The sequence below is a fragment of the Quercus robur genome, chromosome 9 (genome assembly GCF_932294415.1).
Source record: "Quercus robur chromosome 9, dhQueRobu3.1, whole genome shotgun sequence".
Taxonomy (NCBI): Eukaryota; Viridiplantae; Streptophyta; class Magnoliopsida; order Fagales; family Fagaceae; genus Quercus; species Quercus robur.
In genome coordinates this window covers 26,868,716-26,940,016 of record NC_065542.1, presented here as the reverse complement: position 1 = coordinate 26,940,016, position 71,301 = coordinate 26,868,716, and the positions used below count along the sequence as shown (strand labels likewise).

The 71,301-nt window shown below is 33.6% G+C and overlaps 7 protein-coding genes, 1 long non-coding RNA gene and 1 pseudogene across 12 annotated transcripts; 7 read left to right on the top strand and 2 right to left on the bottom strand.

Moving 5' to 3' along the window:
* Positions 1 to 7,863: 7,863 nt before the first annotated feature.
* On the top strand, positions 7,864 to 9,129 carry LOC126700905 (aspartic proteinase CDR1-like). The gene has a single exon (XM_050399069.1). It carries the CDS (start codon positions 7,864 to 7,866, stop codon positions 9,127 to 9,129), a length of 1,266 nt encoding a protein of 421 aa, XP_050255026.1.
* Positions 9,130 to 13,616: 4,487 nt separating this feature from the next.
* Positions 13,617 to 17,695, top strand: LOC126700218 (uncharacterized). Its single transcript, XM_050398251.1, has 6 exons — positions 13,617 to 13,935; positions 14,057 to 14,272; positions 14,819 to 14,985; positions 16,603 to 16,684; positions 16,809 to 16,877; positions 17,310 to 17,695. Exons 1-6 carry the CDS (start codon positions 13,813 to 13,815, stop codon positions 17,478 to 17,480), a joined length of 828 nt encoding a protein of 275 aa, XP_050254208.1. The 5' UTR covers positions 13,617 to 13,812; the 3' UTR covers positions 17,481 to 17,695.
* A 14,357-nt stretch (positions 17,696 to 32,052) lies between these two features.
* LOC126700904 (B3 domain-containing transcription factor VRN1-like) lies at positions 32,053 to 33,365 on the top strand. The gene is made up of 3 exons (XM_050399068.1): positions 32,053 to 32,193; positions 32,418 to 32,960; positions 33,102 to 33,365. The coding sequence occupies exons 1-3, from the start codon at positions 32,053 to 32,055 to the stop codon at positions 33,363 to 33,365; spliced, it is 948 nt and encodes a 315-aa protein (XP_050255025.1).
* A 4,316-nt stretch (positions 33,366 to 37,681) lies between these two features.
* Positions 37,682 to 43,371, top strand: LOC126700903 (B3 domain-containing transcription factor VRN1-like; annotated as a pseudogene).
* A 5,118-nt stretch (positions 43,372 to 48,489) lies between these two features.
* Positions 48,490 to 53,020, top strand: LOC126699392 (B3 domain-containing transcription factor VRN1-like). The gene is made up of 3 exons (XM_050397165.1): positions 48,490 to 48,730; positions 51,830 to 52,381; positions 52,468 to 53,020. The coding sequence occupies exons 1-3, from the start codon at positions 48,581 to 48,583 to the stop codon at positions 52,726 to 52,728; spliced, it is 963 nt and encodes a 320-aa protein (XP_050253122.1). The 5' UTR covers positions 48,490 to 48,580; the 3' UTR covers positions 52,729 to 53,020.
* Positions 53,021 to 54,350: 1,330 nt separating this feature from the next.
* LOC126699255 (caffeic acid 3-O-methyltransferase-like) lies at positions 54,351 to 57,479 on the bottom strand. The gene is made up of 4 exons (XM_050396988.1): positions 57,043 to 57,479; positions 55,540 to 55,850; positions 55,288 to 55,352; positions 54,351 to 54,711 (listed from the first exon to the last, which is right to left on the bottom strand). Exons 1-4 carry the CDS (start codon positions 57,477 to 57,479, stop codon positions 54,415 to 54,417), a joined length of 1,110 nt encoding a protein of 369 aa, XP_050252945.1. The 3' UTR covers positions 54,351 to 54,414.
* A 4,529-nt stretch (positions 57,480 to 62,008) lies between these two features.
* Positions 62,009 to 63,352, top strand: LOC126699254 (uncharacterized). Its single transcript, XR_007646730.1, has 2 exons — positions 62,009 to 62,197; positions 62,683 to 63,352. It is a non-coding gene; the product is annotated as an uncharacterized LOC126699254 (long non-coding RNA).
* A 216-nt stretch (positions 63,353 to 63,568) lies between these two features.
* Positions 63,569 to 66,099, bottom strand: LOC126700215 (binding partner of ACD11 1-like). 5 transcript variants are annotated; one of them, XM_050398242.1, is made up of 3 exons: positions 65,889 to 66,099; positions 65,036 to 65,247; positions 63,569 to 64,918 (listed from the first exon to the last, which is right to left on the bottom strand). In XM_050398242.1, exon 3 carries the CDS (start codon positions 64,183 to 64,185, stop codon positions 63,781 to 63,783), a length of 405 nt encoding a protein of 134 aa, XP_050254199.1. In that variant the 5' UTR covers positions 64,186 to 64,918; positions 65,036 to 65,247; positions 65,889 to 66,099; the 3' UTR covers positions 63,569 to 63,780. The 5 variants fall into 5 exon arrangements, with proteins under 5 accessions (XP_050254199.1, XP_050254200.1, XP_050254202.1 ...); XM_050398243.1 differs by having other exon boundaries at positions 63,569 to 64,257; XM_050398245.1 differs by having other exon boundaries at positions 63,569 to 64,244.
* Positions 66,100 to 66,446: 347 nt separating this feature from the next.
* Positions 66,447 to 69,723, top strand: LOC126700901 (B3 domain-containing transcription factor VRN1-like). The gene is made up of 3 exons (XM_050399067.1): positions 66,447 to 66,575; positions 68,805 to 69,359; positions 69,454 to 69,723. Exons 1-3 carry the CDS (start codon positions 66,447 to 66,449, stop codon positions 69,721 to 69,723), a joined length of 954 nt encoding a protein of 317 aa, XP_050255024.1.
* The last annotated feature ends 1,578 nt before the right edge of the window (positions 69,724 to 71,301 follow it).

Genomic DNA, 71,301 nt, shown 5'->3' with positions numbered 1-71,301 from the left:
TAAAAAGATCTTAAATAAAATTCACAAATGTTATGTCCACAATACTTTAACAATAAATTCTACGGGATAGGTTATTATGGGTTGATATAGATGGGCAAAAAAATAATTTTATTAGTAGCTTCAAATTAAAACTTATAAAAACTTTCAACCTATAATTTGGTATGAAAGTGTTGTGAAAATACTGTAAACATAATACTTTTCCTAATAATAATACCTCTTTTTTTAAGTATAAAATTATAAATAAACATTAATATATATTAATAATATTAGATTCTCAAAATAATAATAATATACATTAATGTTATTATCATATACCATTGTACCTAGATAACACCTAGTTTGAATTCGACCGAAATTGATCAAAACTTGATGGAATGGCTAGAACTTACCAAAATTGGTCGAAATTTGACCCAAGGTGGAACGGGTGATATTACCGTATCGAATTGCATGCCGATACAAGATATTCCAACTAGAATGGCCAAAATGGAACGAAATTAATAACATTGTTTAATACCATCATTGCTAGCAATTTCATTTTTATTGCAATATATATACTTTCCATTATAAATGTTTGGGTAAATTGCAAATTACACCTCTAAAGTTTGGGACTGTTTGGATTTTAGATTCTGAAGTTTTAGAATTTGAATTTTACCCCCTAAAATTTAAGATGTTTGGATTTTCCACTCTAACGTTTCAGAATTTAGATTTTTCTCTCTCAAGTTTGGGGCTGTTTGAATTTTACACCCTAAAGTTTTAGAATTTAGGAGTATAAAATCCAAACACCCCCAAACTTTGAAGGGTAAAATCCAAATTCTCAAATATTAAAGTGTAAAATCCAAACACCCTAAACTTCAAGGGGTAAAATCCAAATTCTGAATCATTAGGATGTAAAATCCAAACATCCTAAACTTTAAGGGGTAAAATTCAAATCTAAAACTTTAAAGTGTAAAATCCAAATACACTCAAACTTTAATGGTGTAATTTGCAATTTACCCTAAATGTTTTACTTTCAAACGTTCTTATTTGAATATTTAATAAGGTAACGTTAATAGATGGAAAGTTTTCAGCAACTTAAGTGTATAGCTATTTTCTGAATTACTTAAATAAATTTCACAAACTTATCCTGAGGTTTGTGATAATACCAACTAGGTCCAAAACATTTTAAAACTCACCAATTTGTTCCTCAAAAGACAACTCTGTCCCTCTCTTTTTATTCTCTCTTCTTTCTCTCTCTTCTCTTCTGTTTCATTCCCTTCTCTCAAAACTCTCTCTAACTGGCAGAACTCATGAGCTTGGTCACTGGCATAAGCATTCAACAACACTTGGATTCTTAGCCACCTAAGATCATTTGCTTCACTATTTTGCACAGACTGAAAACAACATCATCGGATTAGCCAGGGAAATCCTCTGATTCGGTTGATTCAAACTTGGACTCGGCGGTTTTGGATTCGTCAAGAAGAATCTGAAATTCCTCTTCCAAATACGACATTGCTCGCCGTTGAAAAAGACAAAGAAAATGGGTTTTTGAAATGGGTATTTTCTGAGAGAGAGTGTTGTGAGAAATAAACTCAAATCAGAGGAGAGGAGAGGAACAAGACAGATGAGAGAGAAAGAAGAGAAAATAAAATTAGAGACAAAGTTGTCTTTTGAGGACTAAATTGGTGGGTTTTAAAATGTTTTGGACCTAATTGGTATTATCACAAATCTCATGGTAGGTTTGTGAAGTTTATCTAGTAAGTTACCATATATACAAGTATTTACTATTTGGTTTAATGGAAAGTCAAAATAGTTGGCAATATTTCAAATGTATATTCTGAAGCTTTCTAAATGAATTTGTAGTCAAGGGCATGTTTGGTAGACTATAATAGACACTGTAATATAATAGATATTCCTATGATATTCCTATGATATAACTATTCAGTTGTTTGGTTATATTTTTATTACAATGAATAATTATTCTTTATGAATTGTTATTCTTAAGAATAACTATTCATTATCAAAAGTACTGAATATCTATTCCTTCACCTTATGTAATAACTTTTAAAAAAAAATTTCTTAAAAAGCCATTAATTGCCACATCTTCAAAAGGAAAGAAAATAAATTCTCCTTATTGTTAATTATTAGCTCTATTTTGAACACCCTAAAATAAGTGTATTTTAGGAAATTTAACTAAAAAATGATTTAATTACACCTTTTTTTTATACTCTACTAAATTGTGAATGCATATTCAGGATTCTATTCCTAAATAATTACCAAACTAATTAATAGTAATACTTATTACATTCCAATTTAATATATTCCTTATAATACTTATTCCTATTCCCATGTAATAATCATTGCAGTGTACCAAACGTGCCCCAAGATTTGACATGTTATGGGCTATTGTTTGTCTATTGATTTCAATAACTTTATGACCCATTTAAATGTTTTCATAAGTATTGATTATTTGGCTAAAGACAAGATGCTGATGCTTGTCCGGCTATTATATAGATAGAAAGAAATAAAGTTTTGGCTATCACCTTTTTTTGGCTCATCAAGCTATAGACTTTCAAAAATTTTGTTATTGTTCTAAACACTCATTGCCTGCTTCTTCTTACTCTTAACAAAATATTTTATTTTCTAGGAAAAAAAAGTGCTACAGAGAGCTTATATCCTACAAGCAATATGGGCTCACAAGGATAATCACCAAGATGGCTGGGTTGTTGTATCTTGGGAACAACATGTAAAAATTATTTGTTTACTACATCAAATAAGTTTGTAGACAACACAATTTGTCTCAAGATAGTGACTTGATCCACACCTCATCCCCGTCACCTCTTTTGGTAATTATTTGTTTACTACATCAAATAAGTCCATAGACGGCACGATTTTGTCATAAGATAGTGATTTGATCCACACCTCATCCCCATCACCTCTTTTGGTAATATCATTTTTGTGTAAATTTTAAAGAAAGTCAGGTAATATCTCTCCTTTATTTCCAACATTTTACAAATATAAAATTTGATACTCATAATAGTTACTAATGAGTAATGGCTATTATTATATATGGAACTTTTTTTTTTAAGGGGAATATATGAAACTAAATATTTTATCATTATGCATTTATTATAATTGTATTTATATATTAAAATATATATTTTATCATTAAAGAAAAAGGACTTGGTTTAGGTCCAGTGCATCTAGTGCACTAGACCCAGTCAGATGGTGACACGTGTCTAAAAGTCGACACATGTCATCATCTCAATGGGTCCAATATTACTGGACACTAGACCTAAGTTTGACCCAAAGAAAAATATGATATATCAAGATTCTAATGGATGTCCTCTCAAAAAAAAAAAAAAAAAAAAAGGAAAAAGATTCTAATGAATGGTTTAAATATAAAATGAAATTTAAATTCAAATAAAATATACAAGCCTCAGCACACGTGCTCCACATGTGCAATGAGACTCTTTTCTTTATTATTTTGAGTTTAATGTAATTTTTCAATTTGAATTTATCTATTGTTAGTGAGATTACACAAGAATGAATTTTTAAGAAACTAAAATTTAGAATTTGAAATAAGTAAACTGTTAAGTTTAGTGTGTGCTAATTTTTAGAAAAAAAAAATGTATTAAATGTGCTTGAAATACATTCAAATAAAGAGTGTGCTAATTTTTAGGAAAAAAAAGTTTATCGGGTAGTTTTTTTTTTTTTTTTTTTTTGAATTTTTTTGAATTACAATTTTAAACCTATTTTTTTTAGACTAAAGATTATATAATCAGATTAGGAGTATTTTTGACATTTTCTAAAGCCAAAACTAATTTTCTAAAATAATAACACATGAAATTATGAAACCTTAAAAACTTATGTGACAAAATATGATGAGGTCAACCAAAAGTTAAACATTTTTAGAGAACTTTATACAATATCCACCGTTATTTATTTTGGTAAGATACCTCAAATAAATAAATAAATTTCATAGATGCAAATAAATAACTTGGTGTGTATATATAGTTTACCATAGATTATTTTTGTTTTGCTAGAATTATTTATGTAATCACATATTCACATTTGGATAGTAATAACATCATATATGCCATTAATAACATTTGCCGCAAGCAAAAGGGTTACAGTTCTTCCTTGCAAATGCAGTACATAGGGTCATAGAATCACACTCAAGAATTATTTCCTAAACATCAATGTCACAGACAAACAACACTGCAGCCTCCATGGCTTTTGCAAATGATAAGGATAAAAGAGTGGTCAAATAAGAGATATGGGTGACGGTACCTACTGGGCCGTCAGCCTTTGTTTATCGACTAACGGCGAGATGAAGTGAAGAGTTCCACAAGCCGACGGGATAATAAAGCTGAAGGTCATCCTGAAGTTGACGGTATGAAGACCGAAGGCACAATATAGACTGATGGCACTAGTCAAAGAATTCTTGCCAACCACGTTTGCGTGTATAAGTAAATGACTTGCTCTCCACGTTTTGTGAAACCTAAGAGGGATTCCTATATAGAAAGGATCCCGCGAAATACGCCCAAGGAGACTCCTATAAGGAAAAGACTTCTACTCCAAGGAAAAGGGGTCAAGCCCTACTACTATAAAAACCAAGCACCCTCACGAACCAAGGTACGCATAATTTACCCTCTCTAGCACTCTAGAGTAGTGAGAATAGTTCTAACTTGACCTTCGGAGGGTATTTGGCTGGTACCACACCGGTATTCTCTGCTAGGTCCTTTCTTTTCGCTGTGCAGGTGCTATTTGAAGCGTGCGTGGACCGTGTGACTTACTGGTGGTATTTTCGATATCATCAGCAAAGATCCCAGAGGAGAATAGATCTTTTTGCTTTACGCAGCCACCACTCTGTGGTGATCACCTCTAGGCTCTAACCACAACTCCAATCCATGCTGCTCCTTGGTCAGTGAAAATAGTTCCCATACACATTAACTTTGTATCACTTGGGCTTCTTGAAAATCACTTACCAATCTCATAGCTCTTAAAACCAATCCAGTTTTCATCTTCTGGGATCCGCCATGCCTTGATTGTGTTTGTATATTGAAGTCCAATTAAAATATATATATATATATATTAGAATATTGATTAATAAAATTGTAAGGACACAACAAAAGCTTATATAGCAAAACATTATAAATTCAATCAAAATTCAAACTTCTTTGATTGTATACATACTTGCGCCCGCAAAACCACAAATAAAAAAAAAATATTGGAAATTTTATCTGCGTTCATTCAATTTATAAGTTTGGAAATTTACTAACTAATATGAAATTGTTACCAGGAGCACTCACACTCTCCATCAAATCAAACCAAACCCAAAGCAATTATTTTGTTGAGGTTAAGGAAGGAAAACTTTAGGAAAACCTCAGAGATATCATACTTTGAGGTTTGAGCACGCCTTGGTAGCAATTAGGTTCCACCTTGGTACTTGATAGCGAGAGGGTTTTCTTAATGCTTGTTTCCATTTGGTAGAGATCCGAATATTGCAAGCAAGATAAATTTTGGCAATGGCAGTTAAGTTGATTGAATTTGAAGCAAAACAAAAGTTGACTAAGTTATTAAATTCGGTCAAAGTTGTTGACCAAAAACAAGCCACATCATAATAGGAAGAGGTTTGTCAACTCTGTTCCTTTTTTTTTTTCTTTTTTTTAACCCGGATTTGTATTCTCGTAGGTGTTCACAGTGTGATGCTATTTTAGGTTTTTTTTACCACTGCACTACAAAGTGCAGTTTAACTAAAATCATAACCGCACTGCACCTTATTTTTACGGTCACATGTGCAATGCAATGCGGTTTAACCAAAACCATAACCGCACTGCATCTCATTTTTGTAGTCACATGTGCAATGCAATATATAAAATGCAGTTTGAATGGTTTAAAGTCGGTATATTTTTCAAATTTTAGGTTTTTTTTTACCCAACCCAAAAAGTTTTGGGCTAAGTTTTAAACAGTTGAGCTAGATTTTCTTTATTTTGGACTGGTTTTTCTAATCAACACTTACTAGAATTATTATTATTATTATTATTTGAAAACTAGGGTTGTTAAACTATTTATAATATATTTAATATTAAAAAAATAAATATATTAATATATATAAACGGTGCGGTGCGGTGCAATTTGTGTGGTTTTCTTATTATAAAACAGCAAAGTGCACTGCACCATGCGGTGCAGTGTACTGTTACTTGCGATGCGATATGATTATGCCATTTTGCGGGTGGTTTTGGTGCAATTTTTGCGGTTTGTGCAGTTTGGTGAATATCACTAGTCCTACTTGATTGGAGAGAGAAAAAAAAAAATCTATCTTTATATTATAAAAAATAGCAAATCTTGGTGGGTATGAATTTTAGTATTTTAATTTATTTTTAGTAGGTGATTTGATGCCGTTCACACTTCGAGAAATGATTGTCTTATATTTTCAAAAAATGATGGTATCATCAAATTTATTAGGTATAATATTCCGGAACCCACCAAAAACAAAAAAAAAAATCACATCACAATTTGTAACAGAAACTTTTACACCAAGTTTGGAAGAAATTGTTTAGTCAATTGTTCCACTTTGACACGTCAAGTTTGGAAGAAATTCTTGTCTTGGCAATACTACTAATACATGTTTTGGATTAATATTTTGAGTTGATTGGCTGATTTTTTGTCTCGGTTCTTGTTTGCAAGTTCTGTAATTTGGGTTTAAATCTTCAAATGAACTTGATTCGGTCTTGTATAAATTTTGGAAATAGGTAATTTCTATTTAGAATTACACTTCATCTATAGATAATTGATTTTAACTTTAATCTATTTGGCCAACTTTCGAAGAATTTAGATATATAATTCTGTACTCTAATGAAGAAAAATAGCCATGAAACAGTTAAGAATTTACTTCGCAATGAGCTTATAGTAGGCATACGAACGAGAGATACATGAGCTATTGAATTTAGCTTATTTGTAGTTCGATTAGAGCTCGAACTATTAACAATTTTGTCTTATGGGCTAGCCATGTTGTGAGTCATAGTCAACCACCTCTTGATAAGGTTTGGGTTCTTATTAGGAACTCACCGTATTTGTCAATTAAGAATTTAAAGATAATAATATTATATAATATATATTGAAATAATTATAAATTGGAGGATAGAGAAACTGTATATAAAACTTTCCATCGCGTGAGACTCTCTCCCAAAACCTCAAATTCAATGGCAAGCAGTGTCATGTTTTATGGCCATTTGATGGAGAAATTATAAGATCCACATAGTGAACAAATGATGTGGTCTACTATTCTATTAAAAAACTTTCATTTGTTTAAAATTGTTAGTTAGAAAAATTTTTTAAACAGAAAATTTTTTTAAACAGAAATTAATTGCTGACTCAGCAATTTTAAACAAATGAAAGTTTTTTAGTGGAATGATGGACAAATAACCAGAATCCCTACAGACCAGATGATTGTTCTATATTTCTTCCTCACCTGGTGTCCCCTCACATGGGCCTTCACATCATAAAATTAAGAAATCAGTACCAATCCATAATTGATGGCTTACAGGTATATATGGAAGAAGTACACCGAATGGCATAAAAGTATATTCCAAATGCTACTGACCATATGTCTGAATTCACATTTTAACATCTTGTGGTCCACCAAAGGACTCTATAATTTCTCCATTTGATGCCACTCACGCTTGGAGAAATGAATGTCTTATATCTTCCAAATATTATGGTATCATCAAATTTATTAGGTAAAATATACTGTATTTGTCATTTAAGAATTTAAAGATAATAATATATTCTAATATTGATAAATTAAATGGAAATTGGAGGATAGAGAAAGTGTATATAAAACTTTCCATAGTGTGACTCTCTTCCAAAACCTCAAATTCAATGACAAGCAGTGTTATGTTTCATCCATGCTTCCTTGTTGCCTCAATTCTCTCAAATTATTTTATAGGCCTTTTGGCTACAGCTGCTAGCAATGGTGGGTTTACCGTTGAGCTAATCCGCCCGGATTCTCCCAAATCTCCCTTCTACAATGCTAACAAAACTTTTACCGGCCGCCTAAACAAATACTATCCAAATGCCCTTCAATCACGAGTAATAGCATACAAAGGTCAGCATCTCATGAAGGTCTCAATTGGAACTCCACCGGTAGACATCTATGGCATTGCTGATACAGGTAGTGACCTTGTGTGGACACAATGTGTACCATGTGATGGCTGCTACAATCAGATTGGTCCCATATTCGATCCTCTAAAGTCCTCCACATATAGTGACTTTTATTGTGAATCAGAACAATGTCGTCTTATAAACACTGGCACTTGTTCTCAAAATATTTGCACTTACACTTATGCATATGCAGATTCTTCCATAACCAAAGGTGTTTTAGCCCAAGAAAAAGTCACCATGACATCAAACTCAGGGCAAACAGTTTCTCTAGACATTGCTTTCGGGTGTGGACACAACAATAGCGGGATTTTCAATGACCATGAAATGGGAATCGTTGGGTTAGGAGGAGGGTCTGTGTCCTTTGTTTCACAAATAGGATCCACCTTTGGTAGCAAGAGGTTTTCCCATTGCTTGTTGCCATTTGGTACTGATCCTAGTATTGCAAGCAAGATAAGTTTTGGCAATGGCAGTGAAGTTGTGGGTGATGGTGTGGTTTCAACACCTTTAGTATCCAAAGAATATAAGACCCCCTATTTTGTCACACTAGAAGGAATTAGTGTTGGAGACACATATGTGCCATTTAACTCTTTAGGTATGGTTTCTAAGGGCAACATGTTTTTGGATTCAGGAACACCACCAACGATTGTGCCACAAGATTTTTATGATCGATTGGCAGTGGAAGTGCAGAAGCAAATTGCAATGAATCCCATTAGGGATGACCCTGATTTGGGGACACAGCTTTGCTATAGAACTAAATCTAATCTTGACGGACCAATATTGACTGTCCATTTTGAGGGTGCGAACGTGCAGTTAAAGCCTATACATACCTTCATTTCACCTAAAGATGGGGTTTACTGCTTTGCAATGCAAGGTTCTAATGGTGGTGGTATATATGGCAACTTTGCTCAGGCTAATTTCTTGATTGGGTTTGACATGGAAACAATGATGCTCTCCTTCATGCCGACTGATTGCACCAAACAATAGAGTTTGCTATGGTTCAATGTAACACTACTATATCTTATACAATAAGAGATATAATAACGTAGTTATTCTTCTCATGTAATATATCTTAATCTTAACATTTTTTTGCCTGAGAAGAATCTTAATATTAACCAGTAGCAGTAGTCCAATTCATGGGAAAGTTTTAATATAGTATAATTGTTCTGATTTTTTTATTAAATATAATTTCTCTCTCTCCCTCCTAAATATATATAGTCAAGCCATTGGCGTTGGGCTACTTCCTTTTAAGAGAATAAAGTTACACTCTTATCATTAGCTATAGCCTTTTTGGTACAATGATCTACAGGAGGTCAAATTGGGTTAAGTCTCAGTCAACTCGTTGTCACTAGACTATCACCATTTAAAAAAATAAAGTTGCGCCCATTGTCACAAAAAGCAAGAATAAAATAGTTATAAATCTAGAAATCATTCATTTCTAGACAAATCACACAAAATCCTCCTACCACAATGCTCAAGATTAGCAACTTATTTGGTCCAAGAGAGAATCACTTTTCTCATAATTGCACATTTTATATATATAAATATATATATATATATATATATAAAATTAATTAAAGAATTTCTACAATATCAAAATGGAAAACAAAAATAATCTCTCTCAATAATTCAAAATATAAGTTTGAGAGAGAATTTCCATTTCCTAAATTAACATTTTGTGAATCACTAAAGTATGTTGGAATAAGTTGGGATGCATCGAAAGATAAAGACAAGATTTAAAACCAAAAAGAAAAAAATCAAGTTAAAATTCAACTTTCTCTCACTAATATCCAAAATACGAAGAAAAAAAAGTATTGAATCAACTTAAAATCAATGGCAAAAAAAAAGTGATAAAGAGTTTCAACCCATACCCAATAAAATTACAATTCAAAAACTAAAAGGAAAAGAAAAATTACACCAAATTCCAAAACTCTCTCCCAAATATCAAAAACACAAAAATGTATTGGTAAATAGATTCACCAGGTAAAAAAGTGTAATTGGATTGGAGCTGCCGTGTGCCAAATCAATAATTCCTCTTGTAGTTCATAGGTAGCAATATTAGGATTGGGTTATATTCTTGTATTGTATAGTTTCATTCTACTAAAATGAATTATTCAGTTTGGTGGTGAGCTACCTGCAGGGTTTTTTTTTTTTTTTTTGTCAAGGTTTTCTTTTTGTATTTATATCACTGTATCACTTATGTTGTAACTTTCTTCCTGCTGCACTTTATTTCTCCCAATATGGTTGTACTCATCCAACAGTAAATTGATATATCTTTACTTAATTGGCATAATTAATAAAGTTAACTTGTCTCATCACACGCATGAAGAGCATGTGAAGAGACTCTCTTTTTTGGAGTTTAGTGTCATAATTTTTCATTCATTCCAATTTGAAATTTACATGTTTAATATTACACATTTGCGAACTGATACACTTCTTGTTATTCTAAAAAATAATGATTTACCTACTTCCATTGCACATTATTTTTAATTTTCCAAAATTCCACAACTTCTTTCTTTAGTTGGGTACTCGACTACATGGGTCCCCATTGAACATAGAAGAGATAATCCTACAATTAGAAAGCAATATATATATATATATATATATTTATCTGATAGAATTCAAGTTTCATTATGCTACATTATTAATGAAATTTTCTACCAAAAATTTAAGAACATACCTATCGCTCAATGAATTGCATGTTTGGGTCTTAAATTCCTTTGTATCTAAAATCCAAAAATTTAGGATTTTTTTTTTTTTTTTTTTTGGCTTGAAATTGTAAAAAATAATAATAATAAAATTGTTGACCGAATAATAAATTCTTTGAATTTGAAAACCAATGAGAGAGTGGTCTTATTTTGTAGATAATGTTGTACTTGAGAGTCAGAAATGCATTTTTATTTGATTGTCCTTCAGTTTTGTCTCTACTTAAATTTGGAGTGTAATATTTTTGAATTGACAAAATGTCCATCCTAAATATGAAAATCTCCTTGAATAGTAGTATAGAACTATTGATATAAATAATTTGGCATAAAATTAAACAATGTACCGATGTCTAGATTTCCCAACCTATATATGGTCAAAAGTTTATTTTATTGATCTTGATGCTAAATCGATAGTATGTCTGCCGTCCAGCAGAGATGTCTTATGTTGACTATGCATCAATGGTTGCTAATGCTTAGGCTAGGAAAGCAGTTTGCCTTTAACATGATTTTGGTATTGTTGACTCTCCGCATGTGGAGCTATCTTAGCCTTTGATGCAAGACCTTTCTGGTCTATTTTGTAACAAATTATGTGCTGTAACAGCCCTGTGGCTTAAAGTTTCAAACTTAGGTTCAGTTTGGACACGGATGATTTGGCGTTTGCGTTTTATACTGTTTATTTTTTTTAGCTGTGATTGTTGACTTTTTCTATGAATAGTATATCGTGCACTGTTTAGGAGACCCACAAACTTCACTTTTCAGCAATTTTTTCATTAAAAATAGATTCAACGATACTATTCACACATTTAAAAATTATTTTGCTACAGTGTTTTCAGTTTTCAATTTTCAGTTGTATCCAAACAGACACTTAGTTACTATTTATATAATTCCCTTTTACCAAAAAAAAAAAAAAAAAAAAAAAAAAAAAAAAAAAAAAAAGGAGATTTTTTGAATTTGAAGCAAAACAAAAGTTGACTGAGTTCTTGGATTCGATCAGAGTTGACCAAAAACAAGCAACAGCATATTCTGATTTGACCTACTTGATTTGGAGAAAAATTTCTTTATCTACATATTGTAAAAGTATCATATATTGATGGTTATGAATTTTCCAGTTTTTATTACGTAATTTGATGCCATTTACTTCACGCTTAGAGAAAGGGCAAATGCCTATTTTTGCCTGTTTTGAAACTTTTTAGCCATATACCCCTGTTTTAAACTCGATTTTTAGAAATCGAGTTATATGCAAAAAAACTTTATTAAAAAAAAATTACATGAAACTCGAGTTCCATTCAAGGAATTTAATTACCTATTATTATATTTCATATAGAACTATTAAATATATAATTATGAACACTATTAATATATATTTATTATGATTTTTTTTTTTTAGAGATTTTCAACCTATAGTGTTTGCTCCTAATTATAACTTTTTTATTATCAGACCAAGACACCAATCAATTTTTTGTGTATATTTATTATGATTGTGTTTGTATATTGAACTAATTTTCATCATTTAATTGAGGGTAGTAGAATGAATTAAAGTCGAATTAAAAAGTATATATTAAAATATTGACGTGTAAAATTATAAGGACATAAAAACTTATGTGACAAAATATTGTGAGGTTAACTATATATATATATATATATATATTTGCTTATATGTGTGTACTCGCGCGCACACACCCAAAACACATTAAAAAAAAAATTTTGAAATTTTATATGCAATCATGAAATTTAAATTTTTTTTATCAAAATAATACAAATGATTTTTAAATGCAAATGTATTTATTAACCCATATGAAATCATTACCTGGACACACTCTCCATCATATTAAACCAAAAGACCCAAAGCAATTTATTTGTTGGGGGTTAAAAAGAAAGAGAGCAATTTGTGGTGAAGGAAATGATCGAAATAGAAAGATGATAAGATAAGAACGGAATAAAAGAACAGGTTGGGCCAATAAGGGCTTGAAATATGTGGCCCAAGCATGGTCCAAGAATACCTGTCTAACCCGAAATATGTCCAAATTCGCCCAAATGACGATGGGCGTAATGGAGTGGCTTCAAGTAATTACAAAAGTGTTTTTTTTTTTTTTTTTTTTTTTTTTGGGTTGTAGAGACTAGAGAGTAATAATAAAATTTTCTAAGTGATTTACGTCAGCACAACAATTTTACAATAATTTTATAAGTCTAAATGATAAATAAAAAAATAATATTAATAATAGACTTAAATGGAAATTTGGAACTACAATACGTTCCAAGGGTTAGATTATTCACCAATTCACTCCTGTACATTGTCCATTTCATTTTGTGTTGAATTCAAAACTTATTACTATACGAGATTATATGAAACACAAAAAAAAAAAAAAAAAAAAAAAAAAAAAAAGAAAGAAAGTGAGGTCCAATATGATATTATGGTGTTGATATAAACAAAAATTCCAATATTGTCCAATTTTGATCGCTAATAGATATCAAGGCGTTGCAATATTTGATTGATCACTTATATTTCATTTGCTGAAATTCTCTTATACAAAAAAAAAACAAAAAAACAAAAAACCAAAAAAAAAAAAACAAAAAACAAAAAAAAAAAAAAAATGAAACAAAAAGAGAGAGGGTTTGTTTTTTTTTTTTTTTGCTAAACAAGAGAGAGGTTTTTATGCCTTCTTCAGATAAATCATATATTAACTAGTAAGATTAGTAAAGGAATTGTAATTACATTTGAAACGATCAAAAAGGATATATCTTTTTTTTTTAAGAAAAGAAGGTTGAGGTTGAGAATTGTGTGGATGTCTCATAATCCGTGGCTATCTAGTGAAGACTGAAGAGGGCGAGTGGTTCTCTTGGTCCCAATTATCCATTCTTGTACTTCATATTTCCAATCCTCAACCACCACAACCATCTCTGCTCGTTAAACTCTAACTCACTCACACATACACACATTTAACTTACTGGTTACTGCTATCCAAATATGTCATCAGCTGTGGTTGCAGGTTCTTCCTCCTCTTGCACTGCCACCTTCACTAGGAACAGCTCCATCAAAACTTCTTCAACAACACCTGCAAAGCCATTCTTCATATCATCTAAATGCCAGGTATAAATTTTATATATATAAACATATAGTACCAACATATATAAACATTGCCATTTTCATCTATTCTCTATTCTCAAGAAACCCATTTGTAGAGAGCCTTTACTCTATTTCTTCTCTCCAGAAAACCGCCTTCCAAGGCCTCTCACTCCAAGAGGCCAAAAGGGGTGTCTCGGATTCCTTCATAGCTGAGAATAGAAGCAGTTTCGCAAGTGTTGTAAGAAGAGGGCTTGAGGTCACTGCAAGAACTACTGGGGCATCAAAGACCATTGAGGCTGAGGTTGACAAGCCACTAGGCCTCACTTTGGGTCAAAAGCCTGGGGGTCGTGTTATCATTAGTGTGAGTTCTGCTATTTCTATGTTTTCTATCTTCAATTTGCGAAATTTGTTATCCACCAAAATATTTAATAAATAAATAAATAACAGTACAGTGATCTTATTTTGTAAGAGTTGGAATAATAGTTAAATGATTAAATACATACAATATGCTTAAGCGTTTTGGTACAAATAGTAGTTTATCATGATATCCGATCAAGTAATCCTAAATTCAAACGTGTTTATAAGCCAGTGTCATTGCTCAAAGTTCAAATCCCCCCTCCCTTGATATTATAACCATCAAATTATTAATAAAAAAAAAAAAAAAGTTTAAACTTATCTTCGCTTTATTTCTCATTTAAAATGTTAAACGTCACATTTTGAGTCTCATTTATTAAGATGAGTCTCGAACTCTCTATCTACAAACATGAGAGAGGATTAGAATAATGAATAAATGATTAAAATCAATATTTCTTAACAACTCTAAACTTTTGGTACAAGTAGTACAACATCAGTAAGTATACTATATGGATTAAGCTGATGTTTTTCATGGCAACTCATTCTGATTCAGGCTGTAGATGGGGGTGGGAATGCAGCAAAAGCAGGACTAAAGGCAGGTGACCAAGTTCTATACACTAGCAGTTTCTTTGGAGATGAGCTATGGCCAGCTGATAAGCTGGGATTTACAAAAACTGCTATCCAAGCAAAGCCAGACTCTGTCTACTTCGTTGTTAGCAGGTTCACTTTTCTTAACTTTGTTTGTATCCTCTTGCCTCTTCACTTCATGTTAGTTGTGCACTGTTGGTGAAACATTCCATGGAAGATAGATGAAGGCTAAAACTAATTAAAGCATTAATCATTATTGAGGCTTATTATTAGGCTTAGCAGTACAATTGATAATTTATCTGAAGCTGTATGAGGATCTTGTTAAAAAAGCTTTGGATTATTGAATTTTTTATGCCATCTGCTATTACCTGTAAACTCAGTAAAAGATTGATAAATATTTTTCTAGAATATCTAATGGATTATCAGTGTGACAATAATTTCTACAAGTTCAAAATGTTCAATTTTTAAAGTTTGATATATGCTTTTGTAGACGTGCATTACAGCCCTTTTATAGGCTATCTCAGGTGGGGACTCAGCTTTTTGTCCAGAATTTCAGCTGATCAAATGTAATGAATTCTTTCGTTTGCTAATCAATTAATGGATTTTTTGACAATATAGTAAGAATTTCCTATCATAATTGTATTGGACACTTCATTTATCTGGACCTTGAAGTTATAACCTTCAAAGATTGTGAGCATGCCAGTAATTAGAGGCCCACCATGTGGTAACTTCATCAAGAAGCATTAGAGCTGAGTTTGAAATGGCTCTGTAGAAGTGGAAATTTTGCAACTAATTACAAAATGCCTCGTGCTATTTAGTGGTTTCCACTGTCGTTATTTAGAAACCAATGAAAATATTCCAAGTGTTCTAAATAAAAATTTCAAAGAATACCTAAGGGTCAATCACAAAGATGAAAATGTCACAGGAAACAAAACCTAACATATACAATTCAATATATAATACTATATTTTGGATCATTATACATAAGGTGTCAAGCTGCAATATCAGTGGAATCCAATTGTTAGATCTCCATTAACACTTGAAATCTTGGTTTCCCATCCACTATTACGTTGTGGAAATTTGTTTAGTGTTTTTACTCTGTTTTGGATCTTCATCTTTCCTTGAAGTCCAAAGGAACTTTTAGTATGCTAAACATGATGGCCTTTCTCATTCCCTTTTTTGCAATTTGGAAGAATCAAATCTGAGAATATTTGATGTTAAGGAGAGAGAGGAGCCAGGGGAATTGTTAACCACTAGTGGTAATCTATTTTTAGGGTCCAAATATCTGGTTTGTAATAATATATTTTCTTTGTTCTTTTTAGACAGAACCTTGTGTCATTGTGTCATTGAAGTTTGAAATTATTTGGGATATGCGTATCTTGTCATGCATTTACTTTATGTATATTAGATACTAACCAACATAATTCAAGAGAAAAAAAAGGAATTTCTTCAAAATAAATTGATTAGACTTGTCTATTTTTTTTTTAAAATTAATTTTTGTACTTAAGTAGTAGAATTGGTATCAGTTACTTATACTATAATGTTGTCACATTTGTCATTTTAGGTTCCTTCAGTCAATTACTTACTGTACACATAATGTATTCCATGTAAAAATCAGTACTTAAAGGAACAAAGTAAACTATAATAACAAGTAAAAATCTGCAAGCAAGCTGATGATGTTAAATTTTTCCTACTATTCTGTTTTATTTTTTCTATGCCTAATGGTCCATTTATCTATCTGCAATACAGAGGTGCTGAAGTAGATGTTAAGAAACTACAAAAGCGTCCAGCTCCTCCCCGCTTTGGAAGAAAATTAACTGATGCTCAGAAGGCAATTATAATTTTGGCATAATAAGCTTCAATTTACTACGAATTGTTTACTTATCTTCTGGGTTCAATATAATATCTTAATGTAATTTTAACACCTAATTATTAAATGGGAACCCATCTTGCAGGCTAGAGCTACTCACATATGCCTTGATTGTGGATATGTATACACTGTACAGAAACCTTTTGACGAGCAGGTAAGCTTAGCTTCTGAAATTTGTCATACTCCATAATTCCCCTTAAGACCAGAGTAGGAACAGATTCCAGCTGAAGCACTTCTCAACATCAGAGTAAATATAGTGAACCCTCCCCCTTTTAAGAAAGAAGAAGATTCAATAAAACAGCAGCAAAAGTAGAACAACATTGCTTCTTCATCTTTTCTTTTCTTTTTTTTCTCCATTTCTGTTTTCTGTCTATAGCAGAGAGTTTAAGTCAAGACTCCTCTACCCCTTGATTCCTTCAATGCTGTGCTATCACAGCATTGGCACATTGTTGCCATGCTAATTAAGTCACAGTTCACCATGAGTTCACTATCCATATGCATTGCCTTGTGATCAGTTTAGTCAATTATTGATATCTTCTTAGTAGGTGATAATTTATCAAGATATTCGGATTTTATTTTTCTGCAGCCGGATGAATATGTATGCCCTCAATGTAGAGCACCAAAGAAGAGGTTTGCACGGTATGATGTAAACAGTGGAAAACCAATTGGAGGTGGGTTGCCTCCAATTGGGGTCATCATTGGGCTGGTGGCTGGTATTGGTGGAGTTGGAGCATTGCTTGTTTATGGTCTTCAATGATTCTTTTTTACTATTGCCTTCCGATTACAAACCCATTGTTCTCCTCTCCAAATCAATCAGCCTGGTTGATATAATGTTAAATTCTGAACTGTATGCCAAGATTCACTCTTTGGAGCCTTTGTATGTGTCTTAAAATGAACTGTAAATCTAAAGGATGTGCTTGAAATTAGAAGAATCTCCAGGAGCAAGATTTGTGACCGTTGCATTGATTGCAATCTCTGAAGTGCATATATTTCACCCACACCCCCCCCCCCCCCCCCAAAAAAAAGAAAAAAGAAAAATGTGTGCGAGTTCAGGATCTATATGTTGCTATTTTAGTCATGTCTAGCATCAGCTTTCCATGCATCATATGTTTCTAACTTGGCACACACATAGCCCCCACCCTCCTTTCTCGCACACAGGTGGTTTTGCACTCAAGGATTGGTGGCATGGTGTCACGGGAGGCAATTTGCAATGCTTTTCAATGATGGGAGGTGTTGATGGTGGTTATGTTTCATCAATTCGTGACAATTAGGTGCCAATCGTGGCTAAATTGTATAGATCAGGCTGTTTTGTGGGTGGATCCCGTCAAATTTGAGTTGATAAGGTTATTTTTGGATAGATCTAGTCAAATTTGCACCGATTCGTTGAGTTGTGCATGGTGGTGGGTTGAATTGTGAGATAACAAAATGTTTTTCAAAGCATTTGCAAAAATGGAATCAAACACTAAAAAATTAAACATTTTAAATTGAACATGTTTTACATCAAAAAATATTTTACAACAAAAGAAAAGTAGTCTAAAAGTACACTTTTGACCCTTAAAGTATGGGGTTAGTTTCATTTTGATCCTCTAAGTTTTAAAATTTTTATTTTAGTCTTTCATGTTTAATACAAAATTGATATTTCTGCATTACACAACATTTTTTAACTAGTATCTCATATAGGGTTGTCCATGGGTCGGGCGGGTTGGGTTTTTGCCCAACCCGCAACCGACCTGTACAAGATCGGGTGGTCGTTTTTCAACTCGCAACCGACCCATAGTAGTAACGGATTCGTCGGTTCGGATTGTCGGCGAGTGGTCGTCAGTTTCAGGTGAACCCGATTATCACTGGAATCCTTCGAAACGCGACGAGATCTCACCAAATCGAGCGAGATCTTGCCAGATCCATCCAAGATCCGGTGAGATCCCGTCGAATTCGGCGAGATTTCTGCCTAATCATGATGAGAAATCACTGGTTCGGCTAGATTTGATGTTTATTGTGCCAAAAATCAACGGATTTAAATGAAAAAGTTGCCGAAATCTGGAAAAAAATGGCCGAAATCTTAAAAAATGGCCGGAATCTGGAAAAAGTGGTCGGAATCTGGGAAAAAATTGTCGGAATCTGGGAAAAATGGCCAGATTTTAATGGACGTCAGACGGGTCGAGTTTCACAAGTTTTAGAGGAAGAGATCCGACACCCGACTCGCCAGCGTCGGGTTTATGGAGTTGAGACCCGAGTCCCACCACCGGACCCGTCAGATCGGGTGATTTCGGGTCAGGTCTGGGCGGGTGGGCAGTTTATTTGGACAGCCCTAATCTCATATATAGTTAAAAATGAATAAAACTTCATATCACTAACTAAAATGGATGGTAGAGCTAATATGAAAATGAAATCAAACATAAATGGCTAAAATGAAATTTTTGAAACTTGAAAAACCAAAATGAAAAGAATATCAAACTTTAAGAGCCAAAAGTGTATTTTACACAAGGGAATCAATCTTGTACCGAAGGCTGTACTGGTTTGGTTAGTAGAATAATATATTTCAGTACCGCTCAATACCGGTGTACCGTTTCAGGTTTACTGCTAATTATATATATTATATAATTATTTATCTATTTATATGTTTATTAGTTAAAGTAAGTATATTCATTATGAATAGTTAAAATTATAAGCTAATGGTTTTTTTTTTATTTAAGTTAAAATAATATCTGATTGTTATTTTTTATGATAAAATGTTAGTTGCTAGTAATAGAAAACTCATATAATAATAATAATAAATAATAGTAGTAAGTACACAAAAGTCTTTTGGGGGTGTTTGGTAGAGTAGTTTGAGAATTGTTGTTTGGAGTTTTTTGAAATTTTTTGAAATATATGTGGGTGAAAAAGTGTGTGAAAATGTACGTAATGTTGTTTAAAATGTGAAAATTGTTGTTTGAACTTGGTGGCCAAACAGGACACTTTAATTCTTGATAGATGTGGCAGGTATTAAAATTTGAAATGCTTACGTGTTTGGTCAGAGAAGGCCACACAAAACAAAATAAAGGCATTTAACAAAAGTTAAAAAGAAACAGAACACAAGGCAAACTAGTTTGGGGCTCTGGCAAAAAAAATAAGGAAGAAGAAGATGAAGAAGCGATGAAGAAGAAGAGGAAGAATGGTGGATCATCAACATGGGGTTAAGGCTGGTGAAATTGTGGTATCGTGGCTATCTAGTATCAACTTCTGCTGCTATTTTCGTTTTAAGTGTTTTTTATTTTTTCTTACCGGCCGATTTTCTTTTTTCGGCCGAAACACTCCAATATTCGCGTATGACCGGTACATAGCCGGTACGTCCAGTGTTTAAACCAGTACAAAATACCAATGTATCTATACCGGTCTGAGGTTTGAGGCGACATATACCGGCCGATATGGTATGGTATTTACTACATCTTTTAGTGAAATATAAGCAATATTTACTAATCATAAATTAAAAAAAAAAAAAAAAAAAAAAAAAAAAAAAAAAGGGGATGATTGAATTAATAAACTTGTTTTTATAAATTCCTTCAAAGTTCAAACCTATCATCTTGAAACTTTGTAAAATTTACTATGCTTGTTTTTTCACAAAACCTTAAATCTTTACATGCTTATTATATTGGTCATTTTCAAGGATCCAGTCAAAAGGTTCTTCCCATTATCAAAGGCCTCAATCTCAGCTGTCAAAATCATCACTCCATTATCCAAGGTCATTACTGTATAGTACACCTCAAAAGCACCATTTATAACTCTTACAAATAATAGTAGCCTATTACCATTACGGTGCAGATTTTGTATACATATTTAGGACCGTTGTATCAACCATCGAGGTCATACTTTTGATTATGGTAGCTAAATCAAAGACTCGCCAGACTGAAGTAAAGCCCAACTGGACTTTTGATCATTACCGAGCTTCAAGTTCTATGGCTGGCAGGGCCAGGAGACCCTCTCAATTCTTCAAGATTAGACTCCCCTCTGCTATGCAACACATGAAACTGGTAATGTACCCTCCACTAGTTATATGGTGTGGGTTTGGATCCGGCTATTGCGTTTTGCGTTTACGTTTCTTCTCTTTTTTTTTTTCTTTTTTTTCTCTGCTACTACGCTTGCATTTAGGGGACAAATGGCTACTGTTCATGAACAGTAGTAGTATATTGTTGACTTTCCAGCCCCTTTTATCAGTCCCGTGAACAATGCACGGGACCCATAAACTTCACTTTTCAGCAATTTTTTCATTAAAAATAGGTTCCACAACATTATTCACACATTTAAAAATTATTTTGTTACAGTGTTTTCAGTTTTTAGTTTCAGCAAAATAAGTTCTATCCAAATGAACCCATAGTCCCATACCATTTTACATCACAATTACAACAATGTAACTTTATTTGGTGGCTGCAAGGGATACTTGAAAACTTTGTGATGGAATTTGGAGATGATCAATCCACCGTAGCTACACTCACTACTCCCTATGGTGGTATCTGGCAAGTGGGATTGAAGAAAGCTGACAGCAACATTTGGTTTTGTAATGGTTGGCAGGATTTCGTTGAATGTCATTCTATCTGTTATGATTATTTTTTAGTCTTTAGATATGAAGGAAATTCAGGCTTCCATGTTCTTATATTTAATAAGACTGCTACTGAGATTCAATATCCACCCAGCAAGAACTGTAAATTGGAAGATCATCAAGTAGAAATAATAGACTTAGATGATGATAATACAAACATATCTCCCTCAGATGATTTGCCCACAAAACATGAAGTCAGAGAAAAGTTTGTAAGGAAAAAATTTTCTAGCATGTCCAAAGGAAGAGAGAGAGCAATCCAAGCAACCGAAAAGTTCAAGTCTAAAAATCCTTCTTTCATGGGTATCTTGCAGCACCATTATATGGTGAGCCTTTATAAATAATGTGATCATGATGTTCTCTTAAATATAGCCTTGAAACATATATGCTTTAATACTTAGTTGTTTCTCCTTCTTGTGCATTATGTACCTACTAAATTTTCTACCAAGTATATTATTGGGAAACAATTTGTGACACTTCAAACTACTGACAGAAAACAATGGCAAGTATGGTGTTCTTACAACCAAAATCTTAAGTCTTCAACAATGAGAATGGGGAAGGGATGGGTTGCATTTTTGAAAGACAATAATTTAGAAGAAGGAGATGTCTGTGTCTTTGAGTTGATCAAGAGAAAGCCTGTTGTGTTTAGTGTCTCAATATTTCATGTGGTTGACCATCAAAGTTCATACTAGAATAACTTGTTTAAACGTAAAATCAAGGTCGATGATGCCTTTTTTTTTTTCCTTTTTTTTTTAATATTTAGAGATTATGTTGAATAGTATGGTTTTATTTTCTGATTGATAGTTTTTAAGACTTCTCTCTATCCAGTATAGTAGGCCTTGTTCATTCAAGTAATTCATAGTACAAACCGTATCTGTTTTTTTTTTTTTTTTTTAATAATTTCTTCCTTATTTAAAAGTGTAATTCTAAAACTTTTAAGATCACCATTGTATGGGACTAGAATAGAACAGTTTAGTCTAATTCATATAGTTGATTAGTTGAAATTAGAAGCCAAATTAGTACAAAGACTAATTGCGTAATTCAACAACAATACATATAATCAGGGGCCTTGTAGCTTAATTGGTACATCTCCATATACAAAGTATTTGGAGGGTCAAGACTTTAGAGGATGGAAAGGGTTCAAGTTGTGAGATCAGCAACACGTACATTATAACTATCTAAAAAAAAATACAACAACACATACGCGCATACATACACACACATAAATATATGAAATGAAACATATAATTTAATAAAAAGATTTAAATTACATAATTATAAATTTTTTTAGAAACTATTCAACATAGTTTTATTCAATAGCTGGTAAATCAGCTGCCACAAATTTATCAATTGTTTTATATAAATGGAGAAAACGTTTTTAATATCATTTTTTTAAAATATTCCATTATCATTTGAGTAATTTGAACATATCCAAGCATATTAAAAAAAAAAAAAACAAAAACGTACAACCTCATTCTATGGAACACGTGTAACATTTTACATTAAGTTTAAATTATTATATAAGTTTAGAATTGTAACTTTTTTTTTCTTTCCAAATATAAGTGTAATACCTATATAATTGAAACTTTAATTTTAAGATATATTTTTTTAATATTTATCATTTTTATTACTTTTTTAGGGCTCGTATTTCTAATTTCTAATGCCTTTTTTTTTTTAGCCTAAAACTAAATAGTTTAGGCCAAATTTAATAAAATTTTATTCCTTTCAATCCAAAAATTAAGGAAAAAAATGAATTTTTGAGTCTAAACAATTTAAGGCTACGATTAAAGAGGAAACTATAAAAAGAATCAATTTAAGGTCTAATTAGTCCAAAATGGACGGAAGTGGATTGAAATAGACTGAACTGGACCGAATGGACAGAAGTGGACTGAATAGGACCGACATGGACCAAATGGAATTGAAGTGGACCAAATAGGACCGAATTGGACTGACATGGACCAAATGTGTATAGATTCCAAAACTTGACCCAGAGGTAGCTAGCTATCTCCTCTTTTTCTCTTTCATGATCAATGAAGAACCAATTTCAATTACAGTCCTTATTTGATCAACAATCACGAGAGGCAATTCTGAAAATTCCATCACCAATATCTCCATAGTCACATAAATTAGTATTGCTTGGAAACTCAAAAGGGAGCTTTGTCTTTAAAGCCAGCCCGTGTTTTAAGTCAAAGACATAATTTCAACACTGAAGGACGATGTCCGGCTCCTGCATCATTGCATTTCTTAAGGATTATGTGATGGAAAGATCTGCTTGGTTTTGATCACCTTGGAATTTTAGATCAATTCAATTGATATTACATTTATTTTCTAGCTCATAAACTTCATGGTGAACCCAAATGACCAATTGCTTAATAGCCATATCTAAAAGGAGGAGTTCTCTTTTTTTGCTGCTATGACCATTGACTACCAAGTACCAACTTAATGGTGAATTGGTGAATGCCTCTTCAAATGCCATGGGTTCTAAACATGGGAAGGGCTAAACTGAATTGTGATGCAGCCTTGGAAATTGGAAAGGAAGAAGTTTAGTGTTGGCTAGAGGAATTCTATGGGCTATGCAGATTGCTAAAGAAATGGGACTGTCCAAGATTGTGGTTGTAGGAGATTCTAAGGTTTGTATGGATGCTTTGTCAAATACAGTTGATGTTAATGACCCTCCATGGCAATTAAAAGTTATTTTAGAAGATATCATATTAAAACTACTATAAAGTCACTTTGTAGATTGAAAATTTGTGTGGGTGTTCAGGTCTTAAGAATAGTGTAACTCGTGCCCAGGTTAGATGGGCAGCCAATGTGAATTTTGTTGGTACTCGGTTTTACCATTCACTCCTAGATGTGTTAGCTGCTCTGCCTAAAGACTTATGTATTTGATTTTCTTTTGTATGATATGCTCTTTTACTTGGCCAAAAATAAATAAATAAACTCCCTTGCCAATTGACCAAGACTTAGACCAGATGGCAAGGTATTTTATATTTGCACACTCAAGACCAAACAATCAGATTGCTCAAATGGCATTACGATGATATCAGCCTAAGCTTCTCCAATAAATTCATCTACATCACATGGTTTACATATCATTGCTTGATTTGCTTCATTATTGTTCAACCTAAATATGAAGTGACGCAACAATAAAGGTGGAACTGAAAAAACGAATTTTATTGATGGTAATCAAGAGAATAATACGAAAATAAAGAGACAATAAACTCAAAAAATCACACATGCACTTGATGGAATGAACTCGAATTCAAATTCACCCTTCCCTCTTAGATGACTTTAATAAAAATGCATTTCTATTAAACAATTTTTTTTTTTTTTTAAATATGAGTAAATTAGTAAACTTGTTTTATAAATGTCTTCAAAGTTCAAACTTGATCATCTTGAAACTTTGCAATATTAATTGTGTTTGGTCTTTCAAACTGAGACTTTGCTATATTAATTGTGTTTCGTCTTTCACAAAACATCAAACTTCACGATGTTTATTATTTTTGGTCATTTTCAAGGATGCTAGTCAAAACGCTCTTCCCATAATCTGTGACTACTAACTACTAAGTAGTAATAGCACATGGTAGAGCCATCTTGAACCCTGAAACTAAACTGTCAAACAATCACATGTCATAAATATATACCTTAAAAGCATCACTTTGCTCTCAGAACCATCACTCTTACAAATTAAGCAACCCCACAACCTGAAACACTGAAATTCCTCTTGTAATCGTAGCCAATTACTATTATAGTGTAGATTTTGAATACATATTTACACGACTGTTCGATTAAACATCGTGGTCATACTTTTGATTATGGTAGCTAAATCAAACACTTGCCAGACTGAAGTGAAGCCCAACAGGAACTTTGATCATTACCAGGCTTCAAGTTCCATGGCTGGCAAGGGCAAGAGACCCTCTCAATTCTTCAAGATTATACTTCCCTCGACCATGGAACACATGAAACTGGTACTATACACTCCACTAGTTATACCTTACCATTTTACATTCCAATTGCAACAATGTAACTTTATTTGGTGGCTGTAGAGGATCCTTGAAAAATTTGTGATGGAATATGGAGATGAGCTATCCACTATTGCTACACTAACTATTCCCTATGATGGTATTTGGCAAGTGGGATTGAAGAAAGTTGACAAGAATAATATTTGGTTTTGTAATAGTTGGTAGGATTTCGTTGAATACCATTCTATTTGTTATGGTTACTTTTTTGTCTTCAGATATGAAGGAAATTCAAGTTTCCATGTTCTTATACTTGATAAGACTGCCACTGAGATTCAATATCCATTTAGCATGAATTGTAAATTGGAAGATCAGGTGGAAATAATAGACATAGATGAAGATGATACAACCATATCAAGGCATGAGAACTTGATTGAAAACGAAATGTCTCCCTCAAAACATAAAGTCAGTGATAATTTTGTAAAGAAAACTTTTTCTAGCATGTCTTCAAAAGGAAACTCAAGATGTCTAGAGGTCAAGAGAGAGCAATCCAAGCAGCCGAAAAGTTCAAGCCTAAAAATCCTTCTTTCATGGGTATCTCGCGGCCGCATAATATGGTGAGCCTTTATACATAATGTGATCATGAAGTTCTCTTAAATATGGCCTTGAAACGCATATGCTTTAATGCTTAGTTGTTTCTCTTTCTTGTGCAGTATGTACCTGCCGAATTTTCTATCAAGTATATTATTGGGAAGCAATTTGTCACACTTCAAACTACTGATGGAAAACAATGGCAAGTCTTGTGCTATTACAACAATTAGTCGTAAACCCGTGCAATGCGTGGGAAATTTTTATATAATTACTTTTTATTGGAATATTATTGAATTAATATAATATAGAATGTATATTTTTAGAAAGTCAATATGTGTTATTTGAAATTGTGTTTTAAATTACAACATATGAAAAAATCCCACAATATATTTCCCTTTAAATTCATAAATTACATGATTACTTGCATTATATGGTAAAATAAGACCAACTCATCCATCATGGCATTGTAAAGTCATCTAAATATAATCATATAAAACCACCGTTTTGTTGATCTTGTCTCATTAAGCAAAAGTATCATCTATACAGTTGATAAAAACTTTAAAAAGTAACATATAACATAGAATTCTAGTTTACTACCCTCAACATTGAGATCAAGATTTTTTTTCTAGATAGTGTACATGTTCAACCAAGAGGAATTAATCAAGGAATATTTAATCACTGTCAACCATGTGAGTTTTCTCTTTAATTTTCCTGGTTTCTCACTTTTCAAAATGAAGATGACATTGGCAATACAAACTACAACGATTGTATAGTAGTTATGCAAAACTGTTTAATACGTTATTGTTCAAAACTTGGTACAGATAAATTCAACCTCTTGTTCCATGTGTTGTATATATTTATGGAATCTCAAAGTTTATTCTCCACTTAGGCTTGCATTACAAATACCAATGATTTAATCATAGAAACCAACAATATTGAGAAGCTTATGTGGTGCAGTGCTTTAGCTGGTGCTAAATGTTGTAATAGAAGTTATGCAATTTCAAAACTTGCAAAGAGACTAAAATGGGAAAATGAAAAACAAAATATTAATTCAAAAATGTTAAATGAAATAAGCATTGCATATATGAAATATTTAAGTAAAATAATGGGATACCACAAAGAATGTCATTACTAGCAGGCTATCATTTGAAGTCTTGAACTCCCAAAAATTAATCTAAGGGGCTAGATACAAGGATAATTGGAATAATAATAAGTGCCAACAAAAATTCATAAGCTTCAATAATTGATTGAGCTTGATTGTTTCCAACAACAAAACATTTATAAATTAGTTTAAAAGGAACATTGGTTGCTTCAAATCAAATTTTTTGGTTCTTTTGATGTTGGCAATTGTCCCCCTGTTTTGTGTGTGTGTGTGTGTGTGTGTGTGTGTGTGTGTTTTTTTTTTTTTTTTTTCCTTCAATAAAATCTTGCAATTCATCAACAACAACAAAAAGTTACTTTTATAGTACTTTTATAGTTTTTTAGCTTTTCAAGTCATGTCTATAAAATTATACAAAAAGTGTAAAATATAGTTTTACAACTATCGAATGTTGCAAACCCACATACCCACATCGAACATCTTATTTCTACTACTAACAAAACAGGTTTTCCCCCCTTCAATCTTATTCTTGCAATTACTTACTATTGTGTATTTAAAACAAAAGGAGACCTCTAGTTAAAAAAGTACTGGAGGCGAAACCCTACAAAAAGAGAGTGCACATGCAAATGTGACCAATAGAAACAAAAATATTAAAATCAAAACCCTCACCGTAAGGAGTTGTAATTCATGCAATATGTAGATGGCATTTATGGACATAAACTTAAGAAACTTCTCCCAACCATCACCTACCACAAAAACATTTGAAGCTCAAAAGAGAATAGGGTGCCCAAGTTTGGAAATAGTGTTCAAAAATGTTCTCTCCATTGATTACCTGCTACCACACGTCTAAGAGAAATTTCATTAAGTATATGTCATGCAACAATAACCAAAAAAAAAAAAAAAATTATTGACATTCCACATGGGATATAAAAAAATAATAAAAAAAAAAAAAAAGAATGGGTGACAATTAAAACATTTTTATTGACAAAAAATTAAGTCTAAAGATTGATCTCTTTTTCAATATGTCTCTTTTGCTTTTGTACTGTCTAGTTCTCTGGTTTTCTCAATAGATTAAATTAGATGGAGAAAGGAGGAACCGAGAGCATGAGACAAAAATTAGGAGAGACAAATGGTTACCTAGTTGATTGAAGAAGAGCAAAAAAGACCATAGCATTACCAAGTCCAATGGTGTTTCGGCAGCTTCTGCAAAAGTGGGGAGGGGGCAACTGCAATATATAAATCAATAAATCAATAAAGAGAGAATAGGAGTTAAGATCAAAGAATCGAAGTAGTTCTAAATTGAGGTTAAAATGGATTTAATAAGGTGGTGGGAAGGTGGGGCGATTTTATCCCTTTGTTTGATGGAGAGAGAGATCAAGGAGGTCGGTTAATTAAGAATTGGAATAGTTAGCCAATTGGGTTTAATGGAGTAAATGGGGAAGATGAGTGGGTTGCACTCAATTATTTTGGAAAGGATTCTACATATTCTATCCAAAAAAAAAAAAGGAGGTTTGAGTAATAGGAGGAGAGCATAATTTAATGCAAAAAAAGTCATGATATATTGTAAAGTCATGAGAATATGTAGCAGAGCAAAAGAATTAAGACTATATAGAATGTGTAAAGTCATGAAAATATGTAAAGTCATCATAAATTTTGCATTCTTTTAAAAAAGGTAATAAATTAACAAAAAATGGAGGAAAAAAAAAAGGATGACATGAATGATGACGTGGCTCAACTGGAGCGTAGCAATAATAAATACTACGCTTTAACTTTTAGTAATATATAAATTATACATATTCAGCAATGAGATTGGGGAAGGGATGGGTTGCATTTTCGAAAGATAATAATTTAGAAGTAGGAGATGTCTGTGTCTTTGAGGTTATAGAGAAGAAGCATGTTGTACTTAGTGTCTCAATATTTCACGTGGTTGATCATCAAAGTTCATACTAAAATAACTTGTTTAAACATAAACTCAGGGTTAATGAAGCAGTTTTTTTTTTTTTTTTTTTTTTTTAGAGATTTTGTTAAATGGTATGGTTTACTTTTCTAGTTTTCTCTAACTAGTATAGTTGGTCTTGTTCAAGTAGTTCATAGTATAAACTGGATCTGGTTTTATTTATTTATTTATAATTTCTTTCTTGTTTCAAAGTGTAATACTAAAGCCTTTTAGATCACCATTGTATTGGACTAGAATATAACAGTTTAGTCTAATTCATTTCATTGATTAGTTGAAATTTGAAGTCAAATAAGTCAATTTCATAATATATTTTCACAACTGCTAAGGTAGCAGGTTATGATTAGTATACAATAAAAGTGATGTTAGTAGTGATTCAAGTTATGTCACTAATCACAATCTACCACCTTAATAAGTTATGAAATTTGCTGTGTTTTTGTTAGTGCGTTTGGGTGTATTTGACATGAGGAAAGGATGAAGGGGATTGTAGGGTAGGGAACCAAGTTGGCTTGGAATTTAGTCATGTCCACATTAAGGGCACCATCAAACCTTAGAGAGGCAATTAGGGGCAAAATCACTTGAGGGACAAGGTTGGAGAGGTGCTAATCACTTGATGCCGGGAACAATTCCCTATCTTTGAGAGGTAATCAGGACCTCATTGAAACATGATCGTGGCCTAATCAACGATTAGTCCTAGGTATGGCTGGATCAACGATTAGTCCTAGGTATGGCTGGCTGAAAAATGATTAAATGGAAGAAATTAAGTGATAGAGTGAAATGTGAGATTGCCTTGTTATGATTGAATCATCTAATTCTATTATATCCACCTAATCGTCCAATCTACAATTCTTTCTTGATGGATATTAAATCTTAGTGGCAGTCTTATTAAATACATGAACATGGAAATCAGAATTTCCTTCATATCTGAACACTGAAAAGTACCCATAGCAAATAGAATGGTATTCAACAAAATTAGGCCAACCATTACAAAACAAAATGTTCTTGTCAAATTTCTCCAATCCCACTTGCCAAATGCCACCATTGGGAATAATAAGTGTAGCAACAATGGACAGCTCATCCCCTTTTTTTCACAAATTTTTTAGGGATCCTCTGCAACCATCAAATTAAGTTATACTATCTTACTCACAATGTAAAATGGAATCACTACTAAAAATGCGCTTTGGAGCTGTGTTTTGGAGCTGCGTTTTTAAAAAACGCAACTTCAGGGTGCTATTTGAGCTGCATTTTACAAAAACGCAACTCTATCACTAGACGTATAGCTGCGTTTATTAAACTCGGCTATAGACCAGCTCTGAAGCTGCATTTTGTGATGTTGAAGCTGCGTTTAGCTCGGTAGGACTGAAGTTGCGTTTTTGAAAACGCAACTTTAGCGACATCTGGGGATTTTTTTTTTTTTTTCAATGTATCTTAGAGCTGCGTTTGATTAAACACAGCTTAAACATGCCCAGAGCTGCGTTTAATAAACGCAGCTGAAACACTTATAGAGCTGCGTTTAATTTAACGCAACTTCAAAATGTCTGGGGCTGCGTTTAATAAACGCAGCTTAAAAATTTTTAGAGCTGCGTTTGGTTAAACACAGCTCCAGACATGTTTAAGCTGTGTTTAATCAAACGCAGCTCTAGGTTTGCTATAAATTGAAAAAAAAAAAAAAAAAACCCTAAATTTCAACACAATTGAAAAAAAACCCTAAATTGAAAAACACTCTTAGCTCACTCTCAACCTAGCTCCCGATCCCTAATCTCACCGCCATGCTCTCAACCTCTTTGCCGCCTTGCTCTCAACCTGGCCAATACCCACAAACCCCACGCCTCTTAGCCTCCCTCATCAATCAGTAAGCTCTCTCTCTCTCTCTCTCTCTCTCTCTCTCTGTGTGTCATAGATCCTCTCTCTCTTTCTCTCTTATTGATCCTCTCTCTATTTGTAGGAATCGTTCCTCACAGTAAGACACTCTCTCCAAGTCTCAATCTGACGAGGTTTGTTCCTCACAGCAGTCGGCGTATCCACCTCAACAACACAGACTCTTCTAGCAAACCCTTTAGCTCTATTGGTATCTCTCTCTTTCTCTCTATCTTTGTCTCTATATGTCTATTTATTATGTTTGTGATTGTAAATCTGAATCAGTGTTTAGTTTTTTGTGTGTTTCATTAGGGGATTGATTTAGTCGCAGGAGGCAAGGTCAAGAAACATGTGATTCCAAGATGCAGAAATATGACTTCTTATTATTTCTATTGTAAAATTAGTCTTCCTTAGGGAAGTGCTACACCTACACAAGTCAATAACTTCAATTGCCTCTATTAAAATTTTGATGTGAGCTTCCTATCCCTGTAAGTTTTTTTTTTTGGATGAATGAATCCTAAATAATGATATACTCTAGATTCAATGGAAGGAATTGTCTAGTATTATCCCAAGATAAAAAAAATATATATATAAAATAAAAGTTGTGTTGCTTGTTAAAAATTTCAAGTTTTTGAATTATGTTCTTGGAAGAACTACACGCTTTAGACTTTTGTCAAACCTAATGTGGGGAAATTAAATTCATTTGCCGGGACTTGAAATGGTGAAGACTATTAATAAATATTTAGTATCAAAAGTCAAAAAAATCACACACTTCGATGGAATGAACTCGAATTCAAATTCACCCTTCCCTCTTAGATGATTTTAATTTTATATAAGCAATAATGCATTTCTATTAAATAATTTTTTTTTAAAAAAAGATCAGTAAACTAATAAACTTGTTTTATAAATGTCTTCGAAGTTCAAACTTGATCATCTTGAAACTTCACTATATTAATTGTGTTTAGTCTTCCACAAAATATTAAACTTCACGATATTTATTATTTTTTGTCATTTTCAAGGACGCTAGTCAAAACGCTCTTTCCATAACCCGTGACTACTAAGAAATAGTAATAGCACATGGTAAACCCGTCAAACTGAACTGTCAAACAATCACATTTCAATGTCATGACTATAGACCTTAGAGCATCACTTCGCTCTCAGAGTCTTATAAATCAGCCCTAAGGACCAAAACATGCAAACTGATCCACTGATAATCGTAGCCAAATCCTAAAGCAAGCAGAGTTTTGTCAAAGAAATTTACCACCGTTGGACTAACCATCTTGGTCATACTCTTTTATAATGACAAAGACTCGTAAGAGTAGAGTAGTGCACAACTGGAATTGTGATCAACCGCCATCAAGTTCTATGGCTGGAAGGGCCAGGACACCCTCTAGCTTCTTCAAGATCATACTCCCCTCCACTATTCAAGACATGAAACTGGTAACTTAACCTCTACTAGCTTTACTTCATAAATTTATTTCAATGGCTTTCTCTTGTGTGCTTTCTACTTGAAGTTCAATTGAAGTTTTTGGCTTGTACATGGCAGACTAATTTTACAATTGTAACAATAAGAAGTCTTAATTCTACATCTTGGAATCACATGTTTCGTTGATTCCATTTTACTTTGCAAACTAAGACAATATAATTTATTTTGGTGTCTGCAGAGGATCCCTGAAAAATTTGTGAAAGAATATGGGGATGAGCTATCCACTTTTGCTACACTCACTGTTCCCAATGGTGATATTTGGCAAGTGGGGTTGGAGAAATCTGACATGAACATTTTGTTTTGTGATGGTTGGAGGGATCTTGTTGAATACTATTCTATTTGTTATTGGTACCTTTTAGTCTTCAGATATGAAGGATATTCTAATTTCTATGTTCATATATTTGATAAGACTGCCACTGAGATTCAATATCCACCAAGCAAGAATAGTAAATTGGAAGATCAGGTTGACATAATTGATTTAGATGATACAAACACATCAGGCCATGACATGTTGAATGAAAATGAAATGTCTAACTCAGTTGAGTTGCCCACAAAACATAAAGAAGTGAGAGAAAAGCTTCTAGGGAGAAAAATTTCTGGCATGTCTTCAAAAGGGAAACTCATGATGTCCAGAGGAAAAGAGAGAGCAATCCAAGCAGCAAGAATGTTAAAGCCTAAAAATGCTTCTTTCGTGGGCATCATGCCACCTTCTTATTATATGGTGAGCCTTATACATGATGCGATCTCTCTCTCTCTCAAGAGACAAGGATATATATATATATATATATAAATATTGTAACCATGCACTTTTTTTAAATATCACCTTTTGAATCCTTAATTGCAATCCTTCTTTCTTGTGCAGTATCTGCCTGGTGAATTTTCTATGAATATTGGTCAGAATCAAATTGTCACACTTCAGACTCCAAATGGAAAACAATGGTGTGTCTGGTGCTATTATTACAATCCTCCATCTTTAACAATGAGAATGGGGAAGGGATGGGCTGCATTTTTCAGGGACAATAATTTAGAAGAAGGGGATGTCTGTGTCTTTGAGGTGATAAAGGGGAAGCCTGTTGTGCTTAGTGTCACAATATTTCATGTTGTGGACCATCAAAGTTCAGACTAGGATAACTTGTTTAATTACCATCACAATATCATGCAATCCTTCTTCACTGGTACGGTCCAATGGTATGGTGACCATGGTTCATTTCTGATGGATATTGCTTTAAGGCTTTTCTTTGATCTGTTTAGTAGGGAGTTACTACAAGAATACAACATTTCCAACCCTCTTTCACAATTATCCAATGGGAATCTATCTGTTACTTTCACATAGACCCACTACTCACAATCAGTCCTATAAAATATTTGTAGAGAAATTTGCGGTCATTGAACTTTTGGTTTAGAAGGTCTTATTGAAGTACTTCATAGTACATTACAAATTGGATTTGGTCTTTTTATTTATTTATTTTTATTCTTTTTTGTTTCGAAGTGTATTAAAGTCTTTTTAGATCACCATTGTTTGGGACTAGACCAGAACAAATCACCAATGCTTAGTAGAAATTTGAAGCCAAATAAATATAAAAACCCGTCAATTTCACAATACTTTTGGTAATATATTATAATTGATGTACAATAAAAATGATATTAGTAGTGGTTCAAGTGAAAACGATCGTGGCACTAATAACAATTTATCTCTTTAATAAGATATAACTATAAAATAAAAAAAATAAAAAAATAAAAAAAAAAAATGATGAAATTTGTTATGTCTGTGTTAGTACGTGTGGGAGTGGGATTATATGACACGAGGAAAGGATTAAGTGGATTTGAAGGTAGGGATCATCCAAGTTGGTTTAGAATTCAATCACATCTTCATTTAGGGCATCATCAAACCTTACAGAGGCAGTCATGGATGAAATCACCTAATTAAGGCATGAGGCGGTTGAGTTTAATATTGAGGTACGGATACCTAGTCGGAATGTGAAGGCCAGGATACATGGCCTGATGGCCGACATTGTCTAAGGCATGGTTGGCCTAAAATTTACTAAAATGGAAGCTACGCAGTCAACTCAAAGCAAGAGCAATGTGAAGGGCCTAAGTTGAAGAACTTAACAAACCGATGTGGAGAGGTTGAAGGTGACCCAGTTTGTGCAAATTAACTTTGAGAACTTAAAAAGGAAAGAAAATGAAACAAGTGGGAAATGATTGCTCTAGAAAATTAAAGAGACGATATATAGTTCACATATTGAGGACAATGGATTCCAATAAATATGCCATGAGTGATGAGTGATAAGTTGATATTGATGCCTGTCAGTCGGTGGCTTGGTATTGCAAGCCTAAGTTGACAAGAGATGAATGGCATTAAATGCATGTGTGCTATTTGCATGCATTGTCAATCTATGCACATAAGCGTGGCTGTAGGAGCATGCCCAAGATCAAATTTGTCTCTTGAAAATTGTGATTTTGTCAAGCAAGCGTGACTTTGTTATCACATCTAGTAAAGTAAATGCAATAGCATGACTTTCTTGCATGGACGGATTATTGCCTTCCCTACACCTTGGTTTTTGCGCTATAGATATGCCTTTGTGTGGCAGATTGTGTGTAAGAGAAGAGGGCAAGAGAAGAAACAGAGAGTGGTGCGGCAATTGCACAGAAGAAAGAAAAAAAGTTCTCTTTTTATTTGTGAGAAATTGTAGGATTGGGTGTAGTGGAGTTTGGCCCATTTGGGTTTAGGGAGAGTCTCGTTACAGCATTTGCATTCTTCATATTTGTTAATAAAATTTCTCCTAGTTCTTGTATGTAAATGTAAGTCAAGTCGAATTACGCAAATCCTTAGTATTCTTTCTTTTTAAACTTAATTTCTTCGTTCCAATTAATTATTTGGTGAGATCTTTCTAAGTGCTATCCAAAGGCATTTTCCTACAACAATTTGTTATCTTTTTTGGTCTTCCACAAAACCTTAAACTTTCATTATGTTTATTATTTGAACAAGCGCCCAGTTAACGAGGTGCCCTTAAGGCATTTTTTAATTGACCATCTTTGGAAATACTTAATACTACTTTTATGAAAAATGACAAAGTTTGACCTCAAGGATGTGTTTGGTAGAGTGGATTTTAGAGAGAATGAATAAAAAAGAAAAAAGAAAAAAGAGAGGAATGAAAACTTTTTGGAGAGTGTTTGGTTAGGAGGGAAAGAGGAACAAAATGTGGTGGGACTCAGGTGTTTTCTCCCCGAACCCACCAAAATGTTTTCCCTCTAAAATGAAGAGAAAATTAAGGGAGAGAATGTGATTTGTTAGATGGATAAAAATGCCCCAATTGCTTTCCTAAGCAATGTTGGGCTTTTTTTTTTTTTTTTTTTTGGGACACTTTTCCTCTTCCTTTTTTTTTCTTATGATTTCTTTTGGCGTGGGCAAACGTTGGCTCTTTTTCCTGAGACGCTTTGCCTCATTCCATTTTTTTTTTCTTTTGATTTCCTAGTTTGTGGGGGTGATAGTAATTTTTTTTTTTTAAAAGAAATAGACGTGGTTTTTTTTTTCTTGACATGATTTTTATTTTTTAATAAATTTGGGTGATTGATTGATTTTTTTTTTTTTTTTTTTTTGCTTGTTTGTCACTTTTTTGTTTTAATTGGACATCATTTTTAAAGAAAGGTATGTGAGTAAATTTATATAAACTCATTTTTTCTATCCCTCTACTTTTCCACTCCAAACCAAACAAAAATGAGGAAAATTAAAACTTTTTCTATTCTCCCACTTTTCCACCCCTCTAACCAAACGGGTCCTAAGGTTACAACTCCACTCAATATCATTTTATTGGATGTGAATTTTGACAAATCCTTCATTGGATTACATGCTCTTGTCATATCTTTCATGCTTGAAAATTTTCTAGAAAAACAAAGATCAATAACTAGGTCATCAATCAAATATTTAAATTTTAAGTTTTTGTAATCTAAAATTATACATAAAAAAAAATAAGTTAACAAATTGAATAGTAAATTACCTCTGATTGACATAAAATTTAACGTGTGTATACAATGGTTAGATTTTAAAATTTGGAACTATGTTAATTATTTTAAAACGAGTTATAATTTTGAACTACAACCAAGCTTGTAATCAAATTATGTTATTTTGTAACTATGTTAATTATTTTAAAACGAGTTATAATTTTAGACTACAACCAAGCTTGTAATCAAACCATGTTCTATGGAAAATATAAAAAGCCAGCAAAATAATTCCAAGTCCACAATCTTTAGCACATCGTTTTTCACAACTATCTTATATGGCTAAACTATGAATAATAGAGAAAAAGTCATAGAATTATATAAAAGTGATGGACAGTCCATCATAGTCTACCATATAAGATAGTTGTAAAAAAAAAATGGTGTGTACATAATATTTTCACAACAAATCATAAATAAATGATTTTTTTAAGGCTATTATTAATTGATAAAAAAATTAATTTTAATAATAAATTCAAATTTGAACCAACTAGAATTTACCACCTAATATTTTGGACGCATCAATTCTACGATTAAAAGTGGAGGTTCATAGATTATCTCAATTTTTCATCAATTTCAATGATGGTAGTCAAAACGATCTTCCTGTGATCTGTGACTACCAGTAATTACTGTAGCTGTTCACTTTAAAAGTAGACTCCACTAGCACTAGTAATGGTAGCCAAACGACCTCTTAAAAGCATTCCTTGTATGGCTCTATCTAGGGGTGTCCACGGGTCGGTCCGGGTCGGGTTTGTGCCCAACCCGCGACCGACCCGACCAAGTCGGGTTCCAATTTTTCAGACCCGCCGCCGACCGGTCAGAAAATCGGATCGGATCGGACGGTTCTTGCCGGAAAGTGGTCGGGTCTCGGTCGGGGTTGATTATTTGGAAAACGGCGAGAATCCGGCCAAGAAAATTTGAAAAACGGCAGAATCCGGCGAGGAAATTTTGAATAACGGTAGAAATCCGGCCATATCTCGCCAAATCCAGCGAGATCTTGGCCATTTTCGGCAAGATCTTGGCTAGATCTAGCGAAATCTCGTCGGATCTAGCTTAAATATTCCCAAAGAAACTCAAAACTCGCCGGATCTACCCAAAAAAATCTCAAAACTCGCCGGAAATATGATGAATCGGTCGGATCAGGTTTCTCGGATTTGAGAAGAGGAGATCCGATCTCCGACCCGTTGATCTCGGATTTTGGAGAATGAAATCCGTCGCCGACCGCCGGAGCAGTCGGTTCGGTCGGCGGCGGATCGGGTTCGGTCGGCGGCGGCAGGTGGGTCAGTTCCGGCGGGTCCTTGGACAGCCCTAGCTCTATCACTGTCATGAATCAGCCCCAAACCCTGAAACACGCAAACTCCACTGTTGTCTGGTAATGGTAACCAAATCCCAAAGGAAGGTAGAGTTTGTTCAACAATATACCATCTTGGTCTCATACTTACAATAATGGCCTCAAGTTCTATGGGTGGCAGGGGCAGGACACCCATTCATTTCTTCAAGATTATACTCCCCTCCACTTTGCAAGAAATGAAACTGGTAACATACCCTCCACTAGTCACTAGCCATAACTTGATTTATTCAATGACTTGCTTTTTTTTTTTCTTTTCTTTTTTTGGTACATAAGTATTGGTTGTAATAGCATCGCTTTCACATAAATATATTATTGATATAAATTTTGTTATGCATCATTAATCATAACACACCACGCTGTGAAAAAATGTTATGTCTCAAAACTTTCTTTGATTTTAAAAAACTTATTGTTGTACTATTAGTTTATCTTTCACTTTATTTTTTTTACTTAAAAAATTTATATAGTGGTATATAAGTTTTGATACTAAATTTATTGATAGTCTTCACCGTTTCAAGTCCCGGCAAAAGAATGGGAAACCCACATCAGCTATGACAAAAGTCAATAGCTTGGAGTTCATCCAAGAATATAATTCAAAAACTTGAAATTTTCTACAGGCTACATATCTTGGAAATTTGGAATGATATTTGACAATTTTCTCTATTGAATATGGAGGTTTTATTATTATTTACTTATAGGAACAGGAAGCTTACATAAAATTTTTAAAAGTTTAGTTGGAAGTTATTGGCTTGTGTAGCACTTCTCCGAGGAAGGCTAATTGTACAAATGTAATAATAAGAAATCATATTTGTAAATCTTGGAATCACATGTTTCGCTGATTCAATTTTACATTGCGACTAAGGTAAGTATAACTTATTTTATGGCTGCAAAGAATCCCTAAAAAGTTTGTGAAAAAATTTGGAGATGAGCTCTCCATTGTTGCTACACTCATTGTTCCCAATGGTGGTATTTGGCAAGTGGGATTGGAGAAATCTGGCAATAACATTTGGTTTTGTGATGGTTGGCTTGATTTTGCTAAATACCATTCTATTTGTTATGGGTTCTGTGGGGCTAGTGAATTCGCGGCCCAGACCCATTCTGCATGGGGGCCCAGGGGCCAGGGCCCACGCCGAGGAGAGCCATTGCCGAGGACAACCTCCTGCTCGGCACCTCACGAAATGCCTGAGGAAGGGGGGAAACTGAGTTCAGGGGCAGGGTAAGGGAAAAAGCTACCAACATCATAATACCAAGCCATGTATCTGACAAGTCCATGCTCTAAACCATACCCTTTAACTTTCCCAGCGACCCCAAACCATACTGGAGTATGGGTTGACAGGACAGGTCTGCACCCCGAAAAAAGGGTGAGACTTACACGTGAACTTGAAGGAAAAGAAGAAACACGGATATAAAAGGGAGAACTCCCCAGAAGGGAGGATATATCTCTCTCTCCCCGGGAAAAGAGGAGAGAGGGAAGGACACAAGGATCCTTGGACAGCGTCCGAGAACAAAAGTCCTACAACCCGTTCCAATGGAGGGCTTAGCTAGTCAAGCAAGGCCCGCCCGTACCAGAATTTCCATGGACGCCATGATCAAATCGTCCACCTGTGCCCAATGTCATACCATTCGAGCACACTCTCTACAAATCATATTGTTGGGGTCCATTGTATACGAGCCCAACGTTACTCTTGGGCCGTTAAATAATTCGTGCCCCTACAATTGGCGCCGTCTGTGGGAATGGCTTGCCCGTTGGCTCAGGCGGCGGTGGAGTTAAGCTTTTGTCGAGCAAGGGTCTATGAGGATGCCTTTATGACTGGCGACACATTGTTGTTGTTCCAACATAAGTTCCCACTAGGGGCTACGCCTCGCAGTGCCAATGGCATGGGCAAGTCTAGGGGCTTCAAACATCAAGCTAGCTTCCCCCACCTTGTTCGAGGAGCTAACCTTCGGAAAATAAATAAATAAAGAAACAATACAAGTTTTGGACAGAACCAAGGCCTTGTATGGTCTTCGGACTCAAGCCTCTGGGGAAACCAACTACTTACAAGAAGAAATACAAGTTTTGGACAGAACCAAGGCCTTGCATGGTCCTCGGACTCAAGCCTCTGGGGAAACCAACTACTTACAAGAAACAATACAAGTTTTGGACAGAACCAAGGCCTTGTATGGTCTTCGGACTCAAGCCTCTGGGGAAACCAACTACTTACAAGAAAAAATACAAGTTTTGGACAGAACCAAGGCCTTGTATGGTCTTCGGACTCAAGCCTCTGGGGAAACCAACTACTTACAAGAAACAATACAAGTTTTGGACAGAACCAAGGCCTTGTATGGTCTTCGGACTCAAGCCTCTAGGGAAACCAACTACTTACAAGAAAAAATACAAGTTTTGGACAGAACCAAGGCCTTGTATGGTCTTCGGACTCAAGCCTCTGGGGAAACCAACTACTTACAAGAAACAATACAAGTTTTGGACAGAACCAAGGCCTTGTATGGTCTTCGGACTCAAGCCTCTGGGGAAACCAACTACTTACAAGAAACAATACAAGTTTTGGACAGAACCAAGGTCTTGTATGGTCTTCGGACTCAAGCCTCTGGGGAAACCAACTACTTACAAGAAAAAATACAAGTTTTGAACAGAACCAAGGCCTTGTATGGTCTTCGGACTCAAGCCTCTAGGGAAACCAACTACTTACAAGAAAAAATACAAGTTTTGGACAGAACCAAGGCCTTGCATGGTCCTCGGACTCAAGCCTATGGGGAAGCCAAGTACTTGAAGGAAAAACTACATTACATGGACCTTAGAATCTATCCGAGGAAAACTCTCCATTAACAATTGGGTTAATTCCTAAACTGCATGGATTCTCAAGTCTGCTCTCGGATCCTCAGCACCAAAGGGATTGATGCAATATAGAGCAATATGTTGCCAAAAACGCAATCGGAGTCCCCTACTGCTCGGTCACCCCCTCGGATGAATTATTTAGAGTTTATCGTTCTCGGACGGTATTCTCGCACTTATTATAGAATATTCAGCTGTTATCTTGGTTAGTTTCCTAAGTTTAACTTACTATGAATTATCGTTATTATGCCTGGTAATGTTGGTAAATTAGAATTAGTTGGATTATGTTTCAAGGTCTCCTGCTCTAAGTATCATTGAAGAAAAACACACACAGAGCGCACCCATTCACAAAGTAGTGTTGCAAAAACAGAAAAGTAGTCAAAACAAGTAAATAAATTTCCCTTTTTATTAAAACAAAGAAATAGTACAACGTACAACGAAAAGCTGGAATCAGCTTATATTAAAGCTAACTACATAATCGAAAAGAAAGATACAAGAGAATAAGATAAAGCCGAGGAGGTCGTACAGAAGAGAGGTTGGCTGCTAAATCTAACTACATAATCGAAAAGAAAGATACAAGAGAATAAGGTAAAGCCGAGGAGGTAGTACAGAGGAGAGGTTGGCTGCTGCTTCAAGACTTTGTTCTTCCTCAACACTTTTACATGCCCATAACTCAGGCAACAAAAGAACCCAGCATGGGGCCTGCACCATTAAAGAAAAGGTGCAGAGAGAGCCCAGCTTCAGGCTAGCGCAGCTGAAGAAAAGGTGCAGGGAACCCAACTTGAGGCCCACATCGTTGAAGAAAAGGTGCTGGGAACTGGAAATTGAGGAGCCTACACCAAAATTTGCTTGCGACAAGGCAGACGACGGTGATGGCGGAAATTCTTTCTTCTGACACACCAAAAATCTAGCATGACCAGTACCTGCTTCGGATTTTGACTAAAAGAATGAGAAACATCATTTCTCCCTTTGTCTAGACGGAGTATTTTCTTGAATCTGTGCCCCCCATGCCCAGACCACGCTACCTTGAATCTCGTAAGGACCCGTCGCCGCTGTGGCGGAGGGAGCTCCTTTACCCCAACCCGCGCCTCAAACATATTATACTAAGGGAGGATAACACCGGATATGGAAGTTGTGATTATGGCTGAAGGATTGTGGTTTGGAAGGAAACCGAAGGATTTGTGTGTAAGTGGGTCAACCTCCTACCCTATTTATTTAAAAGACAAGGAGGTGGCATTCAATTCACGCCGAGTCCCAAGGAACGCTACAGACAAAATGGTTCCGGCTCAATTCCCAACGCCACCTGCAACCATAGGATTAAAGGATTCTCGTGAAGGCGCATCTCGAACACTAGAATGTCAAAGGTTACCGCGTGACCAAAGACTAAAGGAATGCCTCTTAATCCGATGCATCTCCTATGCAAATGGGAAAAGCCCAAACATCAAAAAGTACATAATCTGAGTGAGTCGTGATGTGGGCCCAGCATTATCAAAATCCTCATCCCCAACTAAAAGTCGGGCAGCAGAATTTTAAGGGGCTGCTGTGGGGCTAGTGAATTCGCGGCCCAGGCCCATTCTGCATGGGGGCCCAGGGGCCAGGGCCCACGCCGAGGAGAGCCATTGCCGCGGACAACCTCCTGCTCGGCACCTCACGAAATGCCTGAGGAAGGGGGGAAACTGAGTTCAGGGGCAGGGTAAGGGAAAAAGCTACCAACATCATCATACCAAGCCCTGTATCTGACAAGTCCATGCTCTAAACCATACCCTTTAACTTTCCCAGCGACCCCAAACCATACTGGAGTATGGGTTGACAGGACAGGTCTGCACCCCGAAAAAAAGGTGAGACTTACATGTGAACTTGAAGGAAGAGAAGAAACACGGATATAAAAGGGAGAACTCCCCAGAAGGGAGGATATATCTCTCTCTCCCCGGGAAAAGAGGAGAGAGGGAAGGACACAAGGATCCTTGGACAACGTCCGAGGACAAAAGTCCTACAACCCGTTCCAATGGAGGGCTTAGCTAGTCAAGCAAGGCCCGCCTGTACCAGAATTTCCATGGATGCCACGATCAAATCGTCCACCTGTGCCCAATGTCATGCCATTCGAGCCCACTCTCTACAAATCATATTGTTGGGGTCCATTGTATACGAGCCCAACATTACTCTTGGGCCGTTAAATAATTCGTGCCCCTACAGGTTCTTTTTAGTCTTCAGATATGAAGGAAATTCAAATTTCCATTTTCATGTATTTGATAAGACTGCTACTGAGATTCAATACCCATCAAGCAAGAATTGTACATTGGAAAATCAAGTTGACATAATAGACTTAGATGATAGTCATGATACAGACATATCAGGGCATGACAAGTTGAATGAAAATGAAATGTCTAACTCAGATGAGGTGCCCACAAAACATGAAGTGAGAGAAAAGTTTGTAAGGAAAACATTTTCTGGCATGTCTTCAAAAGGGAAACTCATGATGTCAAGAGGAAGAGAGAGAGCAATCTAAGCAGCCGGAAAGTTCAAGCCTAAAAATGCATCTTTCATGGGTATCTTGCAGCCCTATAATATACGCTTTAATTATATGGTGAGCCCTTATACAGTTATACATGATGTGATCATGAAGTATTTTCACATTTGGTCTTCAAATATATATATGCTGAGTTCCAATCCTTCTTTTTTATGCAGGATGTGCCTGCTGAATTTTCTATCAAGTATATTAGTCAAAATCATAACGTCACACTTCAAACTTCTAACGGAAAACAATGGCATGTCCGGTGCCATTACCACCAATATTCTGCCTCTTCAGCAATGAAAATGAGTAAGGGATGTGCTACATTTTTCAAGGACAATAATTTAGAAGAAGGAGATGTATGTGTCTTTGAGGTGATCAAGAGGAAGCCTGTTGTGCTTAGTGTCTCAATATTTCACGTGGTTGACCATCAAAGTTCAGACTAGGATAACCTGTTTAAACTTTAAACTAGTGATGTTTATGCTTATATTTAATTAGAGACTATTATCACTGGTATGATTTATATCTAATGGATGTGGTTTTAAGATTTTTCTCTGACCAGTTTGGTGTGTCTTGTTGAAGTAGTCTGTAGTCCAAATCCGACTGATCTGATCTTTTAATAAATTTACTTCTTTTTTTTCTTGTTTCGAAGGGTAATAATTCTAATGAATTTGTTAGATCGATCACCATTGTATGGGACTAAATTTGTACAGTTTAGTCTAATTCATATTGTTAATATAGTAATAACTTGAAGCCAAATAAATACAAAAACACATCATTTTCACAATATTTTTCATAACTATTAAGGTAACAAGTTGTGATTGGTGTATAATAAAAGTGATGTCAATAGTAATTTGAGTGAAAAATAATGTGGCATGAATCACAATCTGCCACCTCAATAAGTTATGAAATTTGTTGTGTTTGTGATACCATGTGTGGAGGTGGTGTGGGTGCATATGACATGATGAAAGGATGAAGTGGATTCTACATTCTAGGGTAGGGAACCAAGTTGGTTTGGAATTCAAGTCACATCCACATTCAGGGCATTATCAAAGCTTAAAGAGGCAGTGTCAAAATCACCTAAGAGGCAAGGCAGTTGAGGTTGGAGAGGCATTGAGCCTCAAATGGCGCTATTGGTGTCCTCCTTTGTTGGACCTCGATGCCTAGAATGATTCTTAATTAATTCCTTGTCTTCGAGCTTCCAATCGAGGTCCTGACCTCGCTGAACCCTGACCGAGGAATGGTCAGCTGTGAGTCCAAGGCGTGGCCAGTCGAAAAGCTATTGATATAAAAGGCACCAAGCAAGAGGGCGAAATGTGAACTTGCCAACTCTAAGCAAAAGTAATGTGAAGAGCTCAAGTCGAAGAACTTAGAACTTCTTAATAAATCAATACATAGAGGTTGCAGGCGACCCAATCCAATTGTGGAATCTAAGTCTGAGAGCTGCAAGCGGAGAAGGGAAAGAAATAGACAATTGATTTTTTTGAAAAATATTTATATTTCCAATAAAAGTGAATTAAAAGTATTCTAAAATAGTCTATTTACAAAATTTAATATTCTAAGGCTCCGCTTGGGAGTTCATAAGGGAATGGAATGGAATGGAATGGAATGAGATGGTCATAAGGGAATGGAAAGGAATGGAATGGAATGGAATGTATTTAAGTAAGGGAAATGAATGGAAAAGAATGGAATGGAATCGAATTAAGTAACCTTGATTGGATCTTTTAAAATAAAGGAATGGAAAGGAATGGGATGTAAGTAATCCAGTTTGGGAATTGGGAGCAACATGGAGAGAATGGAATGGAATCATTTTATGACAATATTACTATTTGACCCCTATTTTAAAATAAAAGATTGAATATATAGGGATATTTTGGGAGTTCTAATAAAAAAATCATTAAATCTAATTCCATTCCCTCCCATTCCTCCCAATTTCGGGGGGAATGAAAATTTGAGGTTTTAAGGGAATAGAGAGGAATGAGTGTTCCCTCCTACCCATTCCATTCCCTCTCACTTAAACTCCCAAACAAATGAATGAACTTTCCATTCCCTCCATTAAAACTCCCAAACAAGAGAAGGGAAGAATATTCTAAAATTATTCTTTTTATTCCTTTCCATTCCATTCCATCCCCTCCTTCCAAGTGGAGCCTAAGGGTCCGTTTGGGAGTTTATAAAGGAATGGAATGGAATGGAATGGAATGGAATGATCATTAAAGGAATGGAATGGAATGGAATGGAATGGAATAGAATGGAATGGATTTAGTAGGGAAATGAATAGAATGGAATGGAATGGAATGTGATTTAAAAATCTTGTTTGGATGTTATAAAATAATGGAATGGAATGGAAAGTAAGTAACACCGTTTGGGAGTGACATTGGAAGGAATGAAATAGAATCATTTTATAATAACATTACTATTATACCCCTCATTTTAAAGAACATAAAAAATAATCAATGAGAACTTATAATTGCTTTGAAATGCTTAGTATTTAGTGGATGATGTGAAACTAGTTAGCCACAATTGGGTCTGTGTTAGATTATTGAATTACAATATTGTTTTGTCAAGGTGAATAGATTGTATCACGCTAATCAATAATTTAACAGATGAAGATAATGGCATGAAAAATTAACAATAGTACAATTTCTTTATTTCAATTTGCAAATTTTTTTTAGGGGCTGCTAGTTTTGGATTGGATCTTTTTTGGCTGGTATGCTTTACAATGGATTTGATAATTTAATACATCTCCATCTCCCAATTTCATTAAGGAAAAAAAAATTATTGTAGCTAAAAAACAAGTTATGTATATTTCTATGTTGTAAAGCAATTCAAGCATCATATATTTATTCTCAACAAAATAAATATTGTCTAACAATGCAAACAAATATCTTTAAAAAAAAAAAAACTTCGGTAATGAGTCATGCCAAAACAAAACAAAATAACATAATCCATTCCAAAACTAAGGTTGGCCAAAAAATCCCACACTTTTTTAATTTTTAGGCCTAGACATCAGTGTCAATAAGACACATTTGCGCTCATGATCTGGGCAACCAAAGAACATCTCTTTATATGTTGGATTTTCCATCAAAAATATGTAGGCCTCAAGCATAAAAAAATTTATATTAAAAATAATCTACTCCAACTTATTAAAGTTCTAAACTACTATTATTTTAATTAAAATACTTTTCATTTTATTTTCTTCTCATTTAAAATTTTTTTTACTCTTGTTTTTTTCTTAACCACACACCTGTCCTTGTACACTAGCTTTAACATCTTAATAAGTTATAAACAAATGCATAAAATATATTATGTATATATTTTGTTTAGACAGAAAGGGAATTGACGTTGATAAATTATAACATAGATTGATGGATAGAAAAGGGAAATATCTTGGTCTGATATTGGTTTTGTTATTTGCATTGCAAGAATTCTGTTGTGATTTCATGTATAAGTAGTGGGCAATAAATTTGTTTAAATTATTTTTGGCTAAGAATATATTCAATGAAATGCCTTGATTTGAATTTGGGCAGAGTCATGTTACTCGGTCCTAGGCTGAATCATTTTCATGTTCAGCATTAATAGTAAAAAAATAAATTTCTATGCTAACTCAGTGTATGATTTTCTACAACAGTGCATTACTTTCTAGTTTCTTCTCATTTAAATTTTTTTTTACTCTTGCTTTTTTCTTAACCACACACCTGTCTTTTGTCTAAACTTGTACACAAGCTTTTGTAGACATTTCCTCTTAACCATACACGTGGTGAAGCCTTGGAGCTATTAACTAATTGGATGGTTGACTTAAAACTGCAAGTGTACGTAACACACCACTTGCTTCATAAATAACAGAAGAATCAAAGAGGAAACAGAGTAAAAAGCAAATTTGAGTTCTCTAGCGGTTCTCAATTTCAAATTCACAGTAGTTCTACAGCAATTTTCCAGCAATTCTCACTTTCAAATTTCTAAATACAATTTGTTTTTTAGCTGTACAGGTAATAGCAGTTTTCATTTCTTTTCACTTTCAAGGTTTTTTTCGTTTCTTTTCACTTTCAAGGTTTTTAGTTGTACAGAATGTAGTTTGTTTTGGTTTTTAGGTGTACAAAAACACTATATATCACTCTCATGAATCACTAGCAAATAGTTCATAAAAAAAAAAAAAAAAAAAGACTAGCAAACAACCGAAAAGAAAAAGAAAAAGATAGACATACTTGGTTTGAGCAATATCTGAAAATTGCAACAGACAAAAAAAAAAAAAAAAAAAAAAAAAGACCAGCGGCAGCAGCTTCACTTTGTAGAGGACGAACAATATTGTGCAAGAATTATAGCTTTATTTTTCTTACGGCTGAATGAGAAAAAAAAAAGTTGATATTAAAGGGGTATTTTAGGGATTTTAACAAAAATTTCATTAAACCTAAATTCATTCCCTCCCATTCCTCCCAATTTTGAGGGGAACAAAAATTTGAGGTTATGAGGGAAAAGGGAGGAATGAGCATTCCCTCCTAGCCATTTCATTCCCTCCCACTTAAACTCCCAAACAAGGGAATGGACATTCCATTCCCTCCGTTAAAACTACCAAACAAGAGGAGGGAAGAATATTCTAAAAATATTCTTTTTATTCCATTCCATTCCCTCCTCCCAAACGGAGCCTAAGAGTATCCATTAACTAAACTTATCCAAAGAAGTACACATAATTACAATGAATTTGTGCGTGTAAGCCAATAAATCATTAACATGTGTATTTTTTTTTTTTAAATATACATTACAATTCATAATTGAGCATTTATTAATTTATAAAATAATAAATACATATGTTAATGATTCATTGACTTACATACACAAATTCATGGTAATTGCATGTGCTTTTTTGGATATATGTTTAAAATTTGACTTTATTTTTGAAATGATTTAGTTAATGCATACCCTTAGGGTATTAGTAAATGATCATTTTAGAAAAAGTTATAATATTAATTTCATGAAAAATATATAATAAAAAAACTATAAAAAAAAAGGTTTTTTTTTTCCAATAAATAAAAAGTTTTTAAAAATATTTTTTAAATTAATGCTCATAATGCATCTGTTAACTTTTCCCTTTTTGAAAAGTGTATAAGAATATTATTTAATAAAAAAATAAATGTATTTTAACAATGGTAGAAGGTCTTTATTATCAAAAGAGTGGCTTTAGGATCACAAATTATTCCACAATTTTTTGTTACAACTTTGATATGGCAAATTGTTGTGAGTGGTTGCCTATCACTTATACATATATATATCTACACATTTTTTTCTTCACAACTCACACTTTACCATATCACACTTGTGGCAAAGAAGTTGTGTAATAATATATTTTTGTGTGTTACTAGATTTTTTTTCTTAACAAAATCCATTACTATTATAAAGGCCTTATTTTGGTAAATCCTTTTGAAGCCTCAATGTTAGCTGTCAAACATGCATGCACTCAGCACTATATCCATTGCCCAATGTCATTACCTTAAAAGCATCAATTTGATGTCGGAATTGTCTCCACTATTGCCTATAGCTCTAGTCCATCAGCCCCAAAAGTCTCAAAACTCCACTGATAATTGTAGCCATATCTAAAGGAAGCAGAGAGTTTCGTCAAGATATTTACAAAGGGTTGGATCGATCAACCATCGTGATCATATTATGGCAGCTAAACCAAAGACTGGTCGGACTAGAGTGGTACCCAACTGGAAATATGATCATCATCACCATTGGCCTTCAAGTTCTATGTCTATGGCACCCTCTCACTTCTTCAAGATAATCCTTCCCTCCACCATGCAAGAAATGAAACTGGTAATTACTTAATGTACCCTCCACTCTATATACCTTAATTTACACCAAGTAATTAATACCCTGGTTTCTTTGAAAATTTTATCCTTCTGTTTGGTTTATCGGTACCAGAACTATATTTGCAATGGCTTGCATGTTTGGTTTTGAATATTCTCGTGCTCTTTTTTTACAGTTTATTTCGTAATTTACAAACAAGAGGAAACGGTACCTAGCCAGTTCTTGGTTTAGTGTTTAGCGATTGACTGCTCGAAATGGGATGACGAGAGATAATTTAGTACATGTAGTTATAAGGGAGGGATATATTCATGACTCATGAGTGCAATTTTTTTTTTTAATTGAAATATAGTACGAGTTTGAAATTTGAATATGGTATTTTTTTTTTTTTTTTGAAGGAAGAATATTGTATGAGTTTGCATATAGTATTTTTTTTTTTTTTATATACAAAATAGAAATTCTACTCATGTATATGTGTGAAACTCCCTTCTGAAAACTTAAATCCCGGTCCTTACCCTCCACACCTCACAAGTATTTATACTTGTGGAGTGACCGTCGCACCAAAGATGTGCGGTACTGGTGAGTTTGAATATCGTATTAACATTAAAATACTGCAGCAAAACTATTAGAGTAATGCTAAAGATACAAACTTTTTTACAAAAAAATTTTACAAACTACTTATGTAGTGAGTAGTTATTAGTACGTAAATGAAAAAATGAGCTTAATATTAAGCTTAAATAAAAACCAATAAAAAGTTGGACACATCAATAGTTTGTAAAAATGTTGTAAAATAATTTATATCTATAGCATTACTCAAACTATCATAGCATACTAATAATGGTATAAGGCCCAATGTTTATAGTGGCATACTAATAATGTTTTAAGGCCCAATGTTTATAGTGTTTTAATGAAGTTTAGTTGATTTATTTTTTAAAAATATATGGTATGAGGCATATATGGACAAAAGTTGAGCTTAGTATTTCATTATAAGGCTACCAATAATTGAAAAATAATAACCAAAATGGAGAAAAGGAGGGAAAATCCTTCCCTGTAAATAGTTAAAAAAGAAAATCTCAACATTAAATGCAACTTTTGGAAAAGTATGGATTCACTTTCCATGCGATTCGGCCACACTTTTCTCTCATGTCTTCTCTCTGCCCTTTTCTCTTCACTCCATCACGAATTTCAAAACAGTTCCAATTAACAGTTTTATATTTGTTTGTCTAGAGTTAGAGGACAAATGCTGTAAATGCTAAAATTTAACATACAAAATGTAACAAATACTAAAAAGCATACTTTATCAATACTCTCAAATCTTATTTATTTTGCAATTCAAATCTTATTTATTTTGCAATTCAGCTATAGTGGACTGTTATGTCCAGCAGCCCACTATAGCAAGATTGTAAAAAAATATATTTGTTTAATGGTAGTTATTTGAAAACATAAAAAGAAAGAATAAAAAAAAACATAAAAAAAGAATATTTAAATTGAAGTGGTAAAATAATAGAAGTTTTAATGTTTAGTAGACTGTAAAGTGGTATGTTAAAATTGATAAAGTATGATTTTGAAATGGTAAATGCTAAAATATTTAACATTCTTGATAAGAATGCTCTTAATAGTTTAACAAAATCCACAAGCATAACCACTATAAAAATCACCACAATCCAAAGCAATAAAAAGAATACACTCATTTTGGTGACAAACTGAAAAACTTTTGCAGAACGTACCAAACAAAACACACCCCGCTTACAGAATCTTGGGAAAATTCATCTTTATTCATAAACTAAAAGTTGTTACGCCAAAGTATTCTCTAAAAGATTTCTACCACTTTCACTAGTAGAAATTTTAGAATCTTCGTGGTTTGAAAGGACAATTGACTGTATGAAAACTCTAAAGGTGAAATTCAAGAATAAGCTCATGAAGAGAAAATAGAAAATAAACTCCCAAGGAGAGGGTTTCTGAATGTTTCGTCTCAAGAAATTAAGGCTCTTCCTATGTTATCGAAACAACAGCCTCTCCCTTTGAAAAAAGTTCAAAGTGAGGCATTTTCTAGGTAGGTAAAGCCCCTAAATCAATCATAAAATAAATAAGTAGGGAAAAACTATAATAATTTCACTTAAGAGTCAATCAAATTCTCAGAGACAGTATAGTTGTGCAAACTTTAAATTGTCATATTTACTCATTTCAGATCCAAATGGTTCAAATTTGTGTTTGTCTTGAACACTGGATGCTACTTTCCAATGAAATAGACTTTAATCAAAGATTTCTTATGTTGTAAAAGATAGGGTCAAAAGATAATCAAATCATCACTTTAAAGCTAATTTTGTTGTCTTTGAAAAACTTTGGAACCAAACTCAGCCCTAACATTATTCCCCTTATATAACCTAAATTTAATAAGTTTTGTGACTCAACCCTAACGTATTTTTCTTTATATAGCCTAAAGTTCATATGTTTTGACATTAGGATTTGCCAACACATCTAGGGACTAGGAAGCTTACTGTCTCTCACTATTCAAGCTTGTTTAAAATTAAAAAGATGTACGTAGCTAATACTTATTGGAGAAATTTTTTTTTATCCCTTTTGGTTTTTTCTTTTTACTAGAGTAAAGGTAGGAAGTCTTCTGTCTGCAAAATCATCAATAATATAGCTAACTAAATTGCAAAACTTTCCACCCAAGCCAAAGTTGCAAAGGTTAAATGTAATGAATTTTTAGCCCATGAAAATTCCTATGCATCACATGGTTTACATATCATTGCTTCATTATTGTTTAGAGAAAATATCAATCTGAGCTCTTGAATTATTTTCTCTTATTTCATTTCAATAGAATTACCTGCCTATAGATATGTTCATATAAATTTAAATAGTTTGAAAGAGTGTACTGATGATTCTAAAAAATTCTACAAAATGGGAGAAACAAAAAACTTGATCAAATTTTAAAAAGATTGATCGAATTGATTAGTTTGTGTCACCAAGGCTACTAATGACTAATTTTAATTGTAATCGTAATTATTGGAATCAATATTTCTACATCTTGGGGTCACATGTTTCATTGATTACATTTCACATTTTAATTCAAGACAATATAACTTAATTCGGTGGTGGCTGCAGAGTATACCTGAAAAATTTGTGAGTGAATTTGGGGACGAACTATCCTCTGTTGCAAAACTCATTGTACCCTATGGTCGTATTTGGCATGTGGGATTGGAGAAATCTGACAAGAACATTTGGTTTGGTGATGGTTGGCAGGATTTTGTAGAATACCATTCTATTTGTTATGGTTACTTTCTAGTTTTTAGATATGAAGGAAATTCAAATTTCCATGTTCTTGTATTTGATAAGACTGCCACAGAGATTCAGTATCCATCGAGCAAGAATTGTAAATTGGAAGATCAAGTGGACATTATGAAATTAGGTGATGCAAATATATCAATGCATGACAAGTTGGATGAAAATGAAATGTCTGACTCAGATGTGTTGCTTATAAAACATGAAGTGAGAGAAAAGTTTTTAGAGAAAAGATTTTCTGGCACATCTTCAAAAAAGAAATTTAAGATGTCCAGAGGAAGAGAGAGAGCAATCCAAGCAGCCAGAATGTTGAAGCCTAAAAATCCTTCTTTCATAGGTGTCTTGCGGCCAAATTATATGCAAAGATATATTATGGTGAGCCTTTTATACATGATGTGATTATGAAGTATTCAAATATTGGCATTAAATATGCTTATTTGCAATCTTTCCTTCTTGTGTAGTATGTGCCTGTCCAATTTGCTGTCAAGTATCTTGGTCAGCCTAAAATTGTCAAACTTCAGACTTCTAACGGAAAGCAATGGCCTGCCAAATGCATTCTCAGAGATCGTGCAAGTTCAGCAATGAATATAGGGCGGGGATGGACAGTATTTTCGAGGGACAATAATTTGGAAGAAGGAGATGTTTGTGTCTTTGAGCTGATCAAGAAGCAGCCAGTTGTGCTTAAGGTATCAATATTTCGCGTTGTTGACTATGCAGTGTAATTGGCTTCAGACTAGTGTCAAAACTAACAATGGTCAGAGATTTTCGAGGTGCTGAAGCTTATGCGGTACGTCAATGGACTTAGTCTACTGGTATGGTTATTTCGGATGGGTTGATGCTACAACTTTTTGTTTAAGCTTGTTCATACAGCTTAGTGGATCTTGTTGAAGGATTATGTAACAAATGCTCTGTCATTTTACTTTGTTTCCTAATATGTGTTTGTATTTGGTCTTTTTCTTCCCCCAAAGACCATTGTGTTGTGCTTCAATTTGTTGACTGGTGGGATTTTTGTAACTTGTGAGTGACTCCATTTAGAGACTTGCTGGTTGCTGCTGTGAAAGGCACAGAAACTGACAGTACTATTCCATTGAGGAAATGCGTTTTTGAATTAACCTGCTCTAAACGTGATATGACTTAGGCTAGGCGAATAAAAAATAATCGATGATACGGGCTCTTATTTTGGTCCACGACCGACCTCATTTTTTTATTCACTAATAACAACTTATTAATTAGAATTTATTATAAAAATACTGTGAATTTACTAATAACAACTTATTACTTAGAATTTTTTATAAAAATGTTGTGAAAATGTTGCAAAGTAACTCAAAATAACAACTTATTACTTAGAATTTATTATAAAAATGTTGTAAATTCACTAATAACAACTTATTACTTAAAATTTATCATAAAAATGTTATGAAAATGTTGCAAAGTAACTCAAAATAAAAATAAAAAAAAGAGACTTTTGAAGCACTAGAACGTGCTCAATTATGTGCTTGTCAAATGGGTTGGGTATTGTTTAGTCCGGTTATGTAGGTTATTCCATTATTCTTTGTTTGAAATAATTGGTCCATGACTTCACAGTTAGGCCCAAATTCCTTATTTTGAATCACATGCTCTTTTGCTAGCTTAGATAACCTTTTGTGACAATGATTAAGCCCAAATAATAGTTCTGATAACTTTCTTTTAAAATAAAATTCTAAAATAAACCTAAATCCAAATGACTATTTACTATTTAGACATACTTCGTGAAGTAAGATTTATTTTGTTAAATTACTTGTACTTTTTAATTTTATTCAGTTTTACGCCATCATGCCATAAAATTTAAATTTACTACTTGCTTGGGTTGATGAAATAAATTCGAATAACAAAGTGCCTATCAAATAGCTTATTAAGTATTGAATAACACTTATTCAATGGTGTTGCAGTGCAGTTGGAAGGTGTTTTAGAAAAGAGGCAAAATAAATGAAGAGAGATCTAGCTAGCATGGTAATTAAACTGGGAAAAAAAAACTTTGTTACACAAAATTGTTGAAACAACTCTTCAAATAACCTAACAAGAGAAAGCAACACTACTAGAACAGTAGCATACTACTATTTCAATTGGCACATGCACTGAAATTCATATTATTGACTGACTATGGTTATCTTTTATGTTGATTAGCTAAATTGATATATGATTCGTCTGTTTCATATTTGCATTATGCTTTATGCTTGTAAAAATCATGAGATCAAGATTTCACAGAATTGTTGAAACAACTTTATTAACCTAACAAGAGAACTCAACACTAGAATTTTTCAAATAGAACTTCAAATAAAATCTCAAATAAAAATCCATGGTCTATCTAGACACAACATAAATGTTCAAAGAAAGAAAGGGTGCATCTCTAAATATTACAAGCTAGTCATCTACTTAAAAAACTCCATAACCCAAATATCAGATACACAACAGCCAAATCTGATGCCACTAAATCCAGTCCTAGTTGCCAAGGCCATGAATTCTTGCTGGGTCCTTTCCTTTCCTCCGGGGTTTTGGGTCATCATAATCAAATCAAGATGAGTGGTGCTCTTCATAGAACTGCTATTCTCAGGCACAGTTGGAAGAACTGCCTCCACAACAATTACCTTTCCATCATTTGGGATAGCATTGTAGCAATTTTTTAACAGCTTCAAGCAGTATTCATCACTCCAATCATGAAGTATCCACTAAAACATCATCCAATTGTAGTATCATTTGTCTTGAATTGATATGATTTTTTTTTCTTTTGCAGCAAAACATTTTTATTGTAAGAGCATTTTTGTAAATTTAAAATTTAAAAAAAAAAAAAAAAAAAAAAGTTGTATGTGGTGCTCATAAAGCGAGACCATCCTAACTCAATTCTTATCCAATTGATGTGGCTATTTAGCTTATACTTTTTCGATAGGTAGACAGTGGAGGAGGAGGAGATATGCTATCAATTGACATTCCTTAGACTTGTTTCTAATAGAAAATCATTGTCAATAGGTCCCACTTCTTATAATTTAGTGAGGTTGCCAAATTAATTGGATGGCAACTACTTGAGATAATATAATGGGAAGAAAACCATTTCCTATGATACACAAATCAATTAATAATGTATTTGGGTTTAAGTCAAGGGTACAAGTAAATCAAAACAGATAACAAAAATAATTAAGTTTTAATCCCAAAAGTTTGGATTAATTATAAATTCACTATTTATAGTTAAGATTGGTCATATGTATAAATCAATCAATACAAATATGCCTTCAAAATATGAAACTCACCTTCATAAAAATAGCATGCCCTTTAGGAACGCTCTCGAACATATTCCCTCCTATATGTTCCACACCTATAACACAAATTAATACCTCTCTTTATTTGCAAAAATTGTGTATAAATACATTGTAGGGCTATCCAGGTTTACAAACTTTTGATCTAGAATTATTATTACGCAAACCATAAAAATATTGATCAAATTTTAAATTGGTGAAACAAGACAAACCTTGAAAAATGGAGATTGTGAATTAAAATAATACCTGAATAAGCTGGGGCATGTTGTATAACATGTGGTAAATCAAAATTAATGCCTTTGATATTGGAGTATCTGGAAATGATTAAGTTAAGAGTAACTCCTAGACCTCCACCAATATCAACTAGTTGTGTGAGTTGCTCAAAGCCTTTGTAAGACTCAAGAATCTTCTTCATAACAATAGTAGTGTGGTTGAACATTGCTGTGTTAAAAGCTTCATTGAACCTAGGGTCCAAATCTGGATACTCGAAGGCATGCATGCCATATACCCTGTTGAATGGAATTCCTCCCTCAAGAATTGCTCCTTTCAATTGGGACCTATAAAGAGCTCCAATTAGATATATACCATATTTCATTCATCAATGTCACTACCTAATTAATCAGTGTGTGAATTAGTTTATGGAATTCAACCTGGGACTAGGGAACGAGGCATAATGTATATGCCTTTTAGGTGGTACAAGACCACTAGCTACTCTAATTAATACTCAGAACAAGAAGAGTTGGGAGGGGGGGGGGGGGGGGGGAGGGTGGTTTGTGTTAATGCTAAGGGTACAATTAATCATTTTCATTTTCTATTCATAAATGACTCATTGTTTATTTTGATTGATGTAACGTCATGTTCACTAGATCCACCACTTTAATTGTGTCCTTAAATTAACTAAAAAATGTAATTAACTTCAAAGAAAAATCAAATTTGTCAAAACATTACAAGGCTTACCCAAATTAACGTGTAAACATTTGGTTTGCCCCAACAATCATTTGACCCAAATTAAGATTGAAAAGCAGTTTTATAACATGGCATAAAATCTATCATAGCAGAAAAATATATATATAGGTATAATTACATTTAAATAGTAGAGTTTGACCTTAATTTCTAATTTAATTTGATGATTGACTATATCTTATAATCAAGGACCATTTTACAGTTTAAATGTGACAATTGATCTGTTAACAACACCCACGTAAATTATACTTAAAACTTAAAAGATCTACCAAAATATTGCCCCATAATTCCGTGGTTTTGTTTAGTCTCCTTTTTTACTATTAGATTTAAATTCTCTCTCTCCTACTTGTCGTAACGAGCAAATTTTGAAGAAAAAAAAAAACTAAATAATAAAATCCTTTCATGTGCATTATCAACGTTCAACGGGCTAATGAGTAAAATAATGATAATAATAATAATATATAAATCAAGAACCAACAAATTAAAATATTAACAAATGCTATAAAGGCATTTGTTTAAAAACTATTTATGGAAAAAATTTTACAGATTTTTATTTTTATCATGAAAATGATATTAAAATTTTTCTAAAATTGTCCATTAACAAATTCCTTAAACCACTGTTAACTAAATAGAATATAAATAAGATAAACTCTTTCAAAACACACTGTACGTTTTATAAATTGAAAACGAGGCGAGAAACGTGTGAGTTTTAAAAAAATGCACGTTATGTGTAAAAGAAACACCTCCCAAATATGAAAGAGGAAGGAAAAAAATTAGAAATCAAACCAGCTTTTTATGAAGACCTCGTCTTGAGACAGGGCCAATAGGGGACCCAACGACACACCATCTTCATTACGCACAAAGTGTTTAGACACAGGAGAAAGACTGTAGAGCCTTTGGAAAGACCCAAAATCATCAGCAACCACAGAGCAACCGAGCACAGAGTGGCATGCCAGCATCCTAAGGATGCGGTCCAGCATTGTTGCTGCGTCGGGGTTCTTGGTGGGGAGATGAGCCACAATCTGTGAGGGAGAGAGCTTGGCTTCTGGACCAGCTTTGGCTAAGATATCAAAAACACCAAGCTCGTTAGCCGATTGCAAGGCCATAGGCAGCACAATGGAGGTCGTGAGCTGCATGGCATAGGAGAAACTCTCTTCTTCTTCTTCTTTTTTATCACCATCAAGATCAAAAATTCTTGAGTGGGTTTCTATTGGAGAGCCCATTATAGTGTTGGCTTTGAAATAGATGGAAACAATGACTTTTAGAGTTTCTTTGAGATTTTGCTCTCAAAGATTAGTTTTATATCCTAAGAGGTCTTTTCTGAACAAGGGAGGGAGATTGGGATGCAATTTTTCATCTACATTTATTCAATTCTTTCTCTACTACACCATAGTTTTTTCAATACATAACTGATAGCACTTATACTTGTCTTTTTATGCGCACACTTAGGGTCCGTTTGGTTAGGAGAATGGAAAAGTAAGAAGATAGAAAATACAGAGATGATAGAAAAGTGGAAGAATAGAAAAAATTTTAGTTTCTCTCATTTGTGTTTGGTTGAAAAAGTGGAAAAATAGATGAATGGAAAACTTTTTTGCTTTATTGAAAATAAAATTTGTACAAATTAACCATCATGTCCCTATTAAATAAAATAAAAGGTAACACATTATACTTTTTTTTTTTTTTTAATTATGTATGGATAGACTCTAATTAAAGTATAATAAATAAATAAGCATAACAAAATGAAAACAAAACAAAACAAAACAAAAAAAAAAAAAAAAAAAAAAAAAAAAAAAACCAAAATTAATGAAAAAATAAACATATGAGCACCAAAAAAAAAAAAAAAAAAGCTACACATCCAGAAAAAGTCAAAGAAAATAAAAAGAAGAAAAGAAAAAAAGCTATGTTCAGATAAAAGAAAAGAATAAAAAAATAATAAAAAAACAAAAACCATCACGGCAGTAAAAAAAAAAAAAAAAAATCAAGGAAAAAAAAGTCAACACCTCAGTAACAAAGAAGAAAAAATGAAAGGAAAAAATAAAAAGCCAATATATTGGAGACTTGAAGATGAATTTTAAGGGTATTTTTGAAAGTACATTTCATGAGTTTCTTCCTCTTAATTTTCTATCCATTTTGGGGAGAAAACTTTTTGGTGGAACAGGAGAGAAAACACTTAGGCCCTACTGTTTATTTTCCTTCCTCCCACCCAACCAAACACACTCTAAAAAGGTATTCCTTCCTATTTTCTCTCCAATGTTTTCCATCCTCTCTATTTCACCTAGGGTTGTCCAGATCAACCCGCCCTACCCACCTGAACCCGACCTGGAACCACCCAATCCGACTGCTTTGACAGACGGACTCAGGTCCTGACTCCAAAAACCCAAGTCCGACCGCCAGAGTAGTTGGATCGGGTGGTTCCGGGTTGGGTCCGAGCGAGTGGGGTGGGTTGGGCAGGTAGCAAGTTCAATGGTGACTCCGCCGTGGGAAGAGTCGCTTCTTTCTTGCTTGATAGGGGGATCTGGACAGCCCTAGGTGAAATAAAGAGGATGAAAATCATTGGAGAGAAAATAAGTAGAAAAACTTAATTACATGCAAGCAATGGAAACACTTAGTTACATGCAAGTAAATGACCATAAAGGACACAAGTTTAAAATATATAGAAAACTACAGACATTAAGGATAAATAGAGAAAAGTTAATAGATATCCTAAAGGTAATAATTTATGAAATATTTAAAAAAAATTACAAAAAATGATAAAATAAATGATTTTTTTTTCTTATAAAAGTTGTATTAAATCTTCCTAAAATGATCGATTAACCAATGTTTTAAGGTATAGGCGAAGCTAGGGTGGTGCCGAAGGGGGCCATGGCCTCCTAACTTTTGAAATTTTCCACTAATTTTATTTTATATCTGGTAATAAATCTAAAATTACATAAAAATGTATCCACTAGCACCTTTAAAAAAAATTTCTAGCTCTACCACTGCTTTAAGAATACCTGTTAACCGGTACTCATAGTCAAATAATCTTACACACATCCAATTACACACAAATCTATATATAAGTTTTTTTAAACTAAATTCATGATTTGAAGTCATGATATATATTAGTTTAAGACGGTGTATACACGTGTAATGCGTGGGTAACAAGTAACAACACTACGTCACTACCCAAGCATCAATAAAGGAGTTAAAGTGAACTTGACCTATCTGTTTTGTTAAAGCGGTGTGCCGGTGTGTACACATGGGTAACGCTTGGGTAACAACACTACGTCACTACCCAAGCATTAATATAGGACTTAGAGTCAACACTCTTTTTTCTTTTTTTTTGAGAACGGCCTTAAAGTCAACTTGACCTATATGTTTTGTTCACAAATTGATTATAAGTTCAATTAATTGATTGGTGGATAACTGGTTATATAGGATTTGAAGGATTTAACCAACGCCTAAATTAAAGCTAACTATCCTTTTGATTTGCCTTGATGTTATATTACACCGTAATATTATATTATTGTAATCTTAAATTAATATTATTTCAATATAATAATACAGCATTATATTTAGATTATGGTAATGTTAGAAAAAATCAAATAAACTAAAAATTTTAATGTCACATCATTATAATGTACATCACATCAAGGACACATCACAACAAACTAAATACCCACTAATACATGATAGATGCCGCAGGGTTCTACAAGTTCTAGTTTTTATTTTTTTTTTTTTTTGGGGGGGGGAGAAAAACTTCACCTTCTAGTTAATTTGGAATATAATGTTTTTTTTATGGAATTCGGAATATAGTTTTTTTATTTTTTATTTTTGACAGGATCGGAATTTATGTCAATATTTCACCTGCCAAAATTATATAATAATAAAAAAATAGTTTGGAATATAATCCAATATGATAAAAACCAGCATGTATCACGTCACATAAAAGTATCTTTTTTCTTTTTTCTTTTTTCTTTTTTGGCTAAATACCTAAAGTATTTTTTGAAGTTGTCATGGGATTAATGTCAAAAACATGAAATTCTCAAATCGGTAAAATGTAAAATATAGAAAAAATATGCATTAAAGAAAAATAATAGCACAAGATATTATTTATATAGTTCGGCAATTTGCTTATGTTTACAAGGAAAAAAAAAAAAAAAAAAGATGCAGTAGTACAATTTTCTCTCTTAAAACAACACACCAAACTCTAATCTAAAACAACAGTTTTTCTATCATGTGCACATAATTCACAATGGGCTAAAAAAGGGACCAAAAAATGGGCCAAAAAAGCCCAAGCCTCTGCTCTATAAATTAAGTCTTAGAAAAAATCTATTAAAAACTATAGCACTTTTATATCAAGTTGGGTAATAATTTAAATCAAGCACAACTAAGTTCCACAAAACCCAATAATTTAGACCCCAAAATCAAATTTTGCATCTTAATGCTTAATTAATCCAAAATTAACATTAGTATAAGAAATATACGTGATTAACTAATTTTCATATTCCCATCCAAAAAAAAAAAAAAATTCATATTACATTGCATATAACAAAACTAAAGTATATAAATAAAAGCAATATAAAAGATGCGGAATAAGAAAATGAGCGAGAATTAGCGCTGATTTGCTTCTAGCTAGTGTCCTACTTCTAGTGAATTGACAACATCATGTCTAAGGTTTTATATGGACCTGGGTACATGGTTGATGAATGCAAATTCGCCGGTCGAAGTGAATGTGTCCAGATGGAGTCAAGCCCTCATCACTATAACAATAGAAATGGTAAGGTGGCACCCTCAAAGTGGTCACCAGTGTGGTGCCTGCCACAACGTCTCCAATGCCAAAGTCAATATAAGAAAGCTCTAGAAAAATAAAGTAATGTAATGGAATAACAACAAGTATTTCTAAGTGTGTCTATGTACCTTATGTTGGTGCTGGGAGGGTTGTATATATACATCCCTGTAGCTCCTAGCCATTATGGCTATTATGGTGGCTTTAATGCCTCTTTTGGTAACGCCTCATGGTCAATCATGTGAGTTTTGATGGCTCACAACGGTCTGTACAGCTGTTCCTGTAACTTTTCGAGACATTTATTTGATTTCATTGAATGGCTTCTTTATCTTCGTTAGTAATGTGGCCACTTCGTCGAAGGGGCCAAGTTGATCCATCTGTTGATGCTGCCTCGTCGGTTTGGATGAGATCATCCAGGTAAGTTTGGTTCGTCAATCCCATCAATGGTGATGAAGACCTAGACACCAAACCATCTCCATGGCACAAAAACATCACTACAACATGGTAAATTCATCATCATAATTTCGTAACCCGAAGTGTTGTACTGTGAAAACTCAAATCTCCAAGCTTAAGACAGAGTACATGGCAAAGACCTAGAGACCCAACTTGTTTCCACTCACAAAAGGATATTATTGATTTTTATATAGACCTACTATTGACAATCTGGATTTTTCCCCCGTCAAATCAAACACAAATACTTGTTTGCACATAACTATAACTGTCACTAACAATTCTCACAAATGGCTTGCACTTCCATTCTCAAAAACATGGTGGATAGATAGATAAATATATATACATATATATGAGATAGGTTCAAGTTACACCTGGTGTAACTTAAAAGAGTTACACCTTTTTTAAACCATTGAATTTAAGTAGATCCAACGGTTAAAAAAAAACTTCATTATTACAATATTTTTATTAAAATCTCATTAATTACCTTTATTTATTACATTTTAAACCTAACTCTAAACCCAACCAAAAAAATAAAAACGTCTTATCTCTCTCTCTCTCTACGTTTAGTGTTCAAACTGTTAGTCTCTCCATTTGTCTCTCTCTCTCTCTCTCTCTCTCTCTCCTCCTCCATTCCTCCTCCACCATTGTTCCACCTCCACAGGTTGCCGGCAGAAAAAAGAAAAAAAAAAAAAAAAAAACCAAGCCGAACTGTTTTTATTTGTGAGTACTCTCTTTCTATTTTTCCTTTCTTTTCTGTTGTGAGTGCTTTTTTTTTTTTTTTTTTCCTGGTCTGACTCTCTCCAGAACTCTACGTTTCTTTTCTGGTCTTACATTTTTCTTTGGTGATGGTTGTTTTTTTTTTTTTTCAAATACTCTGGATAGTTGAATAATTTTGGTAGCTTATGCTGAATTATTCATTTATTTAAGTAGTCTATTCATTGGTCTATTGGTTGGTTGTTAGTGCTTCGTTTTCTATTACTTGATTCATTCATTTTTCTTTGGTGATGGTTGTTTTTTTTTTTTTTTTTTTTTTTTTTTTTTTTTTTTTTTATATTAAAAAAAAAAGCGTTCTATGTGTATGATCAAATGTCGCTTAGAAGTTCTTATCTTTCTTTTCCTATACTAATTTTGTATTCCATATGGGTTTTCTACATGTTTTTATGTAGTGCTCTAATGAAGCTATGCTGCTCTAATTGGGTTTATAGGTCCTTTATCCGCAATTGGATCCATACTCACGGGAATTGACTACATAGGTCTAGGCCATGTGATGGTGTTTGCTAATGGGGGATTACTCCCAAGCTTTGGAAGAATTATCAAGAGAGCAGTAAGGTTGGAGACACGAAAAGGCAGTCACGGGGTTGCAGTTGCATATGTTGATGTGGTTAGCACAATCATCTTTCAACATTTGAGTTTAACACTTGTGCTAGGCACCCCTAAAATATTGCAGAAGAGATTCAGTGCAAAGGGGCTGTTATAAAGCAAATGTTCCTCAAAAGTATGCCAGGAGATGAGAGGATTCCTAGAGTGCTCATGGATAATGACATTATTTCCCCCCTCTTTTATAGAAAGAACAAATAAAATAAGATTTGAAGTTTTCCTTTGATTGTCCATTTACTTGGCATCGTTATGATTCAAACATATTTCATATTTTGAGAGGAAAAAAAAAAATTAAAATGGATTTCAATGAACAACTTTTTTTCTCCTATAAGCTGCCAATCTTATTGAGCAGGTATGGAATCGAAATGTTTCTCCTGGAAAATTAAGTACCCCATTGATGTTACCATATGATGAATGTAAGACTATGAACATTGTTGATTTGTTATACTTTAATTTCTTGTAATGACTTTCTATGATTGTCAAACAACTTTCTGTGGTGGTGATTGTGTCTGGTTCCATGCTAATCCTCAGCACATTTTTTTTTTTAAATCAAGATGAATTTCATTGAAACACAATAGAACCACTATAAACCAAGTCTATGTTTGCCTGAGGCAGGGGGTAACACTATAGCATATGAGCTATGACAAATTGATACAACCTTTTAAAAAAAATTTGAAGAAAACAATCCACAACTGTTCCTCCTAGCCATGGGGATTCTAATCAATCAATAATCTAATATTTCATTTCCTCTAAATCACAAGATATTGTGATTTGTATTGACTAATCCAAAAAGATTCAATCTAAAACTGAACTGTTTCCACAACAAGACAACCAATAAGAAAGGTTGTTACTTATGCCAAAAAAATAAAACTATCTATTTGTATACAATATCAAGGGTAAAGCCAACTATAAGAGTTGCTATAGTATCAATCTATTTGTTTACTACCATCAGTACCATGGCTACCAAAATCAGCTACAGCTTTAGCTGCACGATTCAATGTGTCTGAAACCCAAAGTGCTCCTTTGGCAAAGTAAGTGCTGTTGACTACAGCATAACCAGCTGCAACAGCTGCTTTTCCTGTAACCATTGCCGCTACTACAGCTGCTGTCCCAGTGATTGTTGCAGCTGACTTGGTGATTTCTGAAACATGGAATTTTTTGTCCACAGACTTAACAGTTTCCACGCCAACATGAATTTTATCAGTGAGTCCAATTCTATCGCTAAGCTCAGCAATCTTGGCTGCTGCAGTAGCTGAGACTCCATGGTACTCATCAAAAGCTTTGGCCTTGATTAATTCGTCTTTGCCCAGAACATATCCCTCGGCTAGCATTGTTTTGACAACTTCCTGAGCTACTATTACAGCTTCTCCCGAGGTGGAGACACATTGTCCTGTGTGAATGACCTGCTAAAGTGTTAGCTCAAACAGAACAATAAAGTTAAAAATGCAAATTCAAACAATAAATTGTATATGTATTTAAAGAATTTTTATTTCATAATCTGGCATTATGGATAATATACCTGCAATATGAAAATTTTATAACTCAATGACGCAATAAACTATCTTGGAACTCCATGACCAGACATTATCTTGCATTTCCTAACATAAGAGGATTCAGAGGCAGTAAAGTGCAGTGCAGTGCAGCTATACTAATGCAGTGCAGTAAAGTGCAGTAAACAGAACAGTGCAGTAAAGTGCAATAAACAGTGCAGAACCACTAATGCAATAACTTAAAGCAGCTATACTACCTGTTATTTAGAACCACAAACAAAGATAGATCATCCCTAAGAAATTGTTATTAAAAAAGCAAACACAAAAAACTGCAAGTACCCCCTCAAAACAAGAGGTGAGCAGTAGAAAATCGAAAAAAATGAGGCATATGTCCTTAAATAACAGTATTCCAACATAGGCCCTTAAAAAAACAAAACAAAAAACCAAATAAAACTATTTCATCATGATTAACAACATAGGTCCTTAAACATAGTTCCTTTAGCTACTTGGACTCAATATATATATTAATTCCACCAAGGAATGCTCATTTTGTGATTCTCTTCAGCCACATGACCTAAAGTAGAACAAAAAAAGGTATAAGTAAATTTGAAACATGATGTATATATTATTACAATAAAAAATTCTTTAAAAAAAAAAAAAAAAACTCGAAAAATGTAATGAAAAAACTCACTTTATGCTAAATCATCAATATCATTGTCATCAACCTCTGTAAACACCACTCCCACTGCAACCCCGTAACTGCCTTTTCGTGTCTCCAACCTTACTGCTCTCTTAATAATTCTTCCAAAGCTTGGGAGTAATCCCCATTAGCAAACACCATCACATGGCCTAGACCTATGTAGTCAATTCCCGTGAGTATGGATCCAATTGCGGATAAAGGACCTGTAAACCCAATTAGAGCAGCATAGCTTCATTAGAGACACTACATAAAAACATGTAGAAAACCCATATGGAATACAACATTAGTATAGGAAAAGAAAGATAAGAACTTCTAAGTGGCATTTGATCATACACATAGAACACATTTTTTTTTTAATAAAAAAAAAACAACCATCACCAAAGAAAAATGAATGAATCAAGTAATAGAAAACGAATCACTAACAACCAACCAATAGACCAATAAATAGACTACTTAAATAAATGAATGATTCAGCATAAGCTACCAAAATTATTCAACTATCTAGCTCAAGTTGCTCTATTCAATATGGTCGAATATATTGGAACTAGCATAAATTAAAAAATATATATACTGTATATGATTACAGTCAACAGTTAGTGCCAGAAAAACAAAACTGCAAAGCCTATGAAAAGCTTAGGCACTTCAACTATAAATTAGATGCTAGAGTCTTTGAAAAAAAAAAAAAAAAAAGAAAACCACACCAAAGAAAAATGTAAGACCAAAAAAGAAGATACCAGAAAAGAAACGTAGAGTTCTGGAGAGAGTCAAACCAGAAAAGAAAAGAAAAGAAAAAACAGAGCACTCACGACAGAAAAGAAAGGAAAAATAGAAAAAGAGTACTCACAAATAGAAACAGTTCGGCTTCTCTTTTTTTTTTTTTTTTTTGCCGGCAACCTGTGGAGGTGGAACAATGGTGGAGGAGCAATGGAGGAGGGGATAGAGAGAGAGAGAGAAACGTAGGTTTAGAATGTAGAGACAGAGACAAACAGAGAGACTACCGGCTTGAACACCAAACGTAGAGAGAGAGTCAGACGTTTTCTTTAGTTGGGTTTAGAGATAGGTTTAGATGGTAATAAATGAGGGTAATTAATAAGATTTTAATAAAAATATTTGTAATAATGAGGATTTTTTTTAACCGTTGGATCTATTTAAATTCAATGGTTTAAAAAAGGTGTAATTCTTTCAAATTACACCAAGTGTAACTTGAACCTATCTCTATATATATATATATATATATATATAATTATATATCCTTTCCAATTGGAGGTGGTTTAATTTTTTACAAGTTTTAGATGATTGGATGAGAATACTCTAAGGCTTTGTTTGGTTAAGATTATAGAAAAATAGTAGAATAGAAAATGTTGAGGATAAAAAATGTGTATTTTTTTTTTGGTTAAAGAAAATGGGGGCCTTTATGGCTATATTTTACCCCCGGGCAGGGCGCCGATCTGACGTAGGCTCAGGCCGTTCTAGCCAAATCGTGCGGGGGGTTAACCCCACTAAGGATGCCCACCAACAATTGGCTGTGGAGGTGACTCGAACCCAAGCCTGACAAGCAGGGCCACAAGCTCCTTACCACTGAACCAACCAACGTGTTGGCAAAATGTGTATTTTTCATTATGTGCATTTAGAAGAGAGAATAAAAAGTGAAAGGATAAATAATAAATTACTATTATACACTTACTATTAGAAGTAGGAAAAAAAGAGTTAGGGTAGTTTTGTATTTTTGTTTTTTTTTTTCTCAATGTCATTTTCTCCCTAATTTGGAAAGGGAAAAACTCTATCCATCCCCAAATTTTTTTTTTTTTTTTTTTTTTATCTTTCTTTTCAGTACTCTAATCAAACAAAGGAAAATCCTTCTTTTTTTTTTTTCTTTTTTTTTTGTCTCCCTATCTTTCATATTTTCCCTTTTTACCCTAGCCAAACATAGTGTAAGAAAAACTCATTTAGAGTCTACTTGTAACTCACTCACCTCACTCTCCACACAAAAAAATAATAATAATAAAAAATAAAATCAGAGAAAAGTCATTCCCAGTAAAAGAATTAATTTATATATGGTAAAAAATAAATTTCTAGAAAACATAAATTTAAATGAAAATAAATACATAATAAATTAAATAAGCACTTCTTTACATACATAAAAAACAGATAAGCATGTTCATAAATCTTCTATCAAAGTTGAGCGGCCAAACATGCACTATAGTCATATCCATGAATTTTCCAATGTCAGTAGTACTGTAGTACACCTTAAAAGCATCAACTTTGAATGATGTCCACAATTACCCTGATAAAAATCAGCCCTTTTTAAACTCCCCTGGTAATGGTAACCAAATCCCAAAAGGAAGGCAGAGCCTCGTCAATAAATTTTCCAACTTTTGATCAACCATTGTGACCATATATACTTTTTAATCAAAGAGACCTCGCCGGATTAGAGTGGTGCCCAACTGTGATCATCATCATCAACGGCCTTCAAGTTCTATGGCGGGCAGGTGCAAGAGCAGGACACCCTCTCACTTCTTCAAGATAATCCTTCCCTCCACTATTCAACACATGAACCTGGTAAGTAATGTACCCTGCTACACTGTATTTCAATGACTTACATGTTTGATTTTGAATATGTTCACTTGCTCGTGCATGCATGTGAGTTCTTGCTTCAGTTTTTATTTCTAATCCGTTTTTGCCTAATTTAGTTTATCTAATTATAATGTTTATCAAGAAAAACTTTATCTAATCACAACAATGGAGGGATACGTTGAGTCCAATTTTTTTTTTTTTTTTTTGGGTGAGAAGATAAAAAAACCCATACTTGAAATATATGAATTTGAAAGTGGCAAAACTAGTATTACATAACGGTAAAAGATATTGATGAAAAGTGAAGATAATATTTATTATTTAATGATAAATTTTGACTATCAAAAATTAAAAATAATTATAAACATAAACAAAATTGAGAAAAGAAAAAAAAAAAAAATCTTTTGCTTCACTAGGAGTTGGAAGTTTATTGTCTGGTTGTCTCACATCATTCAAACATGTTAAAAAATTAGTAAATTTTTTTTTTTTTTTTTTTTGTGTGGCCAAAAACATTAACAAATTTTAGTTAAGGCTTTCTTGGTGAAATTTTGATCCCTTTTCAAAATTAGTTGTCCTTGTTGTCTTCCACAACGCATTGATACTGATTGTCCTGTGTTGAGCACCTTTAAAACACTATGAAGTAGAAACAGCTCTATTGGTGTTTTTTTTTTTTTTTTTTTAATCTTTTTAATGTTATGTTTCCTGTTCATTGTGAGAAGCCCTTCTTTCAGCAAAATCTTCAATAATGTAGCAAACCAAATTGCAAAACATTCTACCCAAGCCAAAGTGGTAGAGGTGAAATGTGATGAACCATGAACCAGTAAAATGCCTGTTCATCACATGGTTGACATATCATTATTGCCTCATTGATGTTCAGAGAATATGTTGATTTTAGTTTCCTCATTTCATTTTATTAGAACTACCCTGCCAATAGATATGTTGAGATAATTTTGAAAACTTGGAACAACAACTGGTGATTCTACGAAAATTAAGAAAATGGGAGAAACAAGAAACCAGATCAAATTTTAAAAGTTCAATTAAAGTGATTGGTCTGTGTCGCCAATCCTAGCTAGTCTAAGAATTGTAATTATTAGAAGCAATATTTCTACATCTTGGAAACATATGTTTAGTTGATTTCATTTTACATTGTACATAAAGACAGTTTATATAAGTTGATTTGTGGCTGCAGAGCATCCCTGAAAAGTTTGTGAGGGAATTTGGGGATGAACTATCCACTGTTTCCAAACTCACTGTACCCTATGGTCCTAGTTGGCAAGTGGGATTGGAGAAAGTTGACAAGAACATTTGGTTTTGTGATGGTTGGAAGGATTTTGTCGAATACCATTCTATTTGTTGTGGTTACTTTCTAGTCTTTGAATATCAAGGAAATTCAAATTTCCATGTTCTTGTATTTGATAAGACTGCCACTGAGATTCAGTATCCGTTGAGCAAGAACTGTAAATTAGAAGATCAGGTGGACATTATGGAATTAGATGATGCAAACATATCAATGCACGACAAGAATGAAAACGAAATGTCTAACTCAGATGATGAGTTGCCCACAAACCATAAAGAAGTGGGAGAAAAGTCTGTAAAGAAACAAATTTCTGGCATGTCTTCGAAAGGGAAACTCATGATGTCCAGAGGAAGAGAGAGAGTAATGCAAGCAGCCAGAAGGCTTAGGCCTAAAAACCCTTCTTTCATGGGAATCATAGGGCGTGCTAATATGCATAAACATATAATGGTGAGCCTTTATAGAAGATATGATTATGAATTGTTTTTCAAGTTATCTCCATGAAAATATGCTTGATTAGCTGCAATCTTTCTTTCTTGTGCAGTATATTCCTGCCAGATTTGCTATCAAGCATCTTTGTGGTCCTCAAATTGCGAAGCTGGAGACATCTGATGGAAGGCAATGGTCTGTCAATTGCCATAATAGAGGTCGCTTAAGTTCAGCTATGAACATAGGGCGGGGATGGATCGTATTTGCCAGGGAGAATAATTTAGAAGAAGGAGATGTTTGTGTCTTTGAGCTGATCAAGGGGAAGCCTGTTGTGCTTAATGTGTCAATATTTCGTGTAGCTGATTATGCATTGCCAGTGAAATAAGCTTCAAAGACTAAAAGATATCGGGTGCAAACTTTAGCTTCAGAGATGTTTGACGTGTCAAAGCTTAGTTTTTGTTTTTACCTTTATAATATCTATAGACTTGGTCCAGGTTTGTATGTCCGATGGGCCTTGAACTCTTGATTCTAAAACTTTTGTCTAAGCTTGTGATACAGCTAGTGAATCTTACTGAAGAAGTTTGTACTTTGTAGTGCATGTCAATTGGTTTGTTATGTTACTTTGTTTTCAATTATAAAATGAGTTCTATCTTTAAATATATATATATATATATATATATATGTATATATATAATGAGTAATGCTACAAGCACAAACTATTTTACAATATTTTTACAAATTATTGATATAACAAATTTTTATTTGTTTCATCTAATCTCATCACTAACATAACTCTTTTACTTACCAATTCTACCTCGCCCCACGTTAATAAAGACTATACCCTAAATCCTCTACAATTTAAATAATTAAACAAATCGATACTAACTTATTTAAATGCATGGATATTAAGATTTTTATTTTGGTGGTAATATTATTTTGTTAAACACTTAGATAATATTATTCAATTCTTATTAAAAATTAAAAAAATTTGATGAGATAACTTTAGTTGTAATTTAGTATCTTTATATTAATGAAACAGGTTTTATTAAAAAAATATATATATAAATAATTGCGAAACAAATTAATATGAAATTGAATTTTACAGGACAAACAAAAACTCAAGCCGGAAATAGGACAAGATATAATCAAGTAGGCGAGAATGAAGGTCTCATCTTTTTATTAAAGAAAAATGTTACACTTACCAGAAAAAAGTTCATAAGGCATTATAATATGAGTAGCCACTATATGGTGAGCCTTTATACATGATGTGATTATGAAATTTTCAAATATCGCCCTAAATATGAATAGTCGCAATCTTTCTCTCTTGTGCAGTATGTACCTGCTAGATTTGCTTTCAAGTATCTTCATCAACATGACCAAATTGCCAAACTAGAGAATTCTGATGGAAGACAATGGCCTGTAAAGTGCTATTACAAACCTTCAAGCTCGGCAAGGAATATGGGGCGGGGATGGATTGAGTTTGCCAGGCATAATGATTTAGCAGAAGGAGATGTTTAAGTCTTTGAACTAATCAAGAGAAAGCCTGTTGTACTTAATGTGTCGATGTTTCGTGTAGTTGACTATGATATACCAACGAAATAAGCTTCAGACTAAGATCTTGGTTTCAGAGATATTTGACGTGCCTATGCTTATGAGATGCCTTTTGTTTTTGGCTAAAGTTTACAAGGTGCCTTTATTATATCCATGGACCTAATTAGTTCTTGTTATTCTGATGGGTCTTGGGCGCTTGATTGTAAAACTTTTGTCTAAGCTTGTGATACAGCTAGTAAATCTTAGCAGTACTAGTTGGTTTGTTATGCCACTTTGTTTTCAATTATATAATGAGTAAAAAATGTTAGCTTTATACTATTTTACAATATTTTCACAAATTATTAATATAAAATTTTTTTATTGGTTCTCATATAAGCCTATCATGACATAACTCTTTTACTTATCAATAACT

Bases quoted from the DNA above. Each gene is read 5' to 3' on its own strand.
- LOC126699255 (XM_050396988.1), bottom strand. From the start codon at position 57,479: ATGGGCTCTCCAATAGAAACCCACTCAAGAATTTTTGATCTTGATGGT. The intron at 55,353-55,539 runs GTATTATTTTAA...TTTGTGTTATAG, and splicing joins ACATGCCCCAGCTTATTCAG to GTGTGGAACATATAGGAGGG. The intron at 54,712-55,287 runs GTGAGTTTCATA...ATGATGTTTTAG, and splicing joins GGCATGCTATTTTTATGAAG to TGGATACTTCATGATTGGAG.
- LOC126700904 (XM_050399068.1), top strand. From the start codon at position 32,053: ATGACAAAGACTCGTAAGAGTAGAGTAGTGCACAACTGGAATTGTGAT. The intron at 32,194-32,417 runs GTAACTTAACCT...TGGTGTCTGCAG, and splicing joins CTATTCAAGACATGAAACTG to AGGATCCCTGAAAAATTTGT. The intron at 32,961-33,101 runs GTGAGCCTTATA...TTTCTTGTGCAG, and splicing joins TGCCACCTTCTTATTATATG to TATCTGCCTGGTGAATTTTC.
- LOC126699392 (XM_050397165.1), top strand. From the start codon at position 48,581: ATGGCAGCTAAACCAAAGACTGGTCGGACTAGAGTGGTACCCAACTGG. The intron at 48,731-51,829 runs GTAATTACTTAA...TGGTGGCTGCAG, and splicing joins CCATGCAAGAAATGAAACTG to AGTATACCTGAAAAATTTGT. The intron at 52,382-52,467 runs GTGAGCCTTTTA...CTTCTTGTGTAG, and splicing joins ATATGCAAAGATATATTATG to TATGTGCCTGTCCAATTTGC.
- LOC126700215 (XM_050398242.1), bottom strand. From the start codon at position 64,185: ATGCTAGCCGAGGGATATGTTCTGGGCAAAGACGAATTAATCAAGGCC.
- LOC126700905 (XM_050399069.1), top strand. From the start codon at position 7,864: ATGACAAGCAGTGTTATGTTTCATCCATGCTTCCTTGTTGCCTCAATT.
- LOC126700901 (XM_050399067.1), top strand. From the start codon at position 66,447: ATGGGGGCCTTTATGGCTATATTTTACCCCCGGGCAGGGCGCCGATCT. The intron at 66,576-68,804 runs GTGACTCGAACC...TTGTGGCTGCAG, and splicing joins ACCAACAATTGGCTGTGGAG to AGCATCCCTGAAAAGTTTGT. The intron at 69,360-69,453 runs GTGAGCCTTTAT...TTTCTTGTGCAG, and splicing joins ATATGCATAAACATATAATG to TATATTCCTGCCAGATTTGC.
- LOC126700218 (XM_050398251.1), top strand. From the start codon at position 13,813: ATGTCATCAGCTGTGGTTGCAGGTTCTTCCTCCTCTTGCACTGCCACC. The intron at 16,685-16,808 runs GCAATTATAATT...CCCATCTTGCAG, and splicing joins AATTAACTGATGCTCAGAAG to GCTAGAGCTACTCACATATG. The intron at 16,878-17,309 runs GTAAGCTTAGCT...ATTTTTCTGCAG, and splicing joins AGAAACCTTTTGACGAGCAG to CCGGATGAATATGTATGCCC.